We start from the raw sequence: 72,089 nt of genomic DNA on the forward strand, positions 1-72,089 counted from the left end.
AACTTTACAGAAGCTGCAGAGTGAAAATTTCATTCTGGAAACATCCCCCAGGCTGTGGCTAAGCCATGTCTCCGCAGTATCCTTTCTTTCAGGAGTGCTAGTTCTGCAAGGTGCGCAGGAGAGCTTCTGTAAAGTTTGGAAGGTATGGGACGAGATACTGGCAGAAGTAAAGCTGTGAGTACGGGGCGTGAGTCGTGCTTCGGTAGCTCAGATGGTAGAGCACTTGCCCGCGAAAGGCAAAGGTCCCAAGTTCGAGTCTCGGTTGGGCATACAGTTTTAATCTGCCAGGAAGTTTCATTCCTTTCATGTTTATAATTCCTATATTCCTCATGTGCACCATCGTGTATACCCGTTTTTCAGAAATACATGAGATAGTCTTTAAAGTTTTAATTACCATCTCGAAAAAAATAAAGTAACAGAATCAATGTTTTGTTTTTATGCAGATACATATCTGCAATTTTAGTCCGCATCAAAATAATCGCGTCATAGGACGGCAGCATGCAACCGTCATTCTGTTTTGTCTCCCTTACGCGTTTCGGTACTGTGGCGCGATTACGAGTATTTCTATGTGCCCCAGGACCTGCTCAGAAAGAAAAGATTACGTTAATTTATTTTTTCGGGTGATAAAACTTTTCGTCCTTTTTCTTAAATAGCTTATCTCGCAAATTTCACCCCAAGTACGTGTTGCAGGCCCTCTGCTGTCTTAATCTATCTAAATGATTTAGGAGACCGTTTGAGCACCCCTTTAGATTGTTTGCAGATGATGCTGTCATTTAGTTTCTAGGAAAGTCGTGAGAAGATCAAAACCAATTGCAAAATGACAGACTCGTTATTTGTATTGCGCGAAAAGTGGCGTTAACTCTAAATAAAGTAAAGTGTGTTTACATCCACATGACATAGGAAACCGTTAAATTTTGGTTACACAATAAATCACACAAGTCTAAAGGCTGTCAGTTCAATAAAATATCTAGGAATTACAATTACGACCAACTTAAACTGGAGCAGACCAAGAACTGCGTTTTATTAGCAGAAAGCTTACAACGTTCAACTGCTCCACTGGAGAGACTATCTACACTATGCTTGTCCGTCCTCTGGCAGTGTATTGACATTCAGTATGGGATCCTTTTCAAATTGATTGACGGAGGACACCGAAAAAGTTCAGAGGAGGACATCTCGTTTGGTATTATCGCGGAGGAGAGAGAGCGTCATAGATACAATACGCGAGTTGGGATGGGAAGCATTAAGGGGGGTAGGACGTTAAACGGGCCGACTTGGAGCAGGAGAGGCACCACAGGACATTTTAATTTCCACTGTCTATACTTTTTCAAATAAATTCAAAAACCTTTGTAGCATGACCAGGAAGGATTCAGAATTCACACTCTTAGCGGTGGAAGTTCTAAAACATAACGAAATAATTTTTTTTACGTGTGAAATTTCATGTTTTTTTTCACTTACTTATGGCAGCATTTGTTGCTATAGGTACACTTTTCTTCATACGTTAGAGAGATTCTTCGATTAATTTTGTACAACTTACAAACCATACTTAAAGGTGTATGAAACTCTAGAATTTTCCAAATCTATTAAAAACTATGGTATAAATTGAGGTAATTAACTGCAAAATTTGTGTTCTTTCTAAATATGAAGTTTAAAATACAACAGATCATTCGTTTTTTCATAAAGTAAATAAATTATATAGTTTTGTACACCTGTAAGTATGGTATGTATGGTGTGCAAAATTCATCGAAGGTCTCTCTAACTTATGAAGAAAAATGTACTTATAGCAACAACTGCAGCCATTAGTAAGTGAAATTTCACACATAAAAAAAATTTATTTTGTTATGTTTTCGAACTTTCACTGCAATGAGTGTGAATCCTGAATCCTTCCTGGTCTTGCTGACAAAGTTTTATGAATTTATTTATGAAAGTATAGACAGTGGAAATTAAAATGTCCTGTGATGCCTCTCTCCTGCTCCAAGTCGGCTCGTTTGACGTCCTACCCCCCCCCCCCCCCCCCTTTCAAACAAAGACGTTTTTCAACCAGGCGAGTTCTTTTCCTGCAGAGTTAACCTTCAATGTTCTCCTCCGAATGCGAAAATATTTTGGTGACACACATCTATATAGGGAGAAATGAGCATTGTAATAAAATAAGAGTAACGGAAAGTTTTAGGTGTTTGTTTTTCCTGTGCGCCGTTCGAGAATGGAACTGTAGAAAAATAGTGTGAAAGTGATTCAGTAGATCCATTTCCATGCACTTAAATGTGATCTGAGAGTAGTGATGTAGATGTAGAACATATGCCGCCGTTGATATCATCGCATTCCGATTTTGCAGCACACAGCCAGGTGATTGCATTAGGAAATACGAGTCGGTCATTCCACAGTGTGACGACACATTCTTTTCTTTTTTTGTCCCAGACTTCATGTACTTGAACTGGCGAAATGGATCGTCGCGAAAATCAAGATCGCGTCGCGAAAATTAAGATCGCGCCGCGAACAGGAGTCCAGCGTCCGCCAACGCCCAGCGGCTGCTGTGGCAATCAATATCTCTGGTCTCTGGTTCCAGAGGTCGCCAAAGGCGGCAGTGCCCGACCCGAGCCGCCCCACCCCGTCTCGGCCAGCGTCGCTAATGTCGTTGACTCCCCGTCTCCCACGCGCGGCACAACTTCCAGCCAAATGCTACGCTGACCGTTCTTTTAACATTAAAGGGCGTCAGTGGGTTCCACAGAGCTGTTAATTCATTATTTTATTTATCGTGTGGCAATACAGGCACATAGGAAAGAAACAGACAAATCACTAACATAACAAACGTTATTAATTACAAACAAACATTACTAATATAACAAAGTTTAAGGATTACAAACAAACATCAAGTCTATTAATGTAATCTATCGACTCTGGAATTGCGAGCAGGAAGCCGTCGGGGCTCCCGTTATAGGCTCTTCTGGAACACTCTTCAACAATGTGGCTGATGGTCTGACTTTCTCCGCAGTCACACTGAGGGGATAGTACAGGGTGTTCAGAAAAGGGCTCCCTGATTTCAAAATCAAATATCTCCAAAACAAAAATCAATAGAGGAATGCAGTAAACGGTATGTTTATTGTGAAAGCTGTAAGATGTTTTATAAAGCAGTTTGAAATAATAGTTACAAAAGCTGCTAACAGTTGGCACTGTATGCTGTACAGCTCATATCAGCATACATAAGTGAAATAATCGTATGAAAACAATCTTTGCAAACAATCACATCACAATGTTTTCAAAATGTTCACCATTGGCACTACAGAGGTGGCGCAAACGAAGAATGAAATTCGCCATCACATTTCGTAGTGTCTCAACCGAAATGGATTCACATGCCACAGAGATCGCCGATTCAAGCTCGTCCCGCATGTCGGAATGCTTCAGGTAGACCATGTCTTTCACTATGCCCCACAAAAAAAAGTCACAGGGAGTCAAATCCGGCGAATACGGAGGCCAATCCATGCCTGCACCAGTAAATTTGGGATATTCCAAAGCAATGACTTGATTCCCGAAGTATTCCTCAAGAAAGCGAAACACTTGTTCGGTTTGATGTGGTCGGGCTCCATCTTGCATAATCCTTTCAGTACCTGGTCGATCCTCTAACGCTTGCTTTGTGGCGACAAATAGTTCCAAAATTGCAACGTATCGTGCACCAGTGACCGTTTCTCGAATGAAAAAAGGGACAATAATGCCTCTTCTGCATATTGCAGCCCACACAGTAACTTTAGGAGAATACAGGGGTTTCGCTTCACACCAATATGGCTTTTCGGAACCCCAAAATCGCCAGTTCTGCTTATTCACCTATCCGTTCAAGTGGAAGTGTGCTTCATCTGTAAACCAGATGCAGCCAACATCAAATCCTTTACTATCAATCATTGTGAGCATCTGATTAGCAAAGGCAACCCTCTGTTGCACAGCTCGTACGGTTATGGACTGGTGCGTTTGAATTTTGAATGGAAACATGTGTAGGCTCTTTCTCAGTATTTTCTGCGTGCTGGAACGCTTCAAACTAGTCTCAGATGCAATTGTACGGACGGATGACATTGGATTTCACTGAATAATTGTAGAAACTGTGGCGATATTTTCAGGCGTCACTGCGGTTTGCTTGCGGCCAACATGCCCCACTAGATCATTAGTTACGCTGCCTGTTCGTTGAAATTTTGCGGAGAGCGTACGAATGCTTATCGCATCGGGTCCTTTTGGAACATTAAATTGTGCTTGAAAATATCGCTTTGTTGCCGTATGACTCTCTTCTAACCTGTGGTACTCTAGAACCAGAAAAACGCGTTGTTCAATGGAATACATGATTTTAATCTCTTCCTTCGGTACGCTAACCTCCTTTCACGTTTCAATAGTGGAACTGTTCGCTATGGGCTTCGGACCACTATTTATACTAGGCATTACGTATGGCGATTACAGCGCCATTTGTTAGCAGCTTTTGTAACTATTATTTTAAACTGCTGTATAAACTTCTTACAGCTTTCACAATAAACATAGCGTTTACTGCATTCCTCTATCGATCTTTGTTTTCGAGATATTTAATTTTGAAATGAGGGAGCCCTTTTCTGGACACCCTGTATTTTACCTCATTTTTAAGGGGAGTAACCACATCTGCCATGACGAGTTCTAATCCTATTTAGAGTGGACCACGTTTTGCGTGGTAGGTCAAAACCAGGTGGTTTTTGTGTGATGCAAGAAATGTTATGATTTTGCCATGCGTTCCATTTTTCAGACCATGCGTTTGTGATACTAAAACCTTCTTGTACACGGTTCCTTGCTGTTCTTGTTGGCGGGTTCCTAGATCGAAGCCTATTAGTGTTTGCAGCCTCAGTGTCTTGGTGGATTGGCAGGCTTCGATTTCCCACGATGTTTTTGTATTCACGTACAAGGGCGTCAGTACATAGTAGGTGTGGCGGCGGGATGTGGCTTAATATTGGGAGCCATTGCGTTGGACTGGGTTTAATTACTCCAGAAATCGTCCTTAGAGTGTTGTGCAACTGGACATCCACCTTTTTTTTTACATGTGGGCTGTTTAGCCAAATCGGAGCACAGTATTCGGCAGCCGAGATTGCAATTGCTAAAGCAGAGGTCCGGAGAGTGGAGGCCGTTGCTCCCCAGGTAGTACCACAGAGCTTTTGAATAATGTTGTTTCTTGTCTTTAATTTTTCGGCAGTCTTTGTTAGGTGCTCTTTAAAAGATAGTGTTCTGCCCAGCGTCATGTCCAAGTACTTCAGAGTTTTATTATGTCTGAGAATGGCGTTTTCAAATCGATTGTTGAGTTCCTTTCCTGCGAGTTTGTTATTGAGATGGAAGAAACTAACCTCTGTTCTGGAAGCATTTGGTTGAAGTGTCCAGTTACGGAAATATTCACCCATTATCTTCAGGTCTTTCGTTAGGATATCCTCAGATGCATCAATTGTGCTACGTCTTGTAGCGAGGGCCCAATCGTCAGCATACCCGAACTTTCTTGATTGTATTTCCGGCAGGTCTGCAATATAGAGGCTAAACAGCATCTGTCGGGAACAGGAGCAATTAGAGGACTTTCCTACATCTTTCGGTTTCACTGAACCCGTTCTGAAATTTAACGTTAAGAAATCTCTCTGTCATAATAGCGTCGAAAGAAAAGGACCACATTTGCCTCTACGACTTCTGATTTATTTATGTGAAACGCACAATAACTTTTATAAACATCAACTTCACTCTCTGCAACTAAAGTGCATGACAGGTGCATAGAAAACTACACTCCTGGAAATGGAAAAAAGAACACATTGACACCGGTGTGTCAGACCCACCATACTTGCTCCGGACACTGCGAGAGGGCTGTACAAGCAATGATCACACGCACGACACAGCGGACACACCAGGAACAGCGGTGTTGGCCGTCGAATGGCGCTAGCTGCGCAGCATTTGTGCACCGCCGCCGTCAGTGTCAGCCAGTTTGCCGTGGCATACGGAGCTCCATCGCAGTCTTTAACACTGGTAGCATGCCGCGACAGCGTGGACGTGAACCGTATGTGCAGTTGACGGACTTTGAGTGAGGGCGTATAGTGGGCATGCGGGAGGCCGGGTGGACGTACTGCCGAATTGCTCAACACGTGGGGCGTGAGGTCTCCACAGTACATCAATGTTGTCGCCAGTGGTCGGCGGAAGGTGCACGTGCACGTCGACCTGGGACCGGACCGCAGCGACGCACGAATGCACGCCAAGACCGTAGGATCCTACGCACTGCCGTAGGGGACAGCGCCGCCACTTCCCAGCAAATTAGGGACACTGTTGCTCCTGGGGTATCGGCGAGGACCATTCGCAACCGTCTCCATGAAGCTGGGCTACGGTCCCGCACACCGTTAGGCCGTCTTCCGCTCACGCCCCAACATCGTGCAGCCCGTCTCCAGTGGTGACGCGACAGGCGTGAATGGAGGGACGAATGGAGACGTGTCGTCTTCAGCGATGAGAGTCGTTTCTGCCTTGGTGCCAATGATGGTCGTATGCGTGTTTGGCGCCGTGCAGGTGAGCGCCACAATCAGGACTGCATACGACCGAGGCACACAGGGCCAACACCCGGCATCATGGTGTGGGGAGCGATCTCCTACACTGGCCGTACACCTCTGGTGATCGTCGAGGGGACACTGAATAGTGCACGGTACATCCAAACCCTCATCGAACCCATCGTTCTACCATTCCTAGACCGGCAAGGGAACTTGCTGTTCCAACAGGACAATGCACGTCCGCATGTATCCCGTGCCACCCAACGTGCTCTAGAAGGTGTAAGTCAACTACCCTGGCCAGCAAGATCTCCGGATCTGTCCCCTATTGAGCATGTTTGGGACTGGATGAAGCGTCGTCTCACGCGGTCTGCACGTCCAGCACGAACGCTGGTCCAACTGAGGCGCCAGGTGGAAATGGCATGGCAAGCCGTTCCACAGGACTACATCCAGCATCTCTACGATCGTCTCCATGGGAGAATAGCAGCCTGCATTGCTGCGAAAGGTGGATATACACTGTACTAGTGCCGACATTGTGCATGCTCTGTTGCCTGTGTCTACGTGCCTGTGGTTCTGTCAGTGTGATCATGTGATGTATCTGACCCCAGGAATGTGTCAATAAAGTTTCCCCTTCAGGGGACAATGAATTCACGGTGTTCTTATTTCAATTTCCAGGAGTGTATTTTGACTATTTCTCTTCTATTTCACTTCCAAAATGCGGGAGGGAGAAATGAACTCTTTAAATCTTTTCATGTGAACTCTGATTTCTTTTATTTTACTTCGATGACCAATAAAATATTTTCTCACCGAGAGGAGAAAACTGGTAGTCGAAATTTCGTCCCACCGGTAGTGCCTTTTGCTTTAATGACTGTCTCCCATATTTGACGTTATTACAAAACAAAATGCCCTTCTTTGAACTGATGCGAGGACTTCCGTCAGTTCTACTGGTAAGGATGCCATACCGCGCAGCAATGCTCCAGAAGAGGACGAACAAGCGTAGTGTACGTTTACGTCAAGTCTTACGGTAAAGTAAGAACAGCAACCGGCCACTGTTAATAATTCCATACATTAGCAACAAATAGCGCCGTTATCAGATTCTGACAATTTCGTCAACAGATCGTTGTACGTATTCAAAATTACATCATGCAGTGCATGTGATGTTCGTCGATTATAGCGAAGGTTCCTTACGATGGTGGCGCCTTACAGGAAAGAACAAAGTAACAAAAAACTGTTATATTGGAATGGAACCTAAAACAAACATGCCGTAAACAACTTCCTGAGATATGAACTGAATTATTTTTGTGTTACTTACACAGAAAATACTGCGTCTTTTCCTTGCAGCGATGACTGTTTTCGAAGCAGTGCATATTTCACCAAATGCTGGGTAATAATTCCCTGATATTTGGAAGCGCAAACAGTGTAGACCAAAAGACACATGCACACACATCTTAGTATTTCGGCCGCATGGAAGCTTGTATGTAAAGATAAAAATTTACAAAGAGAAAACTGTACCATGGCAGTGTCTGTCAGAGAGGCTACAATGTGGGCATAGCTGTTGCACCAGGAAATTCGTTGGGCATAGTTGTTACATTAAATGCAATGTATGTCGAATGAGCATTTATTGTAACTAACGTGAACAGATACAGGAAGTTCACCAAAAAAATATTACGGAAATATATGTTCTGACGGTGAATCTATCTGTTTGAAAGCGGTAGCGGTACCATTTGTTCCTAATAAATACACTATGTGATCAAAAGTATCCGTACACCTCCAAAAACATACGTTTTTCATATTAGGTGCATTGTGCTGCCACCTACTGCCAGGTACTCCATATCAGCGACCTCAGTAGCCATTAGACATAGTGACAGAGCAGAATGGGGCGCTCCTCTAACTCATGGACTTCGAACGTGGTCTGGTGATTCGGTGTCACTTGGTCATATGTCTGTACGCGAGATTTTCACACTCCTAAACATCCCTAGGTCCACTATTTCCGATGTGATAGTGAAGTGGAAACGTGAAAGGACACGTACAGCACAAAAGCGTACAGGTCAATCTCGTCTGTTGACTGACAGAGACTGCCGACAGTTGAAGAGGGTCGTAATCTGTAATAGTCAGACATCTATTCAGACCATCACAAATGAATTCCAAAATGCATCATGATCCATTGCTAGTACTATGACAGCTAGACGGGAGGTGAGAAAACATGGATTTCATGGTCGAGCAGCTACTCATAAGCCACACATTAAGCCGGTAAATGCAAAACGACGATTCGCTCGGTGTGAGGAGCATAAACATTTGATGACTGAACAGTGGAAAAACGTTGTGCGAAGTGACGAATCACGGTACACAATGTGGCGATCCGATGGCAGGGTGTGGGTATGGTGAATGCCCAGTGAATGTCATCTGCCAGCGTGTGTAGTACCAACTGTAAAATTCGGAGCTGGTGGTGTTAAGGTGTGGTCGTGGTTTTCATGGAGGGGGCTTGCACCCCTTGTTGTTTTACGTGGCACTATCACAGCACAGGCCTACATTGATGTTTTAAACACCTTTTTGCTTCCCACTGTTCAACAGCAATTCGGGGACGGCGATTGCACCTTTCAACACAATGGAGCACCTGTTCACAATGCAGGGTCTGTGGTGGAGTGGTTACATGACAATAACATCCCTGTAATGGACTGGCCTGCACAGAGTCCTGACCCGAATACTATAGAACACCTTTGGGATGTTTTGTAACGCCGACTTCGTCTCAGGCCTCACCGACCAAAATGGATTCCTCTCCTCAGTGCAGCACTCCGTGCAGAATGGTCTGCCATTCGCCAAGAAACCTTCCAGCACATGATTGAAGGTATGCCTGCGAGACTGGAAGCTGTCACCAAGGCTGAGGGTGGGCGAATACCATATTTAATTCCAGCCTTACCGATGAAGGGCGCCACGAATTCTTAAGTCATTTCCAGTCAGGTGTCCGGATACGTTTGATCACATTGTGAAGCATTATTAACATTGTCTGGTTGCTGATTTTCTTTTGTTGTAACAATTAATCTGTATTTTCATGTCAGATTTCGACAAAGTCGCAGATTCGTTGCACGTTCTAAGTGTTCTACCAATGAAACAATCTTTGGTTCGCCTTACGTACAACATTTTCTATGTCTGGGTTCCAGTTCAAATTGTTTGTGATTTTAATTTCTAGGTGTTTAGGTGAATCGGTTAGTTTCAAATTTGTGTGACTTATCGTGTAACCGAAATTTAACGGAATTTCTGTGGGACCCACGTGGTGGGTCACACACCGTTTATTGTGGAGGATTTATTTCCACTTCTTGCGCCTTGCAGATTTGTGTATGATACAGCATTTTGTAGCTCGCTTTGATCTTGATTACTGTAGGAGACGTTGAACGGCGTCATCATGTGAAAACATGCATTATTTCCCAACTCTGAATGAGTTTTACACTTTCAAATATGGGGATGACAGCTAGCTGGATGGTTTTGTGATAAGGTGCGTATACATCTGCGAGCTGAGCGACCATGAACCATTCGCAAACACGTTCTTTGCAAGTATGTTCGTTGTGCACATGCAGCTAGTGAGTCGCTCGGCGCGGACCACCTGCTGTCGGTTTATCATGCGAGCGTGAAGTGACGCCCAGGTTCGGTGGAGTCGCACATGTTGTGTGCTCGGAAGTATCTACGCGCTCCCGAGCAATGTGGCTAACAGAATGCTCAGGCCACACTGTCCATGTCAGTTTTCTGTCCGAGCTGCTAACTTGCATGCGGCTCACCTCGAATTCCTCTCCGGCGCTAACCTCTTCATATCACAGTAGCATTTGCACCCTACATGCTCAATAATTTGTTGGATGTATTCAACAAATCTCTGTCAACCACACAGTTTTTAATCTCTACAGCAAGCTCCAGTACCCTGGAGGTTATTCACTAACACATTCAGCCCTGTCTTCTTGTCAGTGTTTTCCATATGTTCCCTTCTTCGTTGATTCTGCGAAGAACTTCCTCATTCTTTATTTTATCAATCCAGGTAATTCTCAACATTCCTCTGTAGCACCATATTTCAAACACTTGGTTCTTTTCTGTTCCGGCTTCCCCACGGTCCATGATTCACTTCCATACAATTCTTGCTCAAAACGTACATCCACAGAAATTTGTTTCTCAAATTAAGACCTTTGTTTGACCCTAAGTAGATTTCTCTTTGCAAAGAATGCCCTCTTTGTCTGTGCTAGCCTGCTTTTATGTCCTCTTTGCTTCGTCCGTCATGGGTAATTTTCCTTCCAGGTATCAGAATCCCTTACTTTCGTCTACTACGTCAACACCAACTCTGACATTAAGCTCCTCGCTATTCTCATTTCTGCTACATCTCGCTGGCTCTGTCTTTCTCTTGTTCATTCTGAGTCCATTTTCTTTACTCATTAAATTGTTCATTCCATTCAACATATTCTGTTATTCTTCTTTACTTTCACTGAGTACAGTAATGTCATCAGCGAATCTTACCATTCACTCTGAATTTTAATTCGGTTTTGAACTTTTCATCCGGGTTTTACTCTCATTATAATCCAAGCACTACTTAGTTCTTGGTCTTCCAAATTTATCGTTCTTTCTTGGTTCTTGCGCATATTGTATAATTTGTATAATACCAGGCTTTCCCTACAGCTTACTCCTGTCTTTCTCATAATTTCGAACGTATTGCACTGTTTTACACTGTCGAATGCGTTTTCAGGGTCGATGAATCCCATGAGCGTGTCTTGTTAAGCTGATTGTGTGATAGTTTTTCTCACACTTATCCGCCCTTGCTCTGTTCGGTATTGCGTGGATGACATTTTTACGAAAGTCTCATAGGTTCAGCACACGAATCTGAATAAATGTTTGGTTGCCCCTTCCCTCAATGGCTTTAGAAATTCTGATGGGATGTTATCTATTCCTTCTGTCTTATTTGATCTCAAGTTTTCCAGAGCTGTCTAAACTCTTTCTAAAACTGGAAGCCCTATATCTTCCATTACGATTACAATGTCGTCTTCTATTACTTAATCAGATAAGTCCTCTCCTCAAAGAGGCCTTCAGTGTTCTCCTTCCATCTATCTAGTATTCTGCGTTTCGAAGTGGAGTTCCCATTACACTCTTAAAGTCACCACCCTTTGGTATATACCATATATAGAACAAATATCTTACACAAAAATCTTCCATAATGATGTAGGCACTAGATACAGGGACCAATACAATAGTGTTTAAACTGAAAGGAGTACTTAAAAAGCTTATTAAACTTTCACTGTGAAGAATTTGAAAGCGGGTCTGAGAATTACGTACTTGCATTACATGAAAAACAGCTAATCAAATTTATTTACAAAATGATATTAACAGGAAATAGTATACTTGTAAGAATCTTAACTCTCAAACACTTCGAGACGTCGTCTTTGCCCTAATGCATACAGTTGAACTTCTTCAAATAGCAAAACCTGTTTACATTTGTTTTTCTGCTTCATCGAACTGATTGAGAACTCACTTTTTTTCATTATACAGCTATGAATATGACCTTTTAAGCAGAAATTATACTGCACAGAAGAGATGATAACCGTTACCGATAATATTGGTCGTTTTCGTTATATGACGTGTGAGCAAGTGTAGTTAGATTTCGCTGGTTAAAAAAAAAAAAAATGTTATATTAAACAGAAATGCAGCTGCGACTGCCGACCTTCTTTCAGCTATGGATCGAAGTCCACCTTGGGTGCTACAGAGGTGAGAAACTGTTTTCGGTTTGCTGGAGCATAAGCAGTAATCCGAGTTATATTGTTACGTTAACTGTGGTTAAAATATGACAACGGTTCCACAAGGCAGCATTCACTGACGGGTTTAATCAGTAGGGGTACGACCGCTGCTTTTTTTTGTGATTTGCCTCTCTTCTGCCCTTGAAATATGCACACAAAACCGATTTCACTGTTAACGCTGCAAAGATAAAACTGAGCTCCAAGACAAGAGGGCAGATGACTTTTATCCAAGCAGACAACTTTTTTCATACGCTCCGATTTCCCGAATGCACTCCACTCCATGCAATGCACGTGCTCAGCTTAGAAAACAGTCCACACTACCGACGACAACCTCTTCCACTAACACAGGTGGAAGAAGCAGGATAACAAGTCACGTGGGCAGTGGAGACAATGTCTGATGGATGTAAGACCGACGGTGGTATATTGTGCTAAACCCCTAAAGATGGTGTTATCTCTGTCAGTGCTTAGCGTGACATGAAATTTGATGGGAAGCCCTTGTGGATCATCTAGATATAACCCAGATTGTAAAAAACTGGAGCACACGGAAGATTTCATAAGATGGAGTTAGTTGATAAAGAAAGATTTATAGATCTCATTTACTTTAATAGGGCAGTAACATGAAAACCGAAGGTTCAGCCTATGTGGGCTTGGTGAAGCAGACTAAAAAAAGACATGTAATACGTGAAAGCTGTGTAAATCCCATCAGGACGTTTCAGCCCTTCAACAGCTGCCCGAGTCGACTGTTGGTGATGTGATTCTGAAGTGGAAACGAGAAGGAACAGTCACAGATAAATCAAGACCAGGGAGGCCTCACGGACTGACGGAAAGGGACAGTAGCGCACTGTGTAGGGTGGTTGTAAAGAAAGCCATAGAATCAGCGGAAGGGATAGCTTCTGAATTGCAGAGGGCTACCAGCAGGCCAGCTAGCGTAGTGGAGCGCTTAGAGAGTTATAAGAATGGAGTAGAATCGTCGAGCAGCCACACATTTCTGTAACAAATGGTTGGCGACATTTGATGTTGTGTAAACAGCGATGCCACTAGGCAGTGAATGGCTGTAAACGAGTGATTTGGGTTGGTGAATCACGTTATACCCTGTGACAATCCTATGGAAGGGTTTGGGTTTGGCGAATGCCCGGAGAACGTTACCTGCCATCATGCATAGTGTCAACAGTTGCGTATGGTGCGTATGGGGGGGGGGGGGGGTGTTTTTCGTGGTTAGGGCATTGTTCCCTTGCTGAGCTTTATAAACTTACGAAGGCGAGTTATCCGGCCAGCTAGAACTGGCAGGAGATGAATTTGCATCTGTGGCTGAGTACCAGCTGGAAGGCCCAGAGCCGAGTACATTCCGTGTCCGGTTCAGGTCAGTAAAGAAGACGTGTGCAGTTTGACCCTACGACTTTGTTGGGTGTGCATTTCATCTTGATCTTTACAGAATTTCAGTTTTTTTACTTTCATATATTGATGTGCACACATCTGAGAGCAAGCCATATTGATGCGCGATCTTTGGTTGTGTTGTTACACCAATCTCAGCCTGAGGGCGCTCACAGAAAGAGCGTTATCATTAGTCGATGTGTGCTGGGAAGCACAGGTAGAACCGCAAGGTCACGAAATTTTCAACTGGAATTGAGCTACTGAATATTGAAAACAGATTTGCTAGAAATGATTGTATAAGATGACGATCAGAGTATTTTCGAATTTTGAAGAGAGTTTTGTGAAGAGTTAAGATCCAAAGTAAATCAGCAGCTTTGCATACTTGCGTATAGTTAACACTCTGTTGTAATAAAATTGATGTCAAACCGATTTTATTCAAGCATTTATCTAACGGATTGCTCACATCTAGAGAAATTAGTTCGTCACCTCTGCACCCACATTTTGCAAACAAAGAAAAAAATGGAATGTATTGCCCTTTTGTGTAAATTTTTTGTAATCAAACAAATGTTTCTAAAACCAGTTAAATCAATATTGTTCAAGATCGTGAAAGGGAAGTTACAAAGCAATTCTTTCCTATAAAATTGTTTTAGAAAAAGCATTTGTAGAATATATGTACGCAAAATGATTTCCGTGCAAGAAAATCTATGTTGTTTGTATCGCAGTATACACGCTTTTGAATATCACTTTTAGCTTACCATTTTACTCGAGATTTGCTGTGGCGTTGCTTCACTTTCGGCAGAAAAAATGGTTCAAATGGTTCTAAGCACTATGAGACTTAGCAAGAAAGGCCATCAGTCCCCTAGACTTAGAACTACTTAAACCTAACTAACCTAAGGACATCACACACATCCAATCCCGAGGCAGGATTCGAACCTGCAACCGTAGCAGCAGCGCCTTTCCAGAGAAAAGTTTTGCTGTATCAGTTACACTATGTTGTTGTTGTGGTCTTCAGTCCTGAGACTGGTTTGATGCAGCTCTCCATGCTACTCTCTCCTGTGCAAGCTTCTTCATCTCCCAGTACCTACTGCAACCTACATCCTTCTGAATCTGCTTAGTGCATTCATCTCTTGGTCTCCCTCTACGGTTTTGACCCTCCACGCTGCCCTCCAATCCTAAATTTGTGATCCCTTGATGCCTCAAAACATGTCCTACCAACCGATCCCTTCTTCTAGTCAAATTGTGCCACAAACTTCTCTTCTCCCCAATCCTATTCAATACCTCCTCAATAGTTACATGATCTATCCACCTTATCTTCAGCATTCTTCTGTAGCACCACATTTCGAAAGCTTCTATTCTCTTCTTGTCCAAACTAGTTATCGTCCATGTTTCACTTCCATACATGGCTACACTCCATACAAATACTTTCAGAAACGACTTCCTTATACATAAATCTATACTCGATGTTAACAAATTTCTCTTCTTCAGAAACGATTTCCTTGCCATTGCCAGTCTACATTTTATATCCTCTCTGCTTCGACCATCATCATTTATTTTGCTCCCCAAATAGCAAAAGTCGTTTACTACTATAAGTGTCTCATTTCCTAATCTAATTCCCTCAGCATCACCCGATTTAATTTGACTACATTCCATAATCCTCGTTTTGCTTTTGTTGATGTTCATCTTATATCCTTCTTTCAAGACACTGTCCATTCCGTTCAACTGCTCTTCCAGGTCCATTGCTGTCTCTGACAGAATTAAAATGTCATCGAGTTTGTAATGCTAAAAAGGAATACCGGGTATGTGCGGGTTCTTGAAATGATCTTGGTCATATTTCCGCGCAAATTCACTAGATGGGAGGACGATGGTTAGCAGCACACTGCTTGGTTTCTTTGCGCTTTAGCTACGCTGACACAATGGAAGCTGACTGTAAGCAAAGAGTGAACATTATGTTCTCCATTAAGCTGGGGAAAACCCATAGTGAAACCTGGACAACGATTAACCAAGCATATTCAGGCAAGGTACTTCCAAGAAGCCTGTTTCCGAGTGGCTCAAAAGATTTCGTGAAGAGAGAGATTCGGCTGGTCGCCCGTTTACAACACATCCGGCTGCAAACGTGGAGCCTGGAAGGCAGTTCTTGCAAGAAAACGGTCTTGTAACTTTGCGTGCGATATCAAAAGAATTTAATTTGAATCGTTATGCGTGTCATAAGATGTTACAAGACGATTTAGAGAAATGGAAACCTAATGCAAAACTCGCCCCTACACACTACCGGACGAACAGAAAGAGCAAAGACGGAGAATTTCTTCTGAACTACTGAATAGAGCCAGATGTGATCTCACATATCTGTCAAAGATTATTGCCGGGGATGAAAGCTAGTGCTACCAGTATGACCCTTAAACGAGGCGTCAAAGTGCTGAGTGTTGGAATCGTGGGTCACCAGCCTCGAAAACAGTCAAACGACAACCTTTGAGAACAAAGACAATGTTGATCGCATTCCTCAGCTCACCATGAGTGTGTTTCTCCACGTCAGACAGAGAAACAAACACTTTACTTCGAAGTGTTGAAACGTTTGCGACAAGAAATTCGACGTCGCCGCCCTGATTATTTGTGGCATTCTCAGGACTGGTTCTCACTGCGTGGCAATGCAAGATCCCATATTGCTTTTTTGTTACCGAGTCTATTGCGAGACATTCTGCTATTTTCAACCCCCATCCGCCATTTTCGTACAACCTCTCGTCCTGCGATTTTTTTCTTGTTTCCGCGAGTAAAAAGGCGATTGAAAGGAGTGCTTGATGAGGATATCGCAGAAATCCAACGGGCTGTGACAAGTGAGCTGACAAGCATCGCGGTTGAAAATTTCCCTACTTGCTTTCGACACCTCTAGAAATGTTGGTAATTGTGTACAGAATAAGCAAGGGGACTACTTCGATAGGAACTAGAACCAGTACTTGATAAGCGGAAATTTCTGCTTTTTTGTTTTAATCCTGTCCTGGAACTTTTCTGACAAAGGGAATATAAAGTACATTAGTGAACAGTGTGATATATTCGTGGGTGGAGACTTTTCGTATTCTGAGTTTTGTTTCACGTTTAGCTGTGTATATCAGCAGTGAACTTTTGTTGAAGTAATTTGAATAATGTATTTAGTTAAAAATTTAGTAGTCTGTTTGATGTGCTGTTATTATTGATTTTATTTTGGAGTATTTTTGAGGTGTTGAAAACTGATCACTCGACTGCACAATACGGGTCTTAAGAACTGGAATTCTGCAAGGTTCGCAGAAGAGTTTCTGTGAAGTTTGGAAGAAAGGAGACGAGGTACTGTCAGAATTGAAGCTGTGAGGACGGGTCTTTAGTCGTGGTTGGGTAGCTCAGTTGGCAGAGCACTTGCCTGCTTAAGGCAAACATCCCGAGTTCGAGTCTCGGTGCGGCACACAGTTTTAATCTGCCAGGAACTTTCATTATTGAGCATATCTGGGATGCCTTGCAACGTGCCGTTCAGAAGAAATCTCTACCCCGTTGTAATCTTACGGATTACCCTGCAGGGTTCATGGCATCATATCCCTCTAGCACTACTGGAGACATCAGTCGAGACCATACCACGTCGTGTTTCGGCTCTTTTGCGTGCTCGCGGGGCCCTACACGATATAAGGCATGTGTAGCAGTTTCTTTGGATCTTGAGTGTAGTTTTCGGTGAAATTCCTGTAGCGTATGTTGATTCATAATTAACTGCAAGCATCATTTTCGGCCGGTCGTTGTGGCCGAGCGGTTCTAGGCGCTTCAGTCTGGCACCGCGCGACGGCTACGGTCGCAGGTTTGAATCCTGACTCGGGCATGGATGTGTGTGATGTCCTTAGGTTAGTTTGGTTTAAGTAGTTCTACGTTCTAGGGGACTAATGACCTAAGATGTTAAGACCCATAGTGCTCAGAGCCTTTTGAACCATTTGAACCATATGAACCAGTTTTCGGAAACGTGATACGTTATGCATGGTGTACAGCGAACTTATTGGCAACGGGCGAAATCCTTAGCAATTTTAGTGAGGTGTCTTCGTCGAATATCATGTGACAAATCTCGCTTCAAGGGATCCGCGTGGTGTTCGGAGTACATATGTTTCGAATGTTTCTAAGATCGGTATCATCCAAGGCAATGCACCAAATCTACCTGAAGAATAAACATATGATAAAATATAAGGATTAATATAATAATGGATGTTGTTGTTGTTGTGGTCTTCAGTCCTGAGACTGGTTTGATGCAGCTCTCCATGCTACCCTATCTTGTGAAAGTTTCTTCATCTCCCAGTACCTACTGCAGCCTACATCCTTTTGAATTTGCTTAGTGTATTCATCTCTTGGTCTTTCTCTACGATTTTTACCCTCCACGCTGCCCTCCAATGCTAAATTTGTGATCCCTTGATGTTTCAGAACATGTCTTACCAACCGGTCCCTTCTCGTCAAATTGTGCCAAAAACTCCTCCCCAATTCTATACAATACCTCTTCATTAGTTATGTGATCTACCCACCTAATCTTCAGCATTCTTCTGTAGCACCACATTTCGAATGATTCTATTCTCTTCCTGTCCAAGCTATTTATCGTCCATGTTTCACTTCCATACATGGCTACACTCCACACAAATACTTTCAGAAACGTCTTCCTGACACTTAAATCTACACTCGATGTTAACAAATTTCTCTTCTTCAGAAACGCTTTCCTTGCCATTGCCCGTCTACGTTTTATATCTTCTCTACTTCGACCATCATCATTTATTTTTCTCCCCAAATAGCAAAACTCTTTTACTACTTTAAGTGTCTCATTTCCTAATCTAATTCCCTCAGCATCATCCGACTTAATTCGACTACATTCCATTATTCTCGTTTTGCTCTTGTTGATGTTCATCTTATATCCTCCTTTCAAGACACTGTCCATTCCGTTCAACTGCTCTTCCAAGTCCTTTGCTGTCTCTGACAGAATTACAATGCCATCGGCGAACCTCAAAGTTTTTATTTCTTCTCCATGGATTTTAATACCTACTCCGAACTTTTCTTTTGTTTCCGTTGCTGCTTGCTCAATATACAGATTGAATAACATCGGGGAGAGGCTACAACCCTGTCTCACTCCCTTCCCAACCACTGCTTCCCTTTCATGCCCCTCGACTCTTGTAACTGCCATCTGGTTTCTGTACAAATTGTAAATAGCCTTTCGCTCCCTGTATTTTACCCCTGCCACCTTCAGAATAATGGATATGAGAATGAAATGTCAGATTACGAGAATTTAAAGAGATTGTAACCCCTCAGCATACGATAGACGCATATATTATAATATATAAATGTATTAAACTTATTGTAAATCCTGTTGTAATTTAACAGTGAGTGTAATACCCTTTTATCCTCTAATTTGGAATGAAACATTCGTGTAGTAACCTTCTACGGACATTGATAGGTAAATGAAATCAATGAAACTAAAATAAAGGAAAACTGTAATTGGGTTTTGAACAGCAGGCGCAAAGCTAGGAAGACGTTTACTGCTGAGCTATCATTTCGTTTCAGTATACACTGTGGTAAAAGGCATATGGAGCTTTTGGAAAAATTTCGAAAACTTTGACCATCGTTTTCTCAGAAACAGTCGAGTATCTGCGGATAAGCAGAGACACGCGTTCCCTTATTTTGACTTCTCTTACGCTGTAAGAAGTTCCTGGGTAATCGGGTGATGGCACTTGCCATGTTCTCCTTGTAAGTGGTGGACGGCAACAGCAAAACGCATCATCGGTTCGCTGCGCAGTAAGCAGACGCTACTGCCGTGTAATAAGTGTCGCACGCTTCCCGTCGACGTCAGGGCGTGTGAGCGTCCGACGCTAGTAACGGCGGAGCCGACCCTCCTCGGCGATACGGCAGCTAAAATAGAGGCGGCAGCTGCCGGCTCCTAGATTAGATACGCACGCGCGCCCTCCGGGGATCCTCCGCTGTTTACTCGCGCGGTTGCGACTTATTTTGAAAAACCGCGACCGCCGTATTTTTCCGGGCCGTCGGAATTACAGCGGTCGGTGGGTGCGCCGGGCAGCTGTTTGGCACCGCGCAAACACCGGCCGCGTTGACCTCCGCGGCGGAAGCCGGTGCCAGAGACAAAGGTACGTGACGCGAGCGCGTCACGGCGACAACAAAGGCAGGATGTGCCCCACATACACGTCAGAGGCCGAGCTGAAATAGCGTACCGAGCTGCAGCGGCGGTTTGACTTTGGGCAGCGGGAGACGCGACCCCGCTCCTATTGTTGTTCCTCTCCAGTACTCTCAAGGGCGGGTCTAGCAGGGACTAATCTTATTTGTCAGCGTCATGTCGGCATGACTTTGCATTCGAGGGAAATAGAATGTTTTGCACATCAGGTCGCTAACGAACGCTTGTGCGCGTAAATAGGTAGAAAGATCGTTTGTTTGTGCCAAACGATCTAAATATTTTGCGGGCTGTAAGGCGCTACTGTCGATGAGATATATTATAAGCAATTTTTTAAAATAAGAGTTTTACCATTTTTATTATTAGATTGCGAAGCCAGACTTCAAAAAATTCTTAGTTTATAAAACCGAAATGACCTTTAAAATCCCTGAAAATTGTCATCCGAACTTTCTGCTCCTTCGCCTGCTTCTGCTTCTCCTTCTTCCTCCGCGCCGTCATTGTTATCCTCTTCATATATACACTGAAGAGCCAAATAAACTGGTATTCGTGTCTTAATATCTTGCAGGGCCCCCGCAGAAGTGCCACAACACGACATGGCATGGACTCGACTAATGTCTGAAGTAGTGCTGGAGGGAATTGACACCACGAATCCTGCAGGGCTGCCCATAAATGCGTAAGAGTACGAGAGGATGGGGATCCTTTCTGAACAGCACTTTGCAAGGCGTCCCAGCTATGCTCAATAATGTTTGTGTCTGGGGAGTTTGGTGGCCAGCAGAGTGTTCCTGAACTAACCTGTAGCAGTTGTGGACGTGAGGGGTGTCGTATTGTCCTTCTGGAATCGCCCGAGTCCGTCGGAATGCACTATGGATGTGAATGGATGCAGGTGATCTGACAGGATGCTTAAATCCGTGTCGCCTGTCATAACCGTATCTATACATATCAGGGGTCCCGTATCACTCCAATTGCACACGCCCCACACCGTTACAGAGCCTCCACAAGTTTGAAAGGTCACCTGCTGACATGCAGGGTCCATGGATTCATGAGGTAGTCTCCATACCCGTACACGTCTTCCCGTTGAATACAGTATGAAACGAGATTCGTCCGACCAGGTGACATGTTTCCAGTCATCAACAGTTCAATATTGGTGTTGAGAGGTCCACGCGAGGCGTGAAGTTCTGTGTCGTGCAGTCATCAATGGTACACGAGTGGACCTTCGGCTCCGAAAGATCATATCAATGATGTTTCGTTGAATGGTTCACAAGCTGACTCTTGTCGACGCCGCAGCATTGAAATCTGCAGCACTTTGCCGGCCGGAGTGGCCAGGCGGTTCTAGGCGCTGTAGTCTGGAACCGCGCGACCACTACGGTCGCAGGTTCGAATCCTGCCTCGGGCATGGATGTGTGTAATGTCCTTAGGTTAGTTAGGTTCAAGTAGTTTTAAGTTCTAGGGGACTGATAAACTCAGCAGTTAAGTCCCATAGTGTTCAGAGCCATTCGAACCATTTTTGCAGCAGTTTGCGGAAGGGCTGCACTTCTGTCATGTTGAATTATTCTTTACGGTCGTCGTTGGTCCCATACTTCCAGAATCTTTTTCTGGCCGCAACAATGTCGGAGATTTGATGTTTTACCGTACTGCTCATATTCACGGTGCACTCGTGAAATGATCGTACGGGAAAATCCTCACTTTGTCGGTACCTCGGAGATGTGTCCCATCGCTCGTGCGTCGACTATAAAAGCACCTTCAAACGCAATTAAATCTTCATAACCTGCCACTGTAGCTGCAGTAACCGCTCTAACACCTGCGCCAGACACTTGTTGTCTTTTACAGGCGTTGCCGACCACAAGGTCGAATTCTGCCTGTTTACATATGTCTGTCTTTGATTACGCATGCCTGAACCAGTTTCTTTGGCGCTTCGGTATAAGATGGTCTTCTCTGCCATCGAAAGCGTTACTTATGCCGCACTTCTTGAAAGATTTAACAGCAATGTCTCTTACTCTCGTCCAAAATTGTTTTATCCACTAACAAACTTGTTTATTTGTAGATCATTTTAAAGCTCTCTTCGGCCTGAGTTCGTGTTAGGTTTCATCCAACACACCTTTGTTCCATTCCCCTTTCATACACACTTTAAATGGTTCAAATGGCTCTGAGCACAATGGGACTCATCTGCTGTGGTCATAAGTCCCCTAGAACTTAGAACTATTTAAACCTAACTAACCTAAGGACATCACACACATCCATGCCCGAGGCAGGATTCGAACCTGCGACCGTAGCAGTCACACGGTTCCGGACTGCGCGCCTAGAACCGCGAGACCAACACTTTAAATGGTTTATTTAACGAGACATGAAAAGGTTGCAGTTGTGAAGTATGTCCTCCCAGAATAACAGCAAGCTCTGTATTTGCCTGTCTGAATTTCTCTTTCACAGAATTTCTCAAATGACTACTAAACTGTTCTGACACAAGAAGCGAGCTCTTCCTCAATAAAGCAACATTCCTTCTCTCCCTAACTCCATTAATCCATAATTTCATAGAAGCTTCGTGCGTCCAACCCTTGTCATGTAAGCGTATAATGAAACCTGGTGGTATTTGTTTTGCGGTTGAAAATGATCACTGAAGTAAGTTCAGTTCCGTCAGCACAACATGAAAGGCCAACCGTATAGTGCATTCTCTCATGTCCACCTGTTTTTATAGTTACAGTTTTAGCGCCTTTCATGGCAGCGGTTCTGCACTAGGCACATCAAATGTCATAGAAGTTTCGTCTGTATTCCCTATTTGTCTTAGTTCACACTGGTTTTCTTTCGATATTGAATAACAAAGCAATGGAAACTTAATACTTTCCCTTCATACTCTTGCGGCAATTTTTTGAAATATTTTGGTTTGGCTTCGCATGTTAAGTCCAGGGCACTAAATAAACCTGTTGCACCAACCAACTCCACCTTTAAAGTCTGTTAAATTCCACTGTTGCTCTAGCTTACGAGCGTGTATTTGAATTTGTGTATTAATTCCTATGCCATGTTGACGGTGTTCTTGAATTAATTTCAGTACGTCATCTTCTAGTTTTGGTCATTTTGCATTCAGTCATCTATTTGCACATTTGGTCTTCCTCATTTTTTTTTTTTAAGTGGAGGGCGGAATTGCCGCCCAGCTGCTCTGTTTCATGTTCTTCTGCATATGCTATTATTTTCAATTTATAGCCTGCATCATCTGTGAATACCTTTTTTTCCATTACGAAACTAGCTTCTCACATATATTTTGCACAATGACGCATCATAGGCTAGTCAGTGTTCTGGGTTTGTGATGGCGAAGCGGGAGGGAGGCAGTGCTACCAAGCTTGTGAATCCCTGCAACTCACGTTCGTTGCATCGGTGCACTGTTGTTGCCAGTGGAACCCATTTTTGCTAGATAGAGGATAGGTTTCCCACGCTGTCGAATATACGGGCATTTACAAGACTGGCGGAAATTTTAAATCAAATACTGAAAGTTTTCATACTGATTTCGAGAATAAGACGCACCTGAATTTTGGAGGAAATTTTTCGAAGAAAAAAGTGCGTCTTGTAGTCTGTAAGATACCGTATATTTATATTTATAGTCTGCAAATCAGTGTGAAGTGCAAGGCAGAGGAAAGACTTAATTTCAGCCGGAACGCCCTGAAACAAGTCGGCACTACATAAGTTTATTAAACCGCAACATAGCTGCAATTAGCCGCAGCGCCGGCACCGGTGAAGATGTCGATAGGTGACCAACGTGATTAATAGGCAGAGGCGTGGGGCGAGGTACTATGTGTGTGCGTGTGCGTGTGCGTGTGTGTGTGAGTGTGTGTGTGAGTGTGTGTGTGTGTGTGTGTGTGTGTGTGTCTACACATTACTCCCAAGAGTAGTTAAGCTTCGTTCCGAATTGTGATGGGGATATATCATCTTTTGTTTACGATTGCTAGCAACCTCGCCAATCAAGTAGCATGGCAATGTATCGTGTGATGCATGTCAATGAGCAGAAGACAAATGACATCTAAAGCATTTATTAAACATCTACTCCAGTGCCACATATCCCATCGTGTTTTGACTTTCCTAACTCTTCGTGAAGTAGGAATCTTACATGAAACAGATGAACCAGGAATATCTTCATCTTCTTTCATCACTAAATGCTTTATTAATTAATGCTAGACACACATTTACAGGGCTAGTGCGATACAATTGTTTGAACGCTGCGGCTGGCAGTAGGTGAAAACATGACCTCATGGCCACAAAGACTACCGACTTGTGCCGGTACGTATTGTCCTGAACCAGGAAGCCAACTGACATTGCTACAGGGACAGACGGTAGCAGCCACCCATTTATTAAATTTTGTGATTTTATTGTTTGATTATAAGAAATTACGTTTTAAAAACTTGAAGTATTTTTTAAACTGATTTCTCATTCTAAGCTTGATCATAAGTATTCAAATACTGAAATTTATAATTTTCATGGCTGCTGATGGCTGGTTGGGAGGGGGGGGGGGGGGGCTGTGAGTGGGATGGGAGCGTTGAGTGGATTTCGTGGCGTTCTGGCACCTAAAGTTTTTGAAATTAAGCACTGGGAGAGGGTACGTCCCACTGTGGCAGTTATTAGGGTTTCTTCCCGTTACAATCACGTATGGACCGCGTGAGGAATGATTGTTTAAATGCCTATGTGTGTGCTCCAATTAATCTTATGCTGTCCTCGTAATCTCTGTGAGAGTGATATGTCGGGGTCGTAGTATATTCCTAGAACCATCATTTAAAGCTGGTTCTGGAAACTTCGTTAGAAAACTGTATCAAGATACTTTCCATCTAAGAGTCTCCCACTTCAGTTCTTTCAGCAGATCCGTGACACCGTCCCTTGGGGCAAAATAAACCTCTGACCATTTGTGCTCCTCTACTCTATATGCTTTCATTATCCTCTATCAGTCCTACCTGGCAAGGATCACACACACCAGAGCAATATTCTGAGATAGGCAGCAGGAGTGATTTGTAAGCAGTCTCCGTTGTAGACTGCACTTCCTAGTATTCTTTTAACAAAGCGGGGTCTACCAGCTGCTTTACCCACGACTGAGTCAATGTGATCATTCCATTTCATGTCCCTATCACGTGTTATCCCAGATACTTGTAATAGTTGACCGAATCCAACAGTGACTCGTTGATATTACAGTCACGCGATATTGCGTGTTTTCTTTTTGCGAAGTTCACAGTTTTGCATTTCTGAACATTTAAAGCAACTTGTATGTTTGAAACCTTATCAAGCTCTGAATAGTTGCGAAGCTACGTTCAGAGTGTCCTTTGCAGCAGATAAATGCATCATCTGCGAAAAGCCTGAGGTTATTATTAACATTGTCCACAAGGTCATCAATATAAGACATGAACAGCAAGGGACACAACGCACTTCCATCTGGTAAACCAGAAGCTACTTCTACATCCATCGACGACTCTCCATCCAAAATAGAACGCAGTGTCCCCACTACCAATAAATTCTCAATCACAAATGTCGCTCGATACCCCATATGCTTGTACTTTTGATAATAAGTGTGAGTGTCGTACTTTACGGAAATTCAGAACTGCCTTGGTCCACGGCTTTCAGGATATCATGTGAAAGAAGTGATAGTTGGTTCACATTGTGGACGTTTTCGAAATCCACGCTGTTTGGCATGGAGGAGCTCGTTCTGTCGTTCTTTTCGAGATATCTCATTATATTTGAGCGTAGAATAAGTTCTTAGATTCTCCAGGTAATGGATGTCAAGGATATTGGACAGAGGTCTTGTGGGTCACTTCTACACTCCTGGAAATGGAAAAAAGAACACATTGACACCGGTGTGTCAGACACACCATACTTGCTCCAGACACTGCGAGAGGGCTGTACAAGCAATGATCACACGCATGGCACAGCGGACACACCAGGAACCGCGGTGTTGGCCGTCGAATGGCGCTAGCTGCGCAGCATTTGTGCACCGCCGCCGTCAGTGTCAGCCAGTTTGCCGTGGCATACGGAGTCCCATCGCAGTCTTTAACACTGGTAGCATGCCGCGACAGCGTCGGCGTGAACCATATGTGCAGCTGACGAACTTTGAGCGAGGGCGTATAGTGGGCATGCGGGAGGCCGGGTGGACGTACCGCCGAATTGCTCAACACGTGGGGCATGAGGTCTCCACAGTACATCGATGTTGTCGCCAGTGGTCGGCGGAAGGTGCACGTGTCCGTCGACCTGGGACCGGACCGCAGCGACGCACGGATGCACGCCAAGACCGTAGGATCCTACGCAGTGCCGTAGGGGCGGCACCGCCACTTCCCAGCAAATTAGGGACACTGTTGCTCCTGGGGTATCGGCGAGGACCATTCGCAACCGTCTCCGCACACCGTTAGGCCGTCTTCCGCTCACGCCCCAACATCTTGCAGCCCGCCTCCAGTGGTGTCGCGACAGGCGTGAATGGAGGGACGAATGGAGACGTGTCGTCTTCAGCGATGAGAGTCGCTTCTGCCTTGGTGCCAATGATGGTCGTATGCGTGTTTGGTGCCGCGTAGGTGAGCGCCACATATCAGGACTGCATACGACGGAGGCACACAGGGCCAACACCCGGCATCATGGTGTGGGGAGCGATCTCCTACACTGGCCGTACACCTCTGGTGATCGTCGAGGGGACACTGAATAGTGCACGGTACATCCAAACCGTCATCGAACCCATCGTTCTACCATTCTTAGACCGGCAAGGGAACTTGCTGTTCCAACAGGACAATGCACGTCCGCATGTATCCCGTGCCACCCAACGTGCTCTAGAAGGTGTAAGTCAACTACCCTGGCCAGCAAGATCTCCGGATCTGTCCCCCATTGAGCATGTTTGGGACTGGATGAAGCGTCGTCTCACGCGGTCTGCACGTCCAGCACGAACGCTGGTCCAACTGAGGCGCCAGGTGGAAATGGCATGGCAAGCCGTTCCACAGGACTACATCTAGCATCTCTACGATCGTCTCCATGGGAGAATAGCAGCCTGCATTGCTGCGAAAGGTGGATATACATTGTACTAGTGCCGACATTGTGCATGCTCTGTTGCCTGTGTCTATGTGCCTGTGGTTCTGTTAGTGTGATCATGTGATGTATCTGACCCCAGGAATGTGTCAATAAAGTTTCCCCTTCCTGGGAAAATGAATTCACGATGTTCTTATATCAATTTCCAGGAGTGTATTACCCTGTTGTAGACTCAAGTGTGACCTTCGATTTCTTCCAGGCACTGGATGCTGTTTCTTGTTCGAGGAATATACGGTAGGGTATAGGGATATACGATACAATCACTGGCAACAGTCATGTCTATTAAATATGTTGGAATATGCGTAGAGACTGATTTAAAATGTAATGAAAACACGGATCTAATAATAGGAAAGTTGGCTGCAAGACTTTCCCTGGAAGAATCCACCCACAAAGAAGATAGCTTAACAAAAAATTGTTTCAACCTTTGCTCGAGGTATTGTCATCAGTCGTGGACCCTTAGCAGGTAAGATTTATAAATATTTTATTTATTTAATCGTATGGCTAAGGCCCCCCGTCGGGCAGACCGTTCTTCGGGTGCTGGTCTTTCAATTTGACGCCACTTCGGCGACCTGCAGTCGATGAGGATGATGACAGCACAACACCCAGTCCCTGAGCGGAGAAAATTCCCCGACCCAGCCGGGAATCGAACCGGGGCCCAGAGGATTGACAATTCGTCACGCTGACCATTCAGCTACAGGGGGTGGACGAATTTATAAATAGAGATGATTCTAAGAAACCGATGACGCAGAGTCAAGGGTTTGTTAAATAAGGTATCCGGACACCTATTAGTGGATTGCACATTAATATGGGATGTGTCCGCCTGTCGCCTTTATCGCTTGAACACCAACAGGAACATTTCCAATAAGGTGTCTGAATTTCTGGGGAGCGATACTACCCAATCCGTCATCAAGCGCCGAAGCCAGAGAAGACAGTGAGGATGCTGAAGTCTCGAGTAAAGGTGACGTTCTAACTCATTTCGAAGGTATTCCATTCGGTTCATGCCAGAACTCAATTTCAGGAATCTTATTGTCCACAAAGATGCTGCTTTAGGACAGTGTGCGTTGTAATACTGATAGAAAGAATCATCGTCTCTGAACTGTGTAACCTCCCAAGAGATAATCATATAATAACCTCCTAACCGTAAAAAATATAATTATATAATTCGCATTCAGTGTAACGGCCCAACAGATAAATTCCGTAATCTACCAATAATACAATGTGACTAATCTCCCAATAAAATTGTGGTTCACTTATAACCTTGCAATAATTAACTGTGAATTTAACCTGGTAAATTTTGGACGTCAGTAGCCCTGCGTCATGGCCCTGAGAGATGCTGCTTACCTCAATTAAGTCGCCGGATAACGCGTATATATCTGCTCCTATAAGAAATTTTTCTGGCACAGCCCAGTGCAATGCTGGCCCATACATTTGTCACGCATAAAAGAAACAACAGATTTTTATTTACAATAATCGGGATGACCATGGATTGGAGAAATTACTAAATTCCTTAAACTGAGATCAATAATTGTCAAAAGTTAATTTTTTATGAGAAAGATTATTATTAAGAGATTTTTTAAAAAGGATTTACATGGGACTTGATACTATTATAGTACATATGCGCGAGGCTGCTTTTACCTTTTGCTACAACGCTCAGGCACCGCCATCGCTCCACACGACCGGCCCAGCCAACTTCATACACACGACTGCTAGCTGCAACTTACTCCTACTTCCACACAGTTCCTACTGCTGATAACACTGCTCTCTGGTCTGAGTTTCTCTTATAGCTCACATATGGCAGGCAGCGCGTGAGTAATCCATCTAAATTGCATCTGCTCGAGTGCGCTAGCAACAAATTCCTTGATCATAGACCTCTTACAACTGTTCATCTAATATAAGCATCACACGGTACAGTAAAAGTATTCATATCGTTCTACATTTATTGTTTTCTTAGCCACAATAAGGGAACCGCAAGACAACCACGAAAAACACACCCATATGGCAAACACCACTGAGCTGATGCGTTTCTGGGGCCAGTTTCCATCGATCGTCATTTTGGTCTCTGAGTCGACTTCAATGCTTATTTGTCTTCTGCTCATATCTGGCGGCGCGGATTTAACGCCAACGCGTTCGCTCTGCTGGGGAAGTGGGTCGGGATCGGCGGTGAGCGAGAGTCACGTGGGACTGTCTACGTCGGCAGGACGGCAAGAGGACGAGCCGGACAACGGCTACGGCGTGTTGAGTCGTGAGGGCAGATCCACTGCCCATGGTGATTTGGTTTTCCTAGAGGTCGAAAGGACAAGCTCCTTCGAGTTTGTTATAAGCTACGCCGGCCGATTAAATTGGAGTCGCCGAGTTGCTTCGGTGGGTTGCGTGCGGCGTAACTGAATATGCCACTGTACTAAAAGTCCTTTCTTCGGTGGATTGCGTGCGGCTTAACTGAATATGCCACTGTACTAAAAGTCCTTTGGAATTGTTTTAGTTGTTTATCACTTACCTCGGTATCGTGACTAACCATCTTGACGACAGTTGAGGAAGTGTGGTTACGCCCAACCAACAGACATGAAGCGTGGTTAAAGACGCAGCTAGAAGTGCAACGAGTAGTAAGTCCGGCTTTGGCGTTTCAAGATGCGCCGAGATACGTCCTCTATTCTACCTTGTAGTTCATTTGGTAGTTTGGCGTGTAAATGGGCGCCGAGATAATTCTTGTCATTTTAACTTTAGAGCATGGTTTTTAGTGAACTTATTAATCGAAGTTTAAGGGCTGGCACTAGCAAAGTAATTCACGGAGGCTAATTTGTTTTCATTCAATTGTATTGATCACCTGTTCTCTAGATAAGATTGTGTAGTTTATGTCTCAGAAATAAAATGGTTCAAATGGCTCTGAGCACTATGGGACTTAACATCTGTGGTCATCAGTCCCCTAGAACTTAGAACTACTTAAACCTAACTAACCTAAGGACATCACACACATCCATGCCCGAGGCAGGATTCGAACCTGCGACCATAGCAGTCGCGCGGTTCCGGACTGAGCGCCTAGAACCGCTAGACAACCGCGGCCGGCCGGCTATGTCTCAGAATATTGTCTGCCGTTGATGTATGTTGTGTTACAGATAATTGGCAGCGGTCGACGAGAGCATACTGGGAGCAGAGCACCCCGGGGGCAGAAAGATATTTAAAGCCCTGTCCTCTCCTTTACATCTTGGGTTATGTTGTCACTGTTGCGTGATCCGTGTTTCCGGCGGAGAATTATAGCATCTGAAGTTCATTTGCAGTGCAAAGTTGAGTACATTTGTATGTCATTTCCTGTCTCGTAGATCTCTCGTATTGATTTGAATCCTTGGTCTGCTCTCGTCTATCGCAAATTAACATGCAATATTGAAGCAATCTCATTTTAGGGGTATTGTCGTAATATGGTCATGTTCTAGCTGTAATCATTCTAAGGGTATGGTTGATTAATCAACTGAGTAAGTAAATTTGAAGTTTGGTTTGGTCAAAATTAAAGTATCTCCTTAATTGTTTTAGTCATTTGTATATAGTTTTGTGTAGGAAAGTTGGCTAGCCAAACCTTAAAAGATCTGTGTTCTTACCCTTGATCTGTTCCTCAGCTGATTGGAAGTAATGAGAGTGCTGGTAGGAATTGTATGAACATTTGTACTATTTAAGTAAAGCTTTACCTAGTCATATTAAAATTTCAAGCTTTGTGGATCTTGTTCCGGTTAAAGAAATTTATTTGTTATTTGTCCAAGTGATCTAGCCTTGTAAGACAGTCTCCTGTATTATTGTGATTGTGATTTTATAATGCTTTTGATTGTAATAAAATATGTAGCAACTACAACGGATTACTATTGCGATTTTGGTGTGTCACTACCATTACACATTTCAACCACCTCCACTGTACATCACTACACACGTTAGAAAACAAAGTTCTCCAGTTATTTATCAAACCCAAACCCTTCCACAGATTGCCACACGGTGTAGAGTGATTTTATCACAGTTCAAATCACTCGTTTTCAGCCATTCACCATCGTGTGACGTCGCTCCTTACACCATCTCGGGCCTTAGCATTGACTACACAAATGTGTGACTTTGAGAAGCTGCTCGAGCAACGAAACCCGTTCTTTTTAGTGCTAACAGGACTGCTGCTATCTCTTTTCAAATCACGAATGATTTCTTGCGCTAATTTCATACGGTTTTTTACAACCATCCTCTGCAATGTTCGTCAGACATGAGGTGTGTCTGGACTTGATTTAGCTAATGTCGTTCCTTCGCGGTTTTAGTTCATAATTTCATCACCAACTGTCGGCTTTGGCGTCCTTAGAAGTGTCGAAATGTTCCTGCTGGAAATCTTACTCAGGTGATATCCAAAGACTTGCCCCCATTCGAAGTCACTGATTTCTCCTGACCGACGCATTTTGCTGACAACAGAACACTCTCCACCTCCTTTTGTACTGATGGGTCCAGCCCTACTGACTTCTAGTGGCAGATTCCGCATTACATAGTGTAGATGCTCGTACTTCAATGGCAGATGGTACAAGAAAGACATTGTCCATTACTGTGTTGTTTGCTGTTAAGACTCAGCAGATGGTATTACTCACTCGACCACGTATGATGGAGAAAGGCCATGATGGTAAAATAGAAAGATTCGAAATCATACCGAGGATTATCAATAGTGGCTCCCCCCCCCCCCCCCCCAACCCCCTCCCCACACACACACACACAGACATACCATTTGTGACTGGGACAGGCCCAGGTGGAATTGGCAGTTTTGACTGTGGTGCAAGAAGATGTGTCGACCAGATTCCGTAAGTTCGTTTGTCGAGTATACAGGTAGACGTCGTGTGGTGGTGCTAGAGCCGGAGATAATCAGTTCTAATACTGGTGGTGGAAGAAGTTTTAGCCGTCAGTATTTGGCTGGCAAACGTGACGGATACAATCATTTTGAAAAGAAAGACGACATGACACTCGTTTTTATTCCTCAAGGTAGCGAGGTTGATCGAAAAATGCAAGATGCATGTCGATGTAGAAAATCGTCTTCTGACCACTTCCGAAGACAAAGGTTACGCTTTTCTACACAAACGATTCGCTGAAACTGTACATATAGCTCATACTTAATAACATGGCTCTGATGCAGAAGCGCAGTCTGGTTGTGAGCGCCGACTGATTTCTTCCCTCAGTTGACTGTCGGCTGCCGACCTGCACACTTCGAGCGTTGTTTTTGTTATCTCTTTTTACTATTCCGCAATGTACCACAATCTTTCCGAACTGTAGGCGCTGCGGAAGTTCTTCTACCACATTCCATTAAATTTTGGTGTTGGAGGCAAATGAGGAAGCTGGAGCGGGTTGTAGAAACTGCCAGCTATTCCAGTAGCACAATGAAGAGAGTAAAGGAGGAAAGGGAAAGTAAAACTCCGAGTATTTACCATGCCTTAACTACTTTGAAAAGATGCAGAGGGAGGAGAAGGAAATTTTATTTTCGGGTAATTTTGGTAAAGAGGTCGTCAATAAGACTGACATAATACTCACATGAGAAGAGTTCTTAGATTTGCGTGTCAGAATTATAACGAGTGGCAGTGTCCACTACATTAAATCTTTATTCCATTATTATTTTATGAGATTTCCTTCTGGCAGTACATTGTGAGACTTGTTTTGCTTTTGGTTGATCTTTTGTTTGTGTGTCTATTTCTGTTACTCTTGTGGGAAGTTACCGAGTTTGAACGTCATAATTTGGTAAACTATACACGGCTGAGTCATATTAAATTTGATGAATGCTTATGTCAACGTGCATTAACCACTCACAGAAGGCAGACGGCAGCACTAGCTGTGGATGGTATACAAAATATGTCTAGGGGACGCAGCACTGTAGCTGCATTCGTAACATTTAGAAAGCAGTTTATCCGACGTCCAAAAGAGCATGGTCGTTGGCTGTAGAGACAAGGTCGGATGCATTTCCGAAATGGTCACGTTCCGAGTGCTTGAAATATACTGTGGATGGCAATAAGGCACTATCCAAAACTGTCACTGAGGCGACTTTTGTGCACCACGGCCCACAGATGGCAGAGGTGAACGACTGCTGCGTAGATGTGTACGGACGAAAATACGTGCACTGTTGAGCAACTGACAGCCCAGATCAAGCGAGGGGCTACCAACAGTGTCTCCTCAACGACCATTTAGCGAACGTTGTTGCGTATATGCCTCGAGACCACGCCCCTGTTTCTTGAGCAAAAGCCCATGATATCTGGGTGTGAAATCTAACCGGAATGATGGAATTGCAAGACCCCATGTTAAATTTTAATTTTCCAATGGAAGCACTATCTCAAAAATGACCCTAACACCGAATTTTCAGGTGGGTAATTGCTACTGAATATTTTTACCCAAACGACTCAAACGATACTACACAAAACAAAGTAAAATTCCCGCCCACCAAATGTGGGTCCACATTGCGGTGGCGTAGAGTAGTTCCAAATCAGAATTGTACATCCTGAGAACGCTCTAAATTTTTTGAACGTCCACAACAAAGAACAAAACGAAAACCTACGATTTAGGAAACTTCTGTTCGCTGTAGACACGAAAGCTTCATCAGTAGTATCTACAGGGAACAGATGTGAGCTGCGCCACGACCTGCGATAAATCGTAGCACGTCTTTGAGACAAAGATTCTGGCACGCGTAGCGGGTCAGCGAGACGCAGAGCGTGTGCTGGAAAAGGGGGGGACTTGACAGCACGGCATGATGGGAGGCGGAAGGAGCTGAGTGGTGGATGCGGACTGAAGCGACGCGGTGCTAACCTGTGGCCCTCTGGACCTGATAGAAGACATGATGGTCACACAAGACGCGGGGCGTGGAGAATGTGGCGCTGGCTGGGACGTCTGGTTGGTACGGGGCACAGCAGAGTGAAGGGTCTGGTCTACCCGCCTTATGATCGGCTGCTGGAGATATGACCTGTTGGAATTGCATCCACTGATCTCCCTACCGCCACCACCCAAATTATCTGTCTGTGGCGCTGACTAGAGTTCCGGTGACGACACACTTGGTGCGGAATTAATAGAACCACGTTTCTGTTTCTGTGCTGCATGTAAGTGGTGGTCGATGCAGGTTAATTCTACGTCTAGTTCATTGGCTCCGCAGTAAAGGCTCCTGCCAAAATCATAACGGTCGCTTGTTGTATTGTCGGTATCCGATATCTGACCAAGTTCTGTTGAGTGGTTCTGCTCAGCCTCCCTGTATTGTGTTCCCGGATTAGCGGTTCACTCTGAGGTATTCTGTGTGTGATAGATCATAATGCTCATGCGTAGCTTGCCATTACCCTGCGTGTCCCACTCGTATTAACATTGCTCATCATTTTCTGCGTAAGACGTTAGTGCTGTGGCTATTCATTTTACTGTTGCATTTCTGCATCTCAAACTGTGAAACTGAGCGGGTCTGCTTGCTTGGGGCCGCTCTGTCGTGTAACTTGCTTCCTTTTCATGTGAAGATTAAGGGGCAAATTAGCTGCTGTGATTTTTCAATTTTAAAAGCAATGAGAGCGAGGCCTACTTAAATTTTCTGGCACTTTCTGATACTTTTGTGCGCATTCTTCTCCCGTGTTAAATTTGGCGATTAGTGTAAACTGACCTCTTTCTGGAGCTCCTCGCGAGTCGTTTACTATTCCTTAGAAAGGAGGGGCAGATAACATCGTACAATAATTATTCATTGCATTCTTAGCTCGCTCACCTGAAGCTTTTGTTTCATCTCTCTGCTCTAGGCTTGACTCACAGCCGATATTGCGGTTGGAGCCTTGACTTGGAATTTAATTGCTATGTGTATTCCTGACAGAATATTTTGTATATGTTACAGACATGCTCTGCTCCCTGTGCTTACCCTGTAGGTGAGAGAGGTGGGTCGTCCGATCAGTCGGCGCCCGGCGGCGCCTGTGCGGCTAAGGCGGTTTGTACTAATTCTGATGCTGCTGAATTTATGATACCGCTGTTGTCCTGTAACTGTTCTTCTTGGTAAAATTTTATTTTCACCTTAGTACAACTCTTGGACACTTGATCTTTCCACTTTGGGGTTTCTTATTAGTAAAGGTAGTTATCATTCCTGGTTCAAAAAATGGTTCAAATGGCTCTGAGCACTATGGGACTTAACATCTGTGGTCATCAGTCCCCTAGAACTCAGAACTACTTAAACCTAACTAACCTAAGGACATCACACACATCCATGCCCGAGACAGGATTCGAACCTGCGACCGTATCGGTGACGCGGTTCCAAACTGAAGCGCCTAGAACCGCACGGCCTCACCGGCCGGCCTATCATTCCTGTAAACTTTGAAAACTGCTTAAGAATCCTTGTTAAATTACATTCAGCTTTGGCGTTGGTTTGCCACGGTCACTTCAGAATAATTGTTCAGTTGCTATTTCAAAGCTCAAACGAAGCCTAAAGCAAGTTTGACAACGCATGAACCTGTGTTCAGTGTATGCCGCCTAAACTGAAGATGGCCATTGTATGGCCGAAAGCGTTTATGAATGTGTCATAAACATGTGACTGCGTCTGTAAATAAAAAAAAATTACGAATCCTAAAGCCTCTTGTTATGATTTTAATCAAAATATTTTTATCACTACTAAAATTTTTTTAAATATTTTCTGGAGATAGCGTTCAGTCTTGTTAAGTAGTTTTAAATAAATCGTCTGACGCATTTTACGTATGGTGTTTAATCTTCATTTGGGTCGAACCCTTCCAATAACAAGCAGAAAGTGTTCCAAGACGGTTCACCCATCTATATATACCCCATTCATTGACAGATGTTTTACAATAATTGCTGTAATCCTACAATAAAACTAATGATAACATCACACAGCACATCTTCTCTCCTCTATCATTTTTTACAGCCAAAACTGACGTTCCTTCACGGCGCATTCTAACGAGGAGACATTACTTGGGCCTCATATTGTACTTGTCACTACCACACAAATTCTACTTACACGAGTTGTAAACATGTATCAGTTTTCAACTAACTAAAGATATATAATAGCGGCTGGAAGGAAAAATATCACAAAATTACCTACTTAACATAACTGTGCTCTATACTGTAGATTCCTACTATATAATAGTAGCCGGCCGGTGAGGCGGTACGGTTCTAGGCGCTTCAGTTTGGAACCGCGTGACCGATACGGTCGCAGGCTCGAATCCTGCCTCGGGCATGGATGTGTGTGATGTCCTTAGGTTGGTTAGGTTTAAGTAGTTCTAAGTGTAGGGGACTGATGAGCTCAGATGTTAAGTCCCATAGTGCTTGGAGCCATTTGAACCAGTTTTTAATCTAATAGCAAGCTCCTGAATGAAGGGTTTCAGGTGGCTTAAGTGGTGAATCCCCACAGATTTCCCTGCAAATGATTGTTGGTGAGATTAGGTGGGCGACGTTCAATGACCTCTACTTGTTTTCTATCTTGCTCTGGAGCACACCCATTATGTCTCAACACTCTCCTATTACCATTTTGGTGGTAGTGCAGGTTGTTCCAGCTTTGTGTTGGGCGGGGGTGGTTGCTGTTGTATCCGTTGCCACTTGCGGTTCTCACTCCGTTTGTGTGCCCTTGTTCATAAATGTTTCTCTTATGCCAGATGTTTCCCTTACTCTCTGTTCATCCAGCATGGGTTCTGATTCTCGCAGGGTACCTTTAAAGGATTCAGTATTTTTACAACATTTCCCAATTAGTATTTGTTGGTGGTGTGGTGTGAGCTTCATATGGCACGACCAGATTATTTTGGCATCGCTACACATGTCATCAAGAAAATGATTCTAAGAATTTGAGATGTCTCTTAAATTCTGGGACTACCAGTTTCTTGCAAAAGAAGATTTCGTGTTTAATGGATTCCTGCATCGTGGTTGACCAGTAGATGCCCAAGAACGCATCCCTCAATTCTTGGTCCAATTGGCATGTTGCAGCGATTGTAGCCGCTCGGGGAACCCGAGCTGTCTGCGGTGTATTGTCATGGTCCGCGCGGCTTCCCCCGTCGGAGGTTCGAGTCTTGGGTGTCTGTGTCATCCTTGGCGTTAGTTAGTTTAAGTAGTGTGTAAGCTTAGGGACCAATGACCTCAGCAGTTTAGACCCATAAGACTTACCACAAATTTCCAATTTGCAGCGATTGAACACACTCTTTCTGTGATACTACTCTTGAGATGACCATGACAAAATCTAATTTACAATCGAGCGGCCTCTGCAGGTAGAAGTCCAATTGTGAGATGAAAGTCTTTGAGCGCAAGGTGTTCCCGTCATCTTTGTAATTCTGAAATTTTCTGATGATCACAGCGTTTGAAGCCGAACGTGTCGTCCGTTCGTCCTTGTAATGTTTCTTCTGAAAGGCTCTCTGGTGGTGGTTCTGTTATCACAATATCGGCGTCAGTTTCTATGGGACTCTTCACTTTGTTCACTTGCTCATCAGTTCTGCATTGTGGGATGCGGTGTCGCCATTCGTTCGTCTCGTGCTCCCATGAAATGAAATGATTGTGTAGCACTGATGCCCGGAAAGCTCCATCTTGGGAAGTTCGGCCACCGAGTCCCAAGTCTTATTTCAGTCGACGCCACATTGGCGAATTGCGTGTCGGTGATGATGAAATGATGACGAGGGCAACGCAACCCCTAGTCCATGAGCGGAGAAAATCTCCAACCCGGCCGGGAATCATGGTAGGCTACCACTCAGCTAATCAGAAGGGCACGTACTCCCATAATTCTGTCAAATCATTTGCAACTTCGCCACAATGGGAGATGTATTTCATGCTCGCTTCATTCATTTCTTGCTGTGACACCTTTCAAACGCGCTCTCTTAGCTTGATCTCCACGTGAGTCTCCTTTGCCCCACTGTCCGCTGTTATTGCTAACAGTTTAGCCTCCTGTGCTTCCTTCAATGCATGCACAGCTAGTGTTCGGGTCTTTTTGCCTTCTTCTTTCACTTCTACTCTATTTTTTTTTCGATCACTGCTTTTGCCTTCTGTATTTCCCTTCCCTCCACTTCCTTCTCCCTCTGTGTTGCCCTTCCTTCCACTTCCTTCGCCTTCTGTGTTGCCCTTCCTTCCACTTCCTATTCTCCCTGTGTAGCCCTTCTTTCCACTTTCTTTTCCCCCAGTTTAGCCCTTCCCTCCACTTTCTTTTCCGCTCTGTGTAGCCCTTCCCTCCACTTCCTTTTCCGCTCTGTGTTGCCCTTCCTTCCACTTCCTATTCCCTGTGTGTGCTCTTCTTTCTGCTTCCTTTTTCAGTATTTCCTTGAATTGTAGCTCCCTGTACACTAACTTTCCTTCCATTTTCCCCAAGAATATTAACAGATCGTACCCACTCTGTTCGTTTTCAATCCTATTGTTGCGTGTGAATGTGTGTGAATATGATCTTTACATTGTGCAGGTACTTGCTTTGTTCTGGGCCTCGCTGTCAGATGTGTCCTTTAGATCATTCTCACTTTGCGACCTCTTCAGTTTCCTCTTCTGTGCTATCATAACCGTGGTGGGTATCAGCGTCATCCTGGATGTGATCCCAGTGAATCGCATGATTAGCCCCTTCGTTTGAGACTGGCTGTACGGCAGAAATGACCATCTGACCTTCCCCTGTGTTCGCAAAACTGTCGGCCTGACTGCACTTCATATTCACAATTGCGTCAACTTTCACTAAAGCTTTCTGTCCTTGGGCCCTAATGCACGAACATATGCACTCAGTGCTAATAAACATGATTACAAAATTCGCTGCATGACACAACAGATTTCCCTAGATATCATAAATTAATAGAGGACGACCACAATATCCCTCCAAATCACAACACCGGTATTAACGCGGCAATCGATATAGAGATATGGGGCAAAACCCACAGAAGCAATATACACAGCAGACACAATTAAATGAAAGATAGGAGCCAGCAGACAAAGTATAATTTAGTACTAGCGTGGATCTAATAAACGCTGCCACAGTTGGTTGCAAAACAGAAATAACAAAACGAACCTGGCTTTGTCTGCTAATTAACTACGTAATATATCATAACAGAAGGAGTCAGTCTGTCCACAGAATCTCTCAAAGAACGAAGACTGAGCAGGATTCACTAATTTATGCAAATCCCCTCTGTACGGATGTGAAATCCGACCAGAATGATAGAACTTCCAAGACTCCGTCACGCACCCCTTAAGGCTCGACGTTAAATTTTAATTGACCAAATGGACTACTATCTAAAAAATGATCCTAAGGTGGAGAATTTTTATAAAATCCTCCTCAGTGATTATTTTTACTCTATAAACAATAACAACAGCAATAACAATAATAATGGGTTGAAGGAAACTACAAGATACTTTAAATTAAATACAGATAACATTAAATTGACGTTTTATTGTATTAAATGTAGTGGCGTAGAAAAGGAATCAATGATATGACTAATATGGCTACTATAAAAGATGATTGCAGTAAAGGTACAAGCAGTTGACGGAGGGGGAGGGGTGGGGGGGGGGGCACTACCATACCTAGCTGCCCACTCAATCACTAATACGAATGTAGCCCACCAAATGTTTCAGTCACTCCCTTCGCAAACATCAACGGGCACCTATCTCCGGTGCTGATGCATATTATCACATCCCCACCAATTACGCTGTCCAGTAAGTCGGCCGTGTGTGCTCGCATGTGAAGAACCAGAATCTCGCTCGTCATGACTCGGCTACCATGAAGTTCCATCCACCATCTGAAATCATTCTCAGTGTCTAAAACCAGCTACCTTTCACCTTCCACATTCAAATCAAGAATGTCTGTTTTCACGTGTCCCTGCCACTAACTCTTTTGATTGCACCGTTCTGCATTGCTGTTTCTGCCAATAGCGTGAAAACTGCCTTGTTTAATAAATTCCCGCCGCAGAATGGCTCCAGACGTGGGTCAGTTAGAGCACATCTTCCTCGCCAGTTTGCTCTATAAATTCTCATCTGATGTCAGTAGGTGATGGGCAGATCAGAATGTTGTTCACAAGCTTCTGAAGTGCTAGAAGCCTGACCAACGTGACTTGGAATCCTCGAGAGCTCTTTTCACACTGCGCAGGCTCAGACATTCCAAGACTTGTGTTTTCTCACCATAAATTATTGAGTGACAGCCAGCAGCTGAAACCACCACCGCCGGCCCTCTATAGATCCGAACCGTGCGGAATAACGCGAACCCAGTCTTAGCTTGATTGACAGGTGAGTTCTGTCAGGTGGCTCCTTGGAAGAAAGCCTCTGAATGTAAAACGTCCCCTTCGAAAAATTATACACGACTGTGCTTAAACTGTCACACAATATTTTTAGCGCAACGCAATCTGACTTTCAATAATCCCTACAAAAGAATGGCCCTGACTAGCATTAACCTATACGTTTCACATATAACTTACCTCATAAAAATCTTGGTTACTCGAACTACTGCAATACAGCGAGCGCCACTACTGCCAGCTAAATAAAAGATTCAAACTACTGAAGGCACTAACTACTGATAGGCGTAGTTAGCAAATGAAAGATTTTAATACAGAAGAAACAATGTATTTACCTTAATAGTCATAATATATATATCAGTTCGTGAGACCAATTCTCACAAATTTCAAAACTCCGCCATCTCTCTCCCCACGTCCACCACTGCTGGCGGCTCACCTCCTACTGCGCAACGCTACGCGCTGTTAGCATCCAGCTGCCGCTGCCCAACACTACAATGGCAGACAACAATGCAAACCAGGCACAGACTGCACACGGCACAGCCAGTGATTTTTATACAGAGCGCTACGTGGCGGCGGCGTTACCAATAAAAAAACCTAAACAGCCTACTTACAAATGGTATGTGGTCTCCTCTGTCGCCAACTGACTTCTGTGCAAACGGAGTGTCTCACAAGCTATTATAATGGAACTACAAGTCTCAACCGACAACCACTTTAGTTTTATGAAATACATTCCGCAACATTAAATAACGATATGAAACATATAGCTGTTCGTGTCAGGGGGCTGATGGATTTAGCATATAAATGCGAGTAGGCTAGGCAGATGGCTCGTAACTTTTCAGATGCACACATGTTGATTGCTATTAATCGGCAACGAAGTGCGGAATGGCCGCACGGTTTGAAGCGCCATGTCACGGATTGCGCGGCCAATTCCGCCGGAGGTTCGAGTCCTCCCTTGGGCATGGGTGTGTATGTTGTCCTTAACATACGTTAGTGTAAGTAGCGTGTAAATCCAGGGACCGATGACCTCAGCAGTTTTGTCCCTTAGGAAGTCACACACATTTGAACATTTATCGGCAACGAAGACAGAGCCGCAACTGGACTCCTCTGAGTGGGGACAGGTGGCCTTTTCAGATGAATGAAGTGTTATGCTCCATCGGCGTAAAACGTCTGAAAGAAAACACCTTTTAAGAGTCCACTTCGGAGGAGGGAGTGTTATTATCTGGGTTATGTGTTCGTTGCATTGCCTGGGTGATATCCTCGTTTTGGAATGGATCAACACGGGCTGCATCTGTCCTTGGAGGCCATGCCCACTCCTATATGCAGATTGGTTTTCCTTAGCACAGTAGCATATACCAGCTTGACATTGGAACAAGTCACACAGCTCATAGTGAGTGTGCGTTTTTAGAAGAGCACCGGATGAATTTGCGATACTTCACTGACCACCAAACTCCCCAAATTAAATCCCAATCGACAATGTGTGGGATCACCTCAATCGGATTGTTCACATCATTTATCCTCAACCAAGAAACTTGGTGCAGCTGGCTTGGGCACTGGAGCCGGCATGGATCCACATCCCTGTCCGTACCTTCCTGAACCTCACTGACTCTCCTTCTGCACATCTCGCTGTAGTCCACACCGTCAAAGGTGGGCATTCATGGCTTTCGCAGGTGGCCACACAAAGGTGACTAGAGACTGTGAGTCGCACTGACATAGTATGTCAGTCCAATCGTTTGCAGACTCGCTACCTGTATCTTAGAAGTTATATCAGACTTCCGTTCATGCATAAGCTTTAGCTGTCGAGCTGCACCTCCTCTAGCACGCAGTGGCCGTTCACAGTGGAACCTCCGCTACTACCCATGTACCGTACCCAACCGAGCCACGAGGGGTAACCCTGCGTTCTGGGGCGCCTTGTGACGGTTCGCGCGGCGGCTCCCACCGAGGTTCGAGTCCTTCCTCGGGCATGGGTGTGCTTGTATTGTCCTCAGCGTAAATTAGTTTAGTTAGTGGCCACATGCCGAGAGCGCGCCCAGATGTGGTCGACACACCGGATAGAACAAGAACGCCCGCGGAAGGAACCGATGATTCACCTGTCTCTGTGGGCCGTTGGTGCAATAATTTATCCTAAGAAACCATCTAAACATTGGAAATTGAATATGTTTTATGTAATGCAGTTGTTAATAGATGTGCCGTTTTGTATATAAATTATGGTCCACTATTTCTTGAGCTACTGGTCGGTCTGTATTACGATATTAAATGACAACGAAGTATGACGACTAATGAAAGCCGTCTGTTCCGTCTTTCATACTACTAAGTGACTGCCCATGCACATGATGCATGTCTCCACTCAGACATGACCTCGAAGTCATGTCCAATGTGCACAAGTGCACTTAAACATAAACACTGGTTCACCACGACCAAATTACTGCGAGTCACTTTGGTTAAAGTAAGAACTCATCAGTAACTTACCGTTCTAAACCATACATATATGTATTTGTGTCAAAAAGACTAAATCTCGACTAGTATGTAAGATATACAAGACTAAAAGCGAATTCAGCTCATTTCTGACCAGCAAGAATAACCTGTTCTATATAAAGCACTAATAGGAAAAAAATTCACATGAATAAGATTTTTGCCTCGATTAATATGAATAAATTCGTGGTAAATAGGGCCATCAAGAAACTGGAAAGACAGTAATCTGTGCTAAAGTTATACGAAAAGCTGGCGCTTAGTTTTCATAAGCGTATATTCAAAGAAAAGGATTTTTACACTGGCAACCCCAAGAAAAGTAGATACGATAAAATTCCAGTACGTGTAATAAGTAGCTGACGGTTCACGATAATCAATACACGTATCAACGGGCCTCTGTAGTCACCTACGCTGGTTGAACGTTGATGTATAGAATTCCACGAAGGCATGAAACAAGTATAGCTTGTGTAATGGAAAACAAATACAAATGAAATTCATAACATTTTGGGAAAGGCTTGTTGCATCTCATGACCTTTTACGCAAAATCGCTCTTAGCCTTACACCACAGGTATCTCATTACGATTAGGCAGTTAGTAACATCATGACCGCAAACAATACAACGAATCTCAGGAATATTAAACTCGGCGTTTTTCGACAATTTTCAGAATAACGCAGTAATCATAGAAAGAACCGTACAGACACAAATAATGGATATCATAGCCTCTTCAGAAAGGACATTAATTCTAATTATTGCTAATTGAAAATCATACAAACATACAATTTTAAATATTTAATATAGGCTAAAGCTCAGAATGAAAATTTACTGCTTTCAAACTGAACTTTCCCAGAAGTACTGCATTAGAGGAACCAACAAAATGAAAGCACACGTAAGTTGCAATCAGATTGTGACAGACGAAATCATTTAACCCAAGTGAAAATTGAATTGAACTGTCTTCAAAGAATTACGTAACTGAAGCCGAATGATGAAGATTACAAATCCTTCAATCACGAGATGCTGACTGCAACACAGGTAAACGTTTTCTATTCAGCGCCCCAGGCAGAGAGAAGAAAAAAATTCTCTTAGTTCTAACAAAGTATGCAATGAAGTTTGCCACGATAAATCGGGGCCACTCCGCGCGGTTTGAGGCGCCATGTCACGGATTGCGCGGCCGCTCCCGCCAAAGGTTCCAGTCCTCCCTCGGGCATGGGTGTGTGTGTTGTTCTTAGCATAAGCTAGTTTAAGTAGTGTGTAAGTCTAGAGACCGATGACCTCCGCAGTTTGGTCCCTTAGGAATTCACACACGTTTGAACATCTGATAAATCGGGAGAGACATCCGTAGCAAGGCAAAACGACGGAGATAAAGCTATATGTGCAGCGACAATCGTCTGTCACTAGGCAATAGAACGCAAACACAGTACGGTTTCAGATGGTGCAAGATTGAGGACGATATAGCCACTTTTCACACACTACAAGTACACACTACATTACTACAATGAAACAGCTGCTGAATTTCTGTTCCGTGTTACATTGTCCAGTCCTGAGCAAAATAATCAAAATAAAAACGTGATTTCTTTCTCGTATCACATTGGTAGTACCACAGCCTCAGAGTGCCTCATAAGTAAATTAGCAGTCTAACAAAACTACTGTTCGTTAATTTTGGTACAGCACGTGAATGACGTGATAAATGGTAGAATTACGGGTAGGATTGGTAACGTCAGTGGATACAGAATGGTAAATGGGTTTGTGAGAGGGGAACAGGCAGCCGACGACATCACTTTGTTTTTAATGTTTGTTTGGTTGTTTGCCGGCCGCGGTGGTCTCGCGGTCCTAGGCGCGCAGTCCGGAGTCGTGCGACTGCTGCGGTCGCAGGTTCGAATCCTGCCTCGGGCATGGATGTGTGTGATGTCCTTAGGTTATTTAGGTTTCAGTAGTTCTAAGTTCTAGGGGACTGATGACCACAGCAGTTGAGTCCCATAGTGCTCAGAGCCATTTTTTTGGTTGTTTGTTGTGCACATAATTTTATATTTTGTGTCCTCACAGAATATAAACTGCATTTTGTAAATAATAAATATTACTTGATAGCGTAACTTTTGCTTTTGACGCAAGTATAGTTTACATTCACAAACATGAAAAAATCTATACAATTATTGTTTTATTTTGTACTCTTCTTTATGATAGCGTAACTTTTGCTTTTGACGCAAGTATAGTTTACATTCACAAACATGAAAAAATCTATACAATTATCGTTTTATTTTGTACTCTTCTTTATGATAAAGGCAAGAGTATCTTGTTATTACTGATAAATGCGAAAGCTGTTTATGAATAACAGAATCATGTTTTATGTAAGCTCGACGAAGTATTAAAATGATTTCCGATATGTTTTTATTATTTTTAACTTTTTCTTTTTTGGGAGAAATTCCTTTTTGTAGCGCCGTATGATAACTCTACATAGTTTTCTTGTAGTTTTAGTACAACATCCCTCAGTTTTACGTTGCAAATCAACAATTTTCGAATGAAGCATTGAAAATTTAGGACACAGGCGGGAGAATAATTAAATAGAACAAAAATATTCTTCAGGTTACATGGTCCTTTATAAATCCTCGCCGGCCAGAGTGGCCGAGCGGTTCTAGGCGCTACTATCTGGAACCGCGCGACAGCTACGGTCGCAGGTTCGAATCCTGCCTCGGGCATGGATGTGTGTGATGTCATTAGGTTAGTCAGGTTTAAGTAGTTCTAAGTTCTAGGGGACTGATGACCTCAGACGTTAAGTCCCATAGAGTTCAGAGCCATTTATAAATCCTCGTTCAGTTCCTAGACGGTTCACCGCCTGCAGTTTCTAGTTCAGTCTTGTAGGACACTGATCGCACACGCAAACAGACCGAAATGAGGTAATGTCCGATAGAAATGCAACCTAACATACAGGTAACGCGGTTACGGTCTTAAGTGACGAAGGCTATTAGGCAAGCTACCGTAGTCTGCGCTTACATACGATAGCGTACGGTAGCCTTCCGTAGGTTTACAGCTCCACTCGTAAGTCCGAGTACCAGCATCCAGCATCGCATCCACACTGAACTCACCGAGAGACTTTCACACACTAATTCTTAAGAGAACACGGCTCTGAACGCTTGCCTTCATAAACAACTACTGAAAATGTGTACTATTAAAGGGCTAACTCGGCTCATGCTGCATCGTACCATGTACAGGTTGCCTATCTAGCGGCTTCAGGTGTGCGAATAACCTGATTGTCAGTATTCCACGTAATTATTAACTGCATTTAAAAATTTAAAATACTGACAGTCTTACACGTTAAAAAGCCAGTCCTCTTTGAAAACTTCAAAAAATCGATTTTTATTTTCCTTAAAATGCTTTCTCGAATATCTGCTTGATTGTAAGGTTCATCCCAAGTTCGCTGGAAACTCCGTTATCGAGTTACAAGGCAACTTGTGAACAAGTGTCTCCGAAAAACCACTCACAGCGGAAAAAAGTAGTCGACATCGTGAGCAATGTATTAGCATGTAATTACAAAGACGGCCAACAGGCATTTTGGACATTATGAAGTGCTTGTACTTGATATATGACCAGCTTGTCACAACTTCGTCATAAAATCAGACGAAAAGTGTACGGAATGAGGGAAGCAGCGGATGACAGAAGCTGCCAAAGCGGCCTGCAGGACTACCATGCCCACAAGGAAGATGGAGGGGAATCTTCTTAAGGGTTCTGGAGGGCATGCTGTATGGTACAGGAATCTCTGGATAAAGGACTGTTTAACTTAAGTACAACAATTGTAACCCAAAACTTTAAACGCTCTTTTCTCGAAATCGTATTTTTCAAAATGGCGGAAGACACAAGTTGAGGGCCATTCGTGCGATTTTGATCAGAATTTGATGCCAGCACTCTAAATGCGTATGCAGGCATTTTGCAATATCTTCAAAAGTCTATTTTCGGTGCACGCTGTTGTCTCGATTTTGTGGGCGAGGGAAATAACATTTGCCTCAACAGGCAACCATTTCGATACAAGTTTGTATTTTTCTGTCCTACGTATGCCGTCAGAAAATATATTGAAAGTGATTTTGACAAAATTATTTTGTTACAGGTCCATTGGGAGGGCTTCGGGAATTGCTGTCGATGACGAATGTTTCGGTTGCAAGCGGTTCTTCTACCTAGTACAGCAGTTTCAGGGAGCGTTAGACGTGGTCGCAAAAATGATTTCTTATAGAGAAGAGTGTAAGAAATAAAATTATATCACCAAGTTCAGCGTAACTTTTTATTTCAGCTGAAAGAAAAATCATGAAAATCTCCTATTTTTCATGCATGGAAAGATGGTTCCCTCTTAAGAGGTTTAATGTTATGTTGAACCTTCAACACAGTAAGACAAGCATTACAGTTAGAAACGATGTATGTGGCTTCAGGCAGCGCGTATTTCCTAGAGTACATTCATCCAGTATTTGAGAATGGGACCAGTTATCGATTTCCAGCAAACGCTTCACGTAATCTCAAAGCTTTACGAACCTTTTTCTCGTTCACACACACCTCCCTCCCTACACAAAATAATGAAAAGAACGCTTACCTCATTTTCGCTTTTCATTCAGTAAAACAGCCGCACCAGGCACGACGTTTCAATTTCTTACTTCTTTTCTGCTATGTTCACAAAACGTTTCACAGACAATATCCATACAGACCACTGAATCTACTTACAAAATTATGTCATTGTGTGAACACAGCTCAGGAGGTATGAAGTCAAAGATTCAGCTGAGTGAAAAACTACCTTTTGCTTCAGACGGGATGCAAACTGCTCGGTCTGTACTCGTCCACTCTTTGATAACGAGGGCACGTAGTGAGTTACAGCAAATTTGCCAACTGATCTGACTAAAAATTCTAAGACGTTATTAACTTAATCTAATGTAAGTGGAACGAAAACACTATTCAGTCGCTCAGTGACCTTATTGGACACAGAGAACGCCAAAGTACTGAAAACTTTTTCCCACCTAACGCATAATACAATTCCTAGTCTCAATGGTCCCATGAATACCGAAACGGTAAGTGATTGCGAAACAGAAAATAAAAACTAAAACAGCACAATAGCGGAAAAGTACCTGGACTGGATGGAGGGTCTGAGATATTCTACAGAGATAATGTTAAAGAACTTGCTCTCGTTCTAGCTGTAGTTGTTGTAAGCGGCTTCAGCAACGAAGTGTGCCCAGAGACTTGAAAAAAAGTGCAGTTCTTTGCGACTTTCAAGATGGATCACAGGTCAGAGGCGTATAATTATAGACCCATATCACTGATTGTGCTGGCGTAAGCTTTCGCTGGCACATTTGTCAGCAAATATGTAGCAAGAAGATCGATAGTAGGCGCTGGATCAAACATACCTGTAAGGCGAGAGGCCGAAGACACACCCGTAAGCAACGTGCCACCAGCGCCACCTTGAACGCAAGTATTTAGATCGCCGCCACTGACCGGAGCGCTCAGTCTCAGTCGCTAGCGGAGTCTCAGACTAGCTCAGTCACTAGCTCAGTCACTGGCGCACTAACTCGCACTCCAAGTTCCTCTGTCAGTACCTTGTGACGAGATTAGTGTACATAGTGGGACTTGTAATTCACCAGCAGTGAGGTTGACGTGGACTAACATTGAGGAGCTTGTACCACAACATCTACATCTACATCTACATCTACATCTACATCCGTACTCTGCAAGCCACCTGACGATGTGTGGCGGAGGGTACCCTGAGTACCTCTATCGGTTCTCCCTTCTATTCCAGTCTCGTATTGTACATGGAAAGAAGGATTGTCGGTATGCTTCTGTGTGGGCTCTAATCTCTCTGATTTTATCCTCATGGTCTCTTCGCGAGATATACGTAGGAGGGAGCAATATACTGCTTGACTCTTCGGTGAAGGTATGTTCTCGAAACTTTAACAAAAGCCCGTACCGAGCTACTGAGCGTCTCTCCTGCAGAGTCTTCCACTGGAGTTTATCTATCATCTCCGTAACGCTTTCGCAATTACTAAATGATCCTGTAACGAAGCGCGCTGCTCTCCGTTGGATCTTCTCTATCTCTTCTATCAACCCTACCTGGTGCGGATCCCACACTGCTGAGCAGTATTCAAGCATTGGGCGAACAAGCGTACTGTAACCTACTTCCTTTGTTGTCGGATTGCATTTCCTTAGGATTCTTCCAATGAATCTCAGTCTGGCATCTGCTTTACCGACGATCAACTTTATATGATCATTCCATTTTAAATCACTCCTAATGCGTACTCCCAGATAATTTATGGAATTAACTGCTTCCAGTTGCTGACCTGCTAATTTGTAGCTAAATGATAAGGGACCTATCTTTCTATGTATTCGCATCACATTACACTTCGCTACATTGAGATTCAATTGCCATTCCGTGCACCGTGCGTCAATTCGCTGCAGATCCTCCTGCATTTCAGTACAATTTTCCATTGTTGCAACCTCTCGATACACCACAGCATCATCTGCAAAAAGCCTCAGTGAACTTCCGATGTCATCCACCAGGTCATTTATGTATATTGTGAATAGCAACGGTCCTATGACACTCCCCTGCGGCACACCTGAAATCACTCTTACTTCGGAAGACTTCTCTCCATTGAGAATGACATGCTGCGTTCTGTTATCTAGGAACTCCTCAATCCAATCACACAATTGATCTGACAGTCCGTATGCTCTTACTTTGTTCATTAAACGACTGTGGGGAACTGTGTCAAACGCCTTGCGGAAGTCGAGAAACACGGCATCTACCTGTGAACCCGTGTCTAAGGCCCTCTGAGTCTCGTGGACGAATAGCGCGAGCTAGGTTTCACACGATCGTCTTTTTCGAAACCCATGCTGATTCCTACAGAGTAGATTTCTAGTCTCCAGAAAAGACATTATACTCGAACATAATACGTGTTCCAAAATTCTACAACTGATCGACGTTGGAGATATAGGTCTATAGTTCTGCACATCTGTTCGACGTCCCTTCTTGAAAACTGGGATGACCTGTGCCCTTTTCCAATCCTTTGGGTCGCTTCGCTCTTCTAGAGACCTACGGTACACCGCTGCAAGAAGGGGGGCAAGTTACTTCGCGTACTCTGTGTAAAATCGAACTGGTATCCCATCAGGACCAGCGGGCTTTCCTCTTTTGAGCGATTTTAATTGTTTCTCTATCCCTCTGTCGTCTACTTCGATATCTACCATTTTGTCAACTGTGCGACAATCTAGAGAAGGAATTACAGTGCAGTCTTCCTCTGTGAAGCAGCTTTGGAAGAAGACATTTAGTATTTCGGCCTTAAGTCTGTCATCCTCTGTTTCAGTACCATTTTGGTCGCAGAGTGTCTGGACATTTTGTTTTGATCCACCTACCGCTTTGACATAGGACCAAAATTTCTTAGGATTTTCTGCCAAGTCAGTACACAGAACTTTACTTTCGAATTCATTGAACGCCTCTCGCATAGTCCTCCTCACACTACATTTCGCTTCGCGTAATTTTTGTTTGTCTGCAAGGCTTTGGCTATGTTTATGTTTGCTGTGAAGTTCCCTTTGCTTCCGCAGCAGTTTTCTAACTCGGTTGTTGTACCACGGTGGCTCTTTCCCATCTCTTACGATCTTGCTTGGCACATACTCATCTAACGCATATTGTACGATGGTTTTGAACTTTGTCCACTGATCCTCAACACTATCTGCACTTGAGACAAAACTTTTGTGTTGAGCCGTCAGGTACTCTGTAATCTACTTTTTGTCACTTTTGCTAAACAGAAAAATCTTCTTACCTTTTTTAATATTTCTATTTACGGCTGAAATCATCGATGCAGTAACCGCTTTATGATCGCTGATTCCCTGTTCTGCATTAACTGATTCAAATAGTTCGGGTCTGTTTGTCAGCAGAAGGTCTAATATATTATCGCCACGAGTCGGTTTTCTGTTTAACTGCTCAAGGTAGTTTTCAGATAAAGCACTTAAAAATATTTCACTGGATTCTTTGTCCCTGCCACCCGTTATGAACGTTTGAGTCTCCCAGTCTATATCCGGCAAATTAAAATCTCCACCCAGAACTATAACATGGTGGGGAAATCTACTCGAAATATTTTCCAAATTATTCTTCAGGTGCTGAGCCACAACAGCTGCTGAGCCCGGGGGCCTATAGAGACATCCAATTACCATGTCTGAGCCTGCTTTAACCGTGAGCTTCACCCAAATCATTTCACAATTCGAATCTCCGTCAATTTCCTTCGATACTATTGCACTTCTTATCGCTATAAACACGCCTCCCCCTTCACTGTCCAGCCTATCTCTGCGGTATACATTCCAATCAAAGAGCAGTTCTGCGACCTTTCTATAGACGCTCCTGCAGTTTACTATTAGCACATTAATATTGTTATTCCTTGTTGCATTTTGCCTACTCCTGCCTTGCCGCGTCTCAGGAGGCGTCTTGTTGGGCCTACGGAGGGAATTCTTTAACCTAAAAAAACCCCATGTGCACTCCACACGTACTCCGCTACCCTCGTAGCCACTTCCGGCGTGTAGTGCACGCCTGACCTATTCAGGGGGACCCTACATTTCTCCACCCGATAGCGGAGGTCGAGAAATTTGCACCCCAGCTCTCCGCAGAATCGTCTGAGCCTCTGGTTTAAGCCTTCCACTCGGCTCCAAACCAGAGGACCGCGATCGGTTCTGGGAACGATACTACAAATAGTTAGCTCTGATTCCACCCCGCGAGCGAGGCTTTCCGCCTTCACCAACTCCGCCAACCGCCTGTACGAACTGAGGATGACCTCTGAACCCAGACGGAACCCAGACGGCAAGAGTCATTGGTGCCGACATGAGCAACAATTTGCAGTCGGGTGCACCCAGTGCTCTCTATCGCCGCTGGTAGGGCCTCCTCCACATCTCGGATGAGACCCCCCGGCAAGCAGACAGAGTGAACACTGGCCTTCTTCCCCGACCTTTCCGCTATTTCCCTAAGGGGCTCCATCACCCGCCTAACGTTGGAGCTCCCAATAACTAATAAAACCCTCCCCCCGTGTGCCTGCTCGGACCTTGCTGAAGGAGCAGCCACATGTCCACTCACAGGCAGAGCGGGCGATGCCACACGGCCAGCCTTCACATTGACCCTTCGCCTCGTGCGCCGCGAACGCCGCTGAACCCGCCACTCCCCTTGGGGAGAGGGTGGCCCAACCGCGCCCGGTACCCGCGAAGATGTCTCGACAGCAGGGACAGTGGGTGAAGCATCTAACACCTGGGGTGCACCATGCGACGCACCAGACTCCCCACTGCCGCTACATTCCGAGGCAGCAGCCTGAAGACGGCTGACCTCGGCCATCAACACGCTCAGCTGTTCGCGAAGAGTGGCCAGCTCCTCCTGCGTCCGTACACAGCAGCCACACATCCTATCCATCCTAAGAAATCGATTTACTTTAGAGTGTTAATCAACTTTTAACTAGACTGCTAATTCACTAAAGGCGGTTGATTATTGACTAAACTGTGATTGCTAACCACTTCTTGTAGAAACAAGGAAAATAGCACTACCTGTCTCTGGACGGTATTGAAAACAAACACTAGCACTACTAGCCCTATGGCTGACTAAAGGGACTCTCTGACTGTATTCAAAACAAACACGAGATCTATGGAACACTTAATAGCACTCGACTATTAAAGCTTCCTAAAAGCAAAAACACGCAGAAGAAGAAGTGACAAGTAAGAAAAATACAGATAATACTTAAATTAAGGTAGCTCGCTGCACAGCAGACACTGTTAAAGTCAAGTTGCAGCTATCTGTTCTTATAAATAAAGAACCCTATTAACACATGTGTAAAGTTGTGTTGAAGAGAGAGGATACCGGCCACCAAACAACATCCTCTCCCTTGCTTCCCAGAGCATAAGGCTCTACAGTGTCGACGAGGATACAAGAGTGACGTCTCTCTCTTTCAGAATTGTGTAACATGTTTTATGCTCAACTTTTAAGACGTTTGTGAAGGTCGAGAATCTGTATAAAAATCAACATATATTCTGCAAACAGATCTTGCGAAACTCATCTTGCACTGTTCCTCCATGAGGTCCGCAGCGCTGTAGACATCAGAGCTCAGGTTGATTCCGCAATCCTTGACTTCAGGAGTGTATTGGACACTGTCCCGCACTCCTGTTTGCTGGACAATTTGGGAGATTGTAGGACCAGATCTGTGACTGCATTCGGGACTTTCGGGACTTGACCACTTTTTCTTAATAGAACAAAATCGACCAGATATTAAGGCAATTTCAAGAGTACCCAAGTAAGTTTGATAGAGCGTTACAGTTTACAAAATATGTAAATGCTCAAGCGAAAATGTCAGAAGCTCAATGAGGCTGTTCGCAGAGAGGAAGCTGTTGTCTGTAGGAACGCCAGAAGACCAGAACATTACAGGAAGATGTACAGAGAATTGGTTACTGTTGCAGGGACTGGTAGTTGACCCTGAGCGTAAATAAATGTATCGTCCTACTCAGAAATTGACGAAGAAATCCACTACTGCACGATTACAGTATTGGCGGCAAATTACTGGAAATAGTTTCTACCTGAAGCTACCTACAAGCAATCGCCCAGAGCACCTAAAGTGGAATGACTGTATAAAACAACTTGTAAGAAAAGCATGTGAAAGGCTGAGTTTCGCTGAAATAATCCTAAGGAAATATAATTACTCCGTGAAAGAACTGGCTTACAAAATACTTACAAAACCTGTTGTTAAGGATTAATCATCAGTCAGGGACGCTAATAATGTTCCAGTTTTAGAAGTGTTAGACAATATCCAAAGAAGATCAAAGCGTTTCGTCATGAGATCGCGAAGTAAGAGCGAGAGCGTTACTCAGATGCTCAATAAACTACTGTGGTTGACGCTACGAGAGAGGCGTTCTGCATCGCGGAGAGGTTTTTGTCCTTAAATTCTGACGGTGATCGTTCCATTAAGAGTGAGGGCGCATACCACTATTACGTCGTACAACACACGTTTTGCGAAATGTCCCCAACGAGAAAAGTCAGAGAAATTAGAGCTCATGCAGAGCTTTAGCGACAATTCTTTCCAAAGGCCATTCGAGAATGTGGCGGGTTGTTCTTGTTGCTTTTGTCAGTCGTGAGACTGGTTTGATGCAGCTCTCCATGCTACTCTATCCTGTGCAAGCTTCTTCATCTCCCAGTACTTACTGCAACCTACATCCTTCTGAATCTGCTTAGTGTATTCATCTCTTGGTCTCCCTCTACGATTTTTACCCTCCACGCTGTCCTCCAATGCTAAATTTGTGATCCCTTGATGCCTCAAAACATGTCCTACCAACCGGTCCCTTCTTCTTGTCAAGTTGTGCCACAAATTAGTCTTCTCCCCAATTCTATTCAATACCTCCTCATTAGTTATGTGATCTACCCATCTAATCTTCAGCATTCTTCTGTAGCACCACATTTCGAAAGCTTCTATTCTCTTCTTGTCCAAACTATTTATCATCCATGTTTCACTTCCATACATGGCTACACTCCATATAAATACTTTCAGAAACGACTTCCTGACACTTAAATCTATACTCGATTTTAACAAATTTCTCTTCTTCAGAAACGCTGGCGGGTAAGGGGGTTAAATACCGTGCCTCCAGAAGTCCTCTCCACCACACACCATAAAGTAGCTGGTGGCGTGTAGCCGTAGAGTTTTCCCCCCTACAGCATTCGTTACAGCTCGATAGTAGTTCGTTCCCAATGAGCCATTTTCATAACTGACTTCACTCTCCGGCTGGAGACGTCTATTATGATGCTCGTCTAGCTTTGGGTATATTGCTTGCTGCAGTACTAAGCTGCTGCCACTTTACCTCATTACCCACTATAATATGCAATGTAAACTATCGGATCTTATACTACTACCTGTAGAGATTAAGTACACGTCCAAAGAAAAGAAACAACACGAAGGAATTATCCGAATGGGGCGGAAATCGGTAAATTTTATGTACATATGCAGTTAATCAAATCACTACAATTTCAGAAAAATTGGATGATTATCAAGAGAAAGGGCTTCATAAATTGAGCACGTCAGTAATGCGATGGTCCACTGCTGGTCCTTACGAAGTAATTATTCGGCTTAGCATGGATTGACAGAGTTGGTGGTTGTCCTCCTGATGTATTTTGTGCCAGATTCTAGCCAATCGACGCGTTAGATCGTCAAAATGCCGAGATAGTTGAAGGGCCCTGCTCTAAAGGTTCTCAGATGGGGAGAGATCCGGCGCCTTTGCTCGCCAAGGTAGGCTTCAAAATGGTTCAAATGGCTCTGAGCACTATGGAAATTAACTTCTGAGGTCATCAGTCGCCTATAACTTAGAACTACTTAAACCTAACTAACCTAAGGACATCACACACTTCCATGCCCTAGGCAGGATTCGAACCTTCTAAACATTCATGGTGGTGTCTGTTTTTTCAATATCCTGTCTCCCTACCACTTTCGCGCAACGACGCTCTGATCGTGTTTTTTAGGGAATTGACTAGTTTGAACCTGGGACCTGTTGCTGGTAAGGAGACGCCAGACCACACATGACATGTAGAATTCAGAAGAGTCCAGTGAGACCAGCGATGATATAACCAAATACTAAATGATCTCAGCGTCAGCTCCACTGCACTCCCTGTAAAAGAATCTTAATACTAACTAAATTTAGTGGAAGGGGTTCAAGGCTTTCCTATTTTTAGTTAGCTGGTAAAATAATGTCGAAAAAGCAGTTAAGTTTACCATTGGAAATTTTATTCTACTCACAAAACATTGTTTATAAATTGCACTATTGATAAAAGGAAGTGTTTTAATACAGGATGGTAAAAACCAACTGCGTTCAACAAAAATGTGAACGAATATTCCCTGAATGGTTTCCAAATTCTACAGTGGATCGAAGGATGACCTATGCCATATCACATCTATAATCTAGGTTTAAATTAAGTTTCACAAAAGAGAAAAACTATCAAAATGGTCTACAGTGACCCTCGATTATCTTTAATTACTTATCTAACTTGTCGCAAATTACAGTGGCTGGTGTGGCTTCTCAATAACTATATAACAGAAAAATCATCGCGTTTCAGATTTTTTACTTCAAGTGGCAAATGTGAACACTATGAGCTTTTATTGACGATCGACACTAGTATTACGCAAAAAGGGGGTGTAACAGATGAGACTTCTGCAGTTCTGAGTGAAGCTTTTTGTGCTGTTATGCGGCATCGCGTGCGTTCATTACCTTGTCGGTGTTCGTCAGGGGGGCGGCGGCCGGCGCAGCAGCCATCCAGCTCGCCGTCTCGGAAATAACTCCTAACTTCTCCTTACTACAATTTACCGAAGTTGGTTTAAAAAAAAAACTATCTGGCTGTGTTTTCATCTGACCAATCAGGGTCTCAACGTTAACCTTAAGCTCCGCCTACAAAAGTTCTTTCTATCCAATGAGAAACGTTATACTTTTCGTGGTGGGGCAATGTTTTTAAAGTTTGCAACGTAACAGAGACGCTAAAAAGTCTCACGCTAAAACCTGCAGCTGGTGTGATCCTTTTAGCGTTATCGTAAGATCTATACTGTTCTTCTGGAGGGCTGTAGCTTTTAACATGGGCTGGGGGGTGGTCCTTGACGTAACAGAGACGCGAAAAAGTCTCACGCTAAAACGTGCGGGTTGTGTGGTGCCCTAGCGGTTTGCTGGCGACGTGGGTGTCCAGTCCATCCCTTATCGTAGGGCCTTCTAGCTTAACACGGTTCTGCTCTCGGCTTCTGTTCTCGTTTCTCCCCTCAGAACTGCGTCTGTTTCACGGTGGGAAGGTATGACATGCATTTAGGCATTCTTGTGTTAGTCTGTGGTATTCCATTTGCTCACTCGTTACTCGTATTACTATGCTTAATTTAATGTCACGATTTATTCGGAGCTATGTGACATACTACTGGATTTGCTTATCATGTCAGGGTTTCCATGGAAGGTGTTGGATTTGTCTGACACCTTACAACCTGCGAGGCCAAGGTAGGGTTTAGCAAGTACGAAGACGAACAGTAGAAACTCACGGCGTCTGCGGGAGAGCATTATTGTACTGAAACGTAAGCCCAGGATGGCTTCCTACGAAAGGCAATAAAACGTGGCGTAGAATATCGTCGACGTGCTGTAAGGGCACCACGGATGACAGCCAAAGGGGTGCTGCTGAGGAAAGAAGTGGCACTTCGGTCCATCGCACCGGCATGTCGGGTCGCGTTGGTATTCCACCGCTGTCCGGGGCGTCTCCAGACATTTCTTCGGCCTGGAATCTCATTGCCTGGAGTAGAATTGTCTTCAGTGGTGAGTCCTGCCTCGAACTGAGCCCCGATAACCAGCGATAATCTCTTTCATCTGATTGGGCAATTTGTTAATCCACGATAGAAAATGCTGATTCGAGTTTTATCTTTATTACTGCATAGTAAATGTACGGGAAAGTTCGACGTGTATCTTGTTCCGCAGTGAAAACGTTAAATGTTGGTAGAGGCCAGGTGGCGGTGAAGACGGGTTCCCTTGGGTGCGGAGAGTATCTGCGCGGTGTCAGGAGGCAGGCAGCCCGGGCCGCGGCGTGGTGCCCGCGTGTTGCGTGTCGCGTGTGTCGCAAAGCGCGGCCCGTCCCGGCGACACGGCGGCGCCAGTGCGTGGCGCAAACAGCGGCGGTCTCCGCACCGCGGCCCGCTTCCGGCTTCCGTATTCACAATCCCAGCACCGCGTTACACCATCAGCCGCGCTCGCTGTCCACACAGTCCAGATAACGCGACCTGCTGCTGTTCATTCATATGTAAAGGTAACTGTACTAACTATAGGCGCATAAGCCTCCTGTAAATTAATGCAGATGGATAGGAAAAAGAATTACGTAATGTTTAAATACTCCGTTAGTAGTGTAGCGCTTGACACAGTCACGTCGGTTAAATATTTGGGTGTAACACTGCAGAGCGATATGAAGTGGGACAAGCATGTAATGGCAATTGTGGGGAAGGCGGATAGTCGTCTTCGGTTCATTGGTAGAATTTTGGGAAGATGTGGTTCCTCTGTAAAGGAGACCGCTTATAAAACACTAATACGACCTATTCTTGAGTACTGCTCGAGCGTTTGGGATCTCTATCGGGTCGGATTTAGGGAGGACATAGAAGCAATTCAGAGGCGGGCTGCTAGATTTGTTACTGGTAGGTTTGATCATCAAGCGAGTGGTACGGAAATGCTTCAGGAACTCGGGTGGGAGTCTCTGGAGGAATGGAGGCGCTCTTTTCGTGAATCGCTACTGAGGAAATTAGGGAACTACCGCCTACTTATATTTCGCGGAAAGACCACAAAGATAAGAAAGATTAGGGCTCGTACAGAGGCATATAGGCAGTCATTTTTCCCTCGTTCTGTTTGAGAGTGGAACAGGGAGAGAAGGTGCTAGTTGTGGTATGAGGTACCGTCCGCCAAGCACCGTATGATGGATTGCTGAGTATGTATGTAGATGTAGATGTAGATTCAGCTTGTAACATACAGTGCGCAATTAAAGAATTAGAGTTTTGGAACTCGGTAATTGTTTCACCTTGCAGGCCAGAAGTTTGAAATTAGGCTCAATTCTGCTTACAATCTTCTTCTGTAATGGTGCCTTGTACCTCAAGGAAGGGATATAGAGGATGTTGTTATGGGTCTCTAGTATCCTCTTTCTACAGCACAAATGGACACCTGGATTAACACGGTTCTTCATTTACATTAACTGGAAACATTTACTTAACTTGAATAGAGTCTATGTCTTGTGGTACAAGTTCATCTGTAATAGCCCTCTAGCAGACCGATGTAATGCTATTACAAACTTTAATTTTCACTGCTAGTAAAGACCGGCCCCTGTGGCCGAGCGGTTCTAAGCGCTTCAGTCCAGAGCCGCGCTGCTGCTACGGTCGCAGGTTCGAATCCTGCTTCGGAGATCGATGTGTGTGATGTTCTTAGGTTAGTTAGGTTTCAGTAGTTCTAAGTCTAGGGGACTGATGACCTTATATGTTAAGTCCCATAGTGTTTAGAGCTATTTGAACTGCTAGTAAAGTACTATTCTGGTTCAGGTAAACTAGTCCCGCTGTAGCCACTAATCTGGTCACTATGAACTGTCGTAGCCTGTTACGAACTAAACTCGCTCTGCGAGTAATATGACAGACGCCAAAATGGATGATTGAGTGGCGGCGGCCTAGCTATGTGCTGTCGAGAGGGCGTTGGCGGCATGTTGCCTGTGGACATATCTCTGGCCTTCCTCTTCTGATAGCGACACTTGATCCAGGGCATAGTAATCGATATTTGGGCTTCATCTTTGCGGAACAGTGTGCTCGAGACAATTTACGCCAGCTCAGAGCAAGAGCGTGGCGCCCTGCGACATCAACTTCGGGTGCGGCGACGTTACAAACAACAAGCTGTTGACCGACACACGCGAAAATAATTCACAGCTCAGAAGTTCATGTGGCCTAGTGATGCCCAACAAAATTTAATCACAATTCTGCCCAACGCCACTATAAGTGTGTCACATGATGGGAAGTTGGTCACACACCCTCTTACCAACATTTCACATCTTTATATATATGAAGATGGTATCTATTCTTTCGTACATGTCCGAAAGAATAGATACCATCTTCACATATATATAGTTAAGGCTCACCGGCCATTTGACCATCTTTTTCAGTGCGGATTCACAAGTAGTGCCCCAACTCTTACGGGAATCGGCAAAAAGCTTGCGAGTAATGAGTATAATGGACAGGGGCACTATGAATATAGTATGGACAATAAGTTGGGAATGTGGGTCTCACGGGAATCGTGCCAGAGTTAAATCCCTGCAGTCGCAATATAGTCTGTGTCCTCGGTGACTCAGATGGCTAGCGTGTCTGCCATGTAATCAGGATGTCCTGGGTTCGAGTACCGATCGGGGCACACGTTTTCAACTGTCCCCGTTGACTTATATCAACGCTTGTATTCAGCTAGGGCTATTCATTTCATTTCATTGTAATTTCATTTCACATCTTCTTTTGTCGCCTCTGTAACAGTGGCCACAACAGCCTAGCGTTCAAGTCACGCGGTTTTTTATCTTTGGGGTGGGGGGAAGCTTTTCAGGTACACCGACCCTCAGAATCGACACGAAATGACATCGGTGGACGGTGCAAAGAGAGTCAGTGAAACCATCCCTTCCTGCAGAGCGTTGATTTCCACAGATTATTAGGTCAACGACAGTTTACAGTGCAATGGTTAACAAGACGACGTTCTGGACAACACTGCTGACACCCCACAGACGATTCAACACATCGTGGAGATGCAGTCCGATTGAATGTGAACTGATACGTTTGTGGTGTAGCACGATCAGAATCGTTGCTCTGTATACAGAAGGGGGGGAGGGCGAAGTGGGGGGGGGGGGGGGACCACTAGCGACCGTTATAACTATTCGACCAAATTTGAACGTGATCCGAAGGAGCAAAGGGTGTTTATGCTGTTTCAGTCCTCTCGTTCCGCTCCTCCTGTGGATTGATCACGGGGACTGTTTGAGAGACGCTCCAAAATTGACACATGTGTGAATAAACCGGAAAAGGGTGCTTCTAAGACCCCTCAGTTCGGCAACACCCTTGATGCCATCCGCACACCTTTTTGAACACTTTAAAATTTTCCTGCACAGAGACTTCGACATCCTTTCAGCTGAGTGGCACTCCACTACTGCTCCAGCGCCTGTTTGCACGCATGCAAGACATAAGAGGTGTGAGAAGGGTTGCCTAACCTCAGGCGCTGGAGTATCAGTGCAGTGACTGGGTATCGTACAGGTACTTTTTTAACGTGTACGACAAAGGTGCGCGGGTAACATCAAGGGTGTTGCCGAACTAGGGCGTCTTAGAAAATCTTTTGCCGTGTTATTGACTCATGTGTCAATGTTTCGGCCCCAACTGCTTGTGATCACTTCAAAGGAGGGCTGAAAAAGGATCAACACCGCTTGCTGCTTCAGATCGCTGCTATTAAGAGTCTATATAGAAACACAGAAATCGCCTGGGAAACATAATCGAAAGCCAATAAACACAAACAAAGGGATAAGACAAGCACGCCATATTTCCACGACAATCTTAGATATATGCGAAGGCTATTCGGAATGTAAGGAACGATCGGCCACGAAATGGAAACTACAGTGAAAATCAAACCGTTTTATTTGCAATAGTTAGCTACAAATTCCAGCTGCTTCTGTACACAGGTATCGCTACGACTGAGACGTGTCGTATCGTTGTACCAACTTTCCAATACCCTCGTCATAGAAGGCAGCTGCCTATAGCGATTTCGGCCAATTTTCCACGCTGGACTGCAGCTCATTAACTTCGCCAAGATTGAGCAGAGATGAAAATGAGAGGGAGCCAATTCTGCGCTCAGTGGTGGGTGATCGAGTACTTCCCATCGAAAACGCTGCAGGAGTGTCCTCACTGCCCCCACGGTGTGTGGCCGAAGGAAATGTATGACAGTCACGTCACGTGAGATTTCATAAAATCAGGCGAAATATCACGGAAGGCTCCCATACTTGGCGGGAGCCACTGTTTTCTAGGCATCCTTACTCGCTCACTGTGCGCCTAGACCTGAAAAGAGCAACGTGTCACTATCTACGGGCATGATAGAGAGAGTGCTCAACACATTCGTGCGAAGATTCATCGGACTTTCACTGTGCTTTCCATTTCGCGACCGATCGTTCCTTACTTCCTGAATAGCCCTCGTGCACAGAATCAGTGATCACAAAATAGAAAATAGTGATTAAAAAAGCGAGTATTTATAGACTGCAAAACTAGAGTACATGCAATCCTATGTGTGGACGTCATAACACTGTAGGTAGTCTAGGTGATCTTGAGATGGGAGCCTATAAGCTGCTGCTGATAGTCTTAGACTAAACATGGAATTGCCTGCACAGAAAACGAAAGAGATCTAATTTCAGAGCATACAAAAGAAGTGTTGAATAACGAAATCTTGAGGCAAGTTAAACATTAAAAGTACTTGAGATCCGACATCGCATGTCAATATGACTATGATGCTGACTAAAAATTAAATCAATTTACTCCCATGTGTGGAATGATAGCAAAAAAGGTTCGCATAATAAAGCCAGGGAAAAAACAAAGGTAAAGTTGTACGAAATCATAGCAGTATCAACCATTACTTATGGAAGTGAAGCATCTGTGATAACAAGAAAACAGAGCGCAGCCGACTCGTAGGAAGTACTTTAATCCTAGTACCAAGCGTCGTCAGGTCGCAGAGATCATATGGGTTTTGCGCAGAGATTTTTATCGAAATTATCGGGTTCTTGTAATTGGAGAATCATGAAGAAATCTCTCTAGGTATTAAGATTTTAATATTTACCCTTAACTACGCTAGCTATTTAGACTGACTTTAGTAACTTCGTGGGGTAGTGTTCACCTCTAAAAACAAAAACCACCTGAAACCTATTTCTTTCTGTGTTTCCCTAAACCGTTATTAAAGAATCAATAAAAGAAGGCTTCTGTTTATGAAAAATCAATCTTTATTGAAAAGGGAAACATGATCATACCAACAATTAAGACTCTTACATTAACATTGGTCTCTTAAACAGAGCTATTGGAATGAACTTCAAAAATAAAAATAAAAATTACCTCAACAATGTTCAGAAATATGTTATGAGAGCAAATAGATATCAATTAAGTTAACTATAAAGAAAAAATAAACAATAATTTTCAGCAAAAGGAATGACAGTAGTTACATGAACGAATCAACTAAAACAATGAAACTTATCCTATTCTAAATTTTCATTCGAGACATACCTTTCTGTTCGTAAAAATAGCCAGATTTTCTAAATATTTCTTGTTTTTTCTTTGAGAAAGTCCTCTATTTCACTGTCAATCACATGATCAGATAGGTCTGTTTGATTGTCTCTAAACACGGTTCCCTTTTGAAAAGAATCTGATATATTCGATGAGTCAGAGTCTACACTAACTAACAGTAGCTAAAAAATTTGATCATTGTTCAAACATCGATCCGTTCTGTCTAAAACAATCAATAACAATTTATGACGATAAATAAGAAAAGTAACGTTTATAGCTTTGTGAGGTAGATTTTGATCCCTAGTGAAATAATGGTCAGTGGTTAGCAAGTGTCTGCACAATACAAAAGCAAAGCTGGTGCTAAGATTATATAGAAGCGGAGTGGCAAAGTTGCAGTAGGAATGGAATTGTAAACAAAAGGGTGGCGTGTGGGGTACTAAAGCGTTAGAGGAAACCTGCATGAACCGGAAGAACCAACAGCACTCTCGTGTGGGTTTGTGGAGGTTTTGCAGCACCGTGACCAGCCCTGGTTTAACACGGCTGTCAACTGTGTGAACAAAGAGCTGAGTGTATTCCTTTTGACTGAAGCAAAGTCTCATATCTATGCTATTCCCATTTCTGTAACTGATGATGGGGATAAACAACTCAGAGGGCCCGATTATTGCAGAAAGTGTTAAAGGGGGCTGTAAACAAACATGGTAGAATTCCTGTGATTAATGGATTCAGAGGGCACTTGTTTTAGGTAACTCGTATTATAGACAGACAAACGTGTGCCGAGCAGTCCTCGTACCTGGGGAAATTGAAAACGCGCCGTTTAAGGCGCACAGGCCCTCCTTGGAAATGGCGCCCCCACAGCGTCTGGTTTCGCGAACTGAGGAGGGGAGAACGGTGTCGATCCTGTCGTGGCGTTCAACAGTGCAGAGCTCGCCGGAAGTATTGGCTGCGTTCGCTTTTGCGGGTGATGGTTCGTTTTTCTCTAGTGTCTGCAAAACGTGAGGTTGTCTACGTAGATATCGAGTGGCAACCTTTCGATCGCAGTTGTGGTTGCAGCAGAGTGATGACATAGACCACAAAAACTAAGTAACACTATCCGAACAGGTCTTGAAGGGCAACGGTACCGACCGGCCGACGTGTCGTCCTCAGCCCGGATGGTGAGGTCAGCACATCACTCCCTCGGCCGTTGGCAGTTTTCGTGACCGGTGCCGCTGCTTCTCAATCAAGTGGCTCTTAAATTGGCCTCATAAGGGCTGAGTGCACCCCTCTTGCCAACTGCAGACTGCAGATGGTGATCCTTCCAAGTGCTAACCAAGCCTTCGGTGATCTGACGGAAACCGGTGTTACCACTGCGGAAAGGACGTTGATGACGGAGACCGACAAGTTATAATTAAACTGCAGCTCCCCATAGAGATACAGTATGGGCTATAATTATCATATGGCAGCGAAACTTGGTAGATTTATTAATGCGTTCATGCAAAATCGATTTAAACTGGAAAAACAATTAGTTCCAATTTTCATCATCTGGTGTTAATCTAGGGCTGTACACTGTTTGTATGACGGAATGGCTCCACACTGTCATTTGACAAGCCATAATGTGAGTGAACAGTATGACTGTCGAGAAGAGAGACCGTGCGTTGTTAGTAAAACTGTTTTACGTGAATGGCAGCAACTACAGTGCTGCATTGAGAGCGTATCGCGACTGAAATGTCTTAGGAGAGCCCTGATGTCATTAAATGGTTTAATAAACATGACAATGAAATTATAAACCACGGGTGAGCTTGGCGTAGCATCCGGAAGACGAAGGCCTTTCCTCCCGGTGAAAGTTATTGACGAGGTTGTTGTTGCAGTGCCGGCTGGGGTGACCGTTCGGTTCTAGGCGCTACAGTCTGGAGCCGCGCGACCGCTACGGTCGCAGGTTCGGATCCTGCCTCGGGCATCGGTGTGTGTGATGTCCTTAGGTTAGTTATGTTTAAGTAGTTCTAAGTTCTAGGGGACTGATGACCTCAGAAGTCAAGTCCCATAGTGCTCAGAGCCATTTGAACAATTTTGTTGTTGCAGTAACTGACTACGGAGCGTATGCCCCGGGTATTGCTAGTGGTCGTGCAGTGTCATAAGAATTCTCCATCCCATGGTCAACTGTATGGAAATTCTTACTGTCTAATTTACTCTGGTACCTGTACAAGATCCAATCGGTGCAGTAACTGAAACCTCATGATCCGTAGCAACATTCTGAATTTGCTCTTTGCACGAATCGGCGTTGATGATATCTGACAGACCAATATTCTATGGAGTGACAGGGCAAATTTTACACTACAAGATGCAGTGAATACACAGAACTGCCGAATTTGAGGTACTGTTGAACTGCGGGTTGTGCACGAAGAGGTGCGAGCAACTGCTGATCACGTCGTTTTACGGATGCGGCATCTCGTCGACGTCTCCAGTGCTCATACTGAACAAATTGTGTGAGCGGCATATTATAATAAAATCATAATCCATTAGATACGGAAACATTTCTGGATGTCTTTCTTGCACCCCAGTCCCAGATTAGCATCGGTTGACCGAAAGAGGAACAAACTTTTTTCTAGAGTAAATCAGTCCCTCATTAAATCCTTTGGCTACCTACCAAGTTTCACTCCTGTAGCACAATACAGCAGCCGGCCGCGGTGGTCTCTCTGTTCTAGGCGCGCAGTCCGGAACCGTGCGACTGCTACGGTCGCAGGTTCGAATCCTGTCTCGGGCATGGATGTGTGTGATGTCCCTACGTTAGTTAGGTTTAAGTAGTTCTAAGTTCTAGGGAACTAATGACCACAGCAGTTGAGTCCCATAGTGCTCAGAGCCATTTGAACCATTTGAACAATACAGCACGCAATGGACCTCTGTGAGTAGCTGCACTTTCATTATAACCACTCGGTACCATCTGGCACTTTCCTAGTAAGCTTAGAGTACTTTTGACACAGACGTTTGATGGTGTTCGTATATACATGATTTCCTGCTAAGTCGATCAGAAGGACAACTTGTGTAGTTTTGCTTGTGGTTTCGTGTGCCCTCCTGAGCAACTGCTGTCACGGTCTGGAAACTGGATATTGCTGCTGCGTGAGCGCTTTCAAACACACTTGTTGTTGCTAATTAGCAGATATTTGTGTCTGCTGTGTGTGACCTAAACTGTTGTGGACTCCACAATCTATAGTTACTGGTCTAATAGCCAGTTCTGTGTAGCGATGTTTTTGCAGTTTAGTGTCGTGAAATTGAGGCGAGACTTACACTGGCATCGTTTAGGAGGAGTTTACTAATCGTGCAGGCAGTTGGTGACGTCAAGCGATTCCGGTACGCCATTGAGAGGACATGATTCAGCAAGTCTATTGTGTTTTATTGTTTTATGCACTGGTTCACCACTGTTGCGAGTGATTGGCTGAGTTAAATTCGCTTGCTTCACATAAGGTTAAATCGTCTCAAGGTCAGTCTGTCTTATTTGTATGGACTGACAACGTGAGCTGTGCCGAAATAGAATCAGAGTGAATTGGAGATGCACCGTGAACTTGTATTATTTTGCTGCTTCGTCTTATATTCCTTGAAGATTGCACGCATTTTCGGCATATCTAGTTTACGCTGTCTGACTCACCTTCGCTGCGTATGCTCTATTGCAGTTGTTCCCAGCCAGTACTCCTGAGTGCAATTAGATGTTAGATAGTACTCCTCTCTCCCTTTGCCGTTTGATGCTCCCCCCTCCCTCACTTTATGACCAACTTTAGCACATCATTAAGCTGTAGAATGAAACATTTTTCCTGAAACACTTTCATTCTCAAAATTATGAAATACGTGAAAGATGAATGATATTTAGTGTGTGTGTGTGTGTGTATGTGTGTGTGTGTGTGTGTGTGTATGAGAGAGAGAGAGAGAGAGAGAGAGAGACAGAGAGAGAAAGAGAGAGAGAGAGAATGATGAAGCAATTTACTGTGTGTTGCAAGTGCTACATACAGCTCCTTCTCAGATAAGAAAGTTAACTATTCACAGTGAGTATAGACACTTCCTAAAAAACACACTTCCCCTGCGATGCTCCCCTACAATGCGACACTTGCTTGACCTCCAGTCTGCAACCACATCTAAACTCAAGCAAGTTAAAATGTGTGACTTGTACATACTGTTTATGAATCACTTGATTGTTGGACTCCTGAACTGGCACAAATTGGATGACTTCAGGCCGTTAATTCTTTGTGGCCAACCAGTCTAACAATGCTAATAAAAATAATGATGTGTACAGACTTACGTAATTCTCTTGTGTCGTACTGTCATTTAATTCATTTATTTGTTTCTAACCGAGTAATGAAGCAATTTCTGGACTACTGCGGGTATTATCTACAATTTGAAGATGATATTTTATTGAGATATTTGGCATTGTTACGTATATGTCCCACTTTTATCATCAGTAATGTACAGGATAAAGCATCACATATGTGTCTAGTGGGTGAACTATTTGAGGAACAGCTAACCTCCACAAGATTAATGCTACTAATCGAGAAAAAGTGATTATTGATAAGTTACATAAATAATATTAGCCTTACGATATTGTGCCCCCCCCCCCCCCCCCCCCCCATGAACCATGGACCTTGCCGTTGGTGGGGAGGCTTGCGTGCCTCAGCGATACAGATAGTCGTACCGTAGGTGCAACCACAACGGAGGGGTATCTGTTTACAGGCCAGACAAACGTATGGTTCCTGAAGAGGGGCAGCAGCCTCTTCAGTAGTTGCAGGGGCAACAGTCTGGATGATTGACTGGTCTGACCTTGTAACACTAACCAAAATCGCCTTGCTGTGCTGGTACTGCGAACGGCTGAAAGAGGGGGAAACTACGGCCGTAATCTTTCCCGAGGGCATGCAGCTTTACTGTATGGATAAATGATGAAGGCGTTCTCTTGGGTAAAATATTCCGGAGGTAAAATAGTCCCACAGTCGGATCTCCGGGCGGGGACTACTCAAGAGGACGTCGTTTTCAGGAGAAAGAAAACTGATTTTTCTACGGATCGGAACGTGGAATGTCAGATCCCTTAATCGGGCAGGTAGGTTAGAAAATTTAAAAGGGAAATGGATAGGTTAAAGTTACACATAGTGGGAATTAGCGAAGTTCGGTGGCAGGAGGAACAAGACTTTTGGTCAGGTGAATACAGGGCTATAAATACAAAATCAAATAGGGGTAATACAGGAGTAGGTTTAATAATGAATAAAAACTAGGAGTTCGGGTAAGCTACTACAAACAGCATAGTGAACGCATTATTGTGGCCAAGATAGATACGAAGCCCACGCCTACGACAGTAGCTGAAGTTTATATGCCAACTAGCTCTGCAGATGACGAAGAAATTGAAGAAATGTATGATGAGATAAAAGAAATTATTCAGATAGTGAAGGGAGACGACAATTTAATAGTCATGGGTGACTGGAACTCGGCCGTACGAAAAGGAAGAAAAGGAAACGTAGTAGGTGAATATGGATTGGGGGTAAGAAATGAAAGAGGAAGCCGCCTGATGGAAATTTTGCACAGAGCACAACTCAATCATAATTAACACTTGGTTCAAGAATCATAAAAGAAAGTTGTATACGTGAAAGAAGCCTGGAGATACTGACAGGTTTCAGTTGGATTATGTAATGGTAAGTCATAGATTTAGGAACCAGGTTTTAAATTGTAAGACATTTCCAGGGGCAGATGTGGACTCTGACCACAATCTATTGGTTATGAACTGTAGATTAAAACTGAAGAAACTGCAAAAAGGTGGGAATTTAAGGATATGGGACCTGGATGAACTGAAAGAACCAGAGGTTGTACAGAGTTTCAGGGAGATCATAAGGGAACAATTGACAGGAATGGGGGAAAGAAATACAGTAGAAGAAGAATGGGTAGCTTTGAGGGATGGAGTAGTGAAGGCAGCAGAGGATAAAGTAGGTAAAAAGATGAAGGCTAGTAGAAATCCTTGGGTGTCAGAAGAAATACTGAACATAATTGATGAAAGGAGAAAATATAACAATGCAGTAAATGAAGCAGGGAAAAAGGAATACAAAAGCATCAAAAATGAGATGGACAAGAAGTGAAAAATGGCTAAGCAGGCATGGCTAGAGGACAAATGTAAGGATGTAGAGGCTTATCTCACTAGGAGTAAGATAGATACTGCCTACAGGAAAATTAAAGAGACCTTTGGAGAAAAGAGAACCACTTGTATGAATATCAAGAGCTCAAATGGAAACACAGTTCTAAGCAAATAAGGGAAAGCAGAAAGGTGGAAGGAGTATATAAAGGGTCAATACAAGGGTGATGTACTTGAGAACAATATTATAGAAATGGAAGAGGATGTAGATGAAGATGAAATGGGAGATATGATACTGCGTGAAGAGTTTGACAGAGCACTGAAAGATCTAAGTCGAAACAAGGCCCCTGGAGTAGACAACATTCCATTAGAACTACTGATAGCCTTGGACGAGCCAGTCCTGACAAAACTCTATCATCTGGTGAGCAAAATGTATGAGACAGGTGAAATACCCTCAGACTTCGAGAAGAATATAATAATTCCAATCCCAAAGAAAGCAGGTGTTGACAGATGTGAAAATTACGGAACTATCAGTTTAATAAGTCACGGCTGCAAGATATTAACGCGAATTCTTTACAGACGAATGGAAAAACTGGTAGAAGCCGACCTCGGGGAAGATCAGTTTAGATTCCGTAGAAATATGGGAACACGTGAGGCAATACTGACCCTTCGACTTATCTTAGAAGAAAGATTAAGGAAAGGCAAACCTACGTTTGTAGCATTTGTAGACTTAGAGAAAGCTTTTGACAATGTTGATTGGAATATTCTCTTTCAAATTCTAAAGGTGGCATGAGTAAAATACAGGGAGCGAAAGGCTATTTACAATTTGTACAGAAACCAGATGGCAGTTATAAGAGCTGAGGGGCATGAAAGGGAGACAGTGGTTGGGAAGGGAGTGAGACAGGGTTGTAGCCTATCCCCAATGTTATTCAATCTGTATATTGAGCAAGCAGTAAAGGAAACAAAATAAAAATTCGGAGTAGGTATTAAAATCCATGGAGAAGAAATAAAAACTTGAAGGTTCGTCGATGACAGTGTAATTCTGTCAGAGACAGCAAAGGACTTGGAAGAGCAGTTGAATGGAATGGACAGTGTCTTGAAAGGAGGATATAAGATGAACATCAACAAAAGCAAAACGTTGATAATGGAATGTAGTCGAATTAAGTCGGGTGATGCTGAGGAAATTAGATTAGGAAATGAGACACTTAAAGTAGTAAAGGAGTTTTGCTATTTGGGGAGCAAAATAACTGATGATGGTTGAAGTAGAGAGGATATAAAATGTAGACTGGCATTGGAAAGGAAAGCGTTTCTCAAGAAAAGAAATTTGTTAACATCGTGTATAGATTTAAGAGTCAGGAAGTCATTTCTGAAAGTATTTGTATGGAATGTAACCATGTATGGAATTGAAGCATGAACGATAAATAGTTTGGACAAGAAGAGAATAGAAACTTTCGAAATATGGTGCTGCAGAAGAATGTTGAAGATTAGATGGGTAGATTACACAACTAATAAGGAGGTATTGACTAGTATTGGGGAGAAGAGGTTTTTGTGGCACAACTTGACTAGAAGAAGGGATCGGTTGATAGGACATGTTCTGAGGCATCAAGGGATCACCAATTTAGTATTGGAGGGCAGTGTGGAGGGCAAAAATCGTAGAGGGAGACCAAGAGATGAATACACTAAGTAGATTCAGAAGGATGTAGTTTGCAGTAGGTACTGGGAGATGAAGAAGCTAGCACAGGATAGAGTAGCATGGAGAGCTGCATCAAACCAGTCTCAGGACTGAAGACCACAACAACAACAACGATATTGTGACAATAGTAATGATCTATTGTTCGGAAGGTGCGAGATCTGATAGGTAGGGTCGATGCGAAGTAACAGTCCAAATGAACTTTTGTGAGCTCCTCTTGGATGGGCAGACTTATCTGGAGCCTTGCGTTGTGATGGAGAAGGAGAAATTCGTTTGCATTTTTGTGACTAGAGGTAGCTCAGTACAAATGTTCAAATGTGTGTGAAATCTTATGGGACTCAAGTGCTAAGGACGTCAGCCCCTAAGCTTACACACTACTTAACCTAAATTACACTAAGGACAAACACACATACCCATGCCCGAGGTAGGAATCGAACCTCCGCCAGAACCAGCCGCACAATCCATGTCTGCAGCGTCATAGACCGCTCGGCTAATCCCGCGCGGCATAGCTCAGTACACTTAGAAGGGAAACTCTTCTTCGCACGCTCTCAGAATTTGTGCTACGATGGCCCAGTGGACAGATCGTCAAAAACTGAACAAGGATCAAGCATAAAAACAAAAAAAAGTGTACTGTACTGTGAAAAAAAGCATAATAGAAACTGTGAACGGTCCAAATTATGTGCAACACTGAGCGAATTAGATCAACCACGGCATCGTGGTTGTGTTGACTGCAAATCGGGAGATCCGTATTCAAAATTCCCTCGTCCTCCTTTCTTTCACAAAATTATGAACGTTCCGTCCCGTTATTGTCGTGTGTGTTATCCTTCTGTAGCCTTGGCAGTCGTCATATTATACACTGGAAATAAAATAAGAGTCAAATGATAAGAATCTATTATCTTTGTGAGTAAATGTGATGAAGAGTGAGAACAGACGAAATGCCACATGGGCCGCTCACAGAAATGGAAACATCAAGTAGACGGATGTGAACTATGGTAGAACAATGGAAATTAAGAGTCAAAACTTCTAAAACGGAACCCAAGGGTCATAACATGCGGTAAATTGAAATAATCGTATGCCAGTGCCGGCAGGATGGCCCCATCCGGGGAAGTTCGACCCCCAAATGCAAGTCTTATTTCAGTCGACGCCACATTGGGCGACTCGCTTGCCAGTGATGAGGATGAAATGGTGATGAGGACAACACAACAGCCAGTGCACGAGCGGAGAAAATCTCCTACCCGGTCGGACATTAAATGTGGTACCTGTGTAGAACAAATAGGAGGTACATACGTCTGAAGGCCCCTTCCTTACACCTCGTTGTTGGAAACGGACTTTACACCACGACACAGAATCAAATTTGAGTACAGTGAACAGTCACGGACAGTTCATAATTTTGTGAGGAAATAAAAGGAGCAAAACGGAGATTCGACCACGGACCTTACGGGCTTGTTATAGAAAAATGAAATCATGATCGCTTGGTGATGGCCCACAACCACGTACCCCCAGACTCAGAGTTGAAATATTACAATTTTTGGCTGGTGTTGTTGCCTAGGGGCTGCAATACGTAGTTGCCGCATTACAGGTCAAATACCGCTGAGTCTACAGTATACGATAAGTAGACGCACATGAATCGAATGGTCGGAGATTTCTATCACTCGGCAATTGCGAATTACGAATGTAACATATAAGTTTATAAATGAAAGATTTGCAATTAAATAAAACTTGCAGGTACTGTCTTAACGACTTTAAATGATGAGTACGATAGTAGAAGTACTTTTGAGAATACAGTATATTTCTGAAAACGCTTTTTGGAGTCGATGATCCAGCAATTAAATAAAAGTTGAATAACAGGGAAACAATACATTCCTACTGCACGTAATTAGTTATGAACAACAACATAGGACGCGAGATATTCACTTCCAAACGCATACTACGTCTTCACTGCAGAAGCCACGGAAATCTCACAAGTACACAAGTCGGTACATCGATGTATTTCTATCTCTCGCGATCACGCACAAACTGCTCCACTCCAGTCCTTTTCCGCGACTCTGCGTCCACCGCGCCGTCCAGCACCGCCCGTGTGCTGTGCAACTGTTCCAGACTCTCTCTCCTCTCTCGTACTGTTCTCCCAC

This window comes from Schistocerca gregaria, chromosome 7 (assembly GCF_023897955.1).
Source record: "Schistocerca gregaria isolate iqSchGreg1 chromosome 7, iqSchGreg1.2, whole genome shotgun sequence".
In the NCBI taxonomy this organism is placed as follows: Eukaryota; Metazoa; Arthropoda; class Insecta; order Orthoptera; family Acrididae; genus Schistocerca; species Schistocerca gregaria.